Source organism: Aedes albopictus, chromosome 2, assembly GCF_035046485.1.
Source record: "Aedes albopictus strain Foshan chromosome 2, AalbF5, whole genome shotgun sequence".
In the NCBI taxonomy this organism is placed as follows: Eukaryota; Metazoa; Arthropoda; class Insecta; order Diptera; family Culicidae; genus Aedes; species Aedes albopictus.
Window position 1 is genome coordinate 261,376,725 of NC_085137.1, and position 60,948 is coordinate 261,437,672.

Here is a 60,948-nt window from a genome sequence, read left to right on the forward strand (position 1 = left end):
GTGACACGTCTGTTTGTCTGTGGCTAAACTACCACACTCCTAAACCGTGTATCGGACGTACGTCGGGCACAGTGCGCTGGATGGAGGGCCAGGTCCGCTGTCCAGCGCACTACGTCCGACGACGTATGAATTTTGAGAAAATTCGATTGTCGGATGTGGGGAAACTTCGGGTTTCAATCGCGACGACAATAAAATTTAATTGTTTTTAAAGCACATCAGAAAAAAAAACGTTTTTACCCTTCTTACACCCAAGAAGGGTATAGAAAGAAGGTACACTGAAATGAAAACTCCATTAGTTTTTATGTGCGCAAAGCAGATAAAAGCGAATCGGTGGCTCAAATCCTCATTTTATGTGCGACTTTTAGATTTTAAAGTGTTCGCATTAAATATAATTGAGTTGCACATATTTTTTGTATGCACAGCTATGAATTCTAAAAATGATACCTTTACAACCTATGTTAACTGAATATAAATTTCGAATGTATCGATTGATATTTAAAAACGTTTAAAACATTTCATCAACGGAAAAATGGTGGAGCAAGAGTTTTGTTGCTGGTCGCGTTCACCGAGTTTACGGTCGCTTTTTCATGTCTCCCGGTCGAATTCCTGCAGTCTAATTAAGGTAAAATACGTTATCATTCGTAATCATTTTCTGTTTCGTAATGATAATCAAAATATGCCAACAGATCCAGATCGAGGTTACAGCGCGGCAAAGCTTTCACCACAGACGAACTTCCGGAAGTTTTGGCAGAAATATGTTCGTTTGGACCGGACAAACCCTGCTGGAAAGCTCTATTACCGAAACGACGCTTTTGGAAAGATCAATGCAATCACCCTCGTAATCACCATAGTTATTGATTCTAGTTCGAAATACAGTTTTTTCATCATAAAATAATTAGTCTGAATTATTTATTTTCTAGAAAATCACATATAGTATGTATTTGTGATGACATTTAAAATTCAATAGGTTTACCTTCAAAATTAAAAAGTACGGACCAATATTATTTATGTGCATTGCATGTAGAAACTAAGATGAGCTAGAAATCTGGTTCTATGTGCCACGCCAGTGAAATTTATGTGCAAAGCTTGATTGCAAAAATCTATGTGCGCGGCATTTACAAACTAGATGCGAATTATTTTTAGTGTATAGAAATTAGTCTATGGTATAGATATCGCTCGAAATTCGGCTTTCGATCCGAGGTCCGCAGGCCGAGTCTCATACCAATCAACTTATCTCGACGAACTGAGCAAAAAGAAACAGCATACTATGGATTACTGCACGAATTTATACTGGCCTGCTTACCCTCACTCGAAATTTGACGTTTGAGCGCTGCCGGCACCTCACACACGTCAAATTTTCTGTGGGAGTAAGCATAGGCCAGCCTAAATTCGTGCAGTGGACCATATTGCGAAAAATTTTGTTCGGGAATACGACCGATTTTTATTTATTTATTTATGTTTATTAATATCCAACGGATCTTTAAGATCTAATTGAATTGTGTACTTAATTCTAAATATGTATTTCTGCAAGATGTACATTCACTGACGATTTAAACATTAGACAACATTACGTTCACAACAATACAATATGACAAATAACAATGTACAATGTATAGCATTAACGTGTTCGAGGTTGCCGAGTGAAATTCCTTTCTCTAAACTCTCTAAACCAAACTCCGCTTGGCCACGTTGAGGAGAGCATAGCACGATTGCGAAGCTTGACATCAATCCCAACCGCAACACTTTCACGCAACACTTTACTGCAGCTGATGCATATCCAAAAAATGAAGGGATTTTTTATGCAACTAACTTTTTCATCAGTTGATAATTTCACACACTTAGCGTGGAACGACCCTTTACAATAACCTTCACAGGCAATCACAGCTTCACCAGACACTATTGCCATACTGCAGCTATTGCAAACCATCTTGTTGTGTACGTTCGTAGATATTTGTAGCAAGTGGAGTGATATCGGATAACGATGAACTATGATCTTCAGTTTCTAAATATGCACCGAGATACTAGCAGGAACAGCATAAGCACAGTAATCAGACAACGTTGTAGCATGAACAGAGCTCGACAGAACAAAATTAACGTGAAGTTTACAACATAAAAACCGACGTTTATGTGGCACCACTTAGCAAAACACTCTTCGCCGTATAGGACACACACACACTTGGTAACCTATTTTAGCCGCCTATGTAACATTACTGTAAATTGGCGGCGAACCATTTGTAAAACTGGTAGGTATTTGAATAGGTATGAATGGAATGGTAAGTTTACTACTGTATACTAGCAGGTTATTGTTTTCAATAAAATTATAAATAACAAATTACAAATGAACAGGAATTCTATGAAACCTAACAATACAGTAAGGACCCGATTTTGTCAGCCCCATTTAGCGACGAATTATTTGCTCTCCTTAGTGTCAAACTTTGGTCCATTTATTCACGTTCATCATCAAACTACTACTGAAAGGCAAATCGTAGAGGGATTAAAAGTTTGAAAATCTGTTTAGATTTTTGAGGAGAACAAAAAATGTGTTCCGGAAAGGGGCTGACAAAATCGGGTCGCTTATGTATTGCCCATTGAGGAGATTTATAGATTCCGGCGCAACAAAATGATTAGGCTCATTTTCGGCGTGGGTGCATTATATACATTTGTTTACAACGCAATACATCCGCCAAAGGTGTATTCAACAAGGCAGAGTAAAATATTGACTGGGACGCGATCTGTTTTCCCGGATAAAAAATACAGTAGAAAAACCGAACGTTGTATTGTAACAGTACTATTTAGAACCATATTTTTACAATAAACAAAACTGTAAAAATAAAAAAATACAAAAACATCTAGATGTAATGTAAAACACCATACCGTGAATTGTAAATAAGATTTTTACAATATATTATACAGGTTGTTAAGTATCGTAACAATATAAAAACATATTTTTCTCCATATATATTTTTTTGCAAAACCATACATTTTATTGTTAATGAATTGTTCAAAATACTGATACATGGGTTTAAATATACCGTACATTGTATGGTACATGAATGGTTTCAAACAATAAAATGTACCGTAAATAAATAGTTTTTAATTGTAATTTTACTACTGGTTATACATTTAATTAAATGGTTTTGGAATGGTTTTCTTTTGGTATGTTGTATTGTTTTACATTACATAAACCATATATTGTTATTAGACCACTAATGTAGTTGCATGAAGTGGGTGACGAGGTACATAAGTATCATTATAGCGTGCTTAACTGTTATTGCAATATTGAGGCACCAGTTTGACTTAAGTTTGAAATACATAACAACTCATGAGATAACTGTCAAGTTCGATTCAAACATAAATTAGGTTGAAAAGCGAACCCGCAGACGAACCTATATTAAAAGTCATTTCAGTGTTCAGTCCAGTCCATATGTTAAAGCGAGTGTTAAAGATGGCTCTACGTCAAAGATAAAGTTTGTCAATCGCTCTTGATTCGATTGTGGTCGAAGGCAAGTTCACATGAGAGAAGAGGAGAAAGCTCCCCTAAATGCAGGGCTGTTACAAAAGGTTCGATTTGGAAACCGCAAAATCCGCGCCAAGCCATTTGAAATCCGCGCCGAGGTCATCAAATCCGCGCCAGTACAAAAACATATGGTTTTGACGACTGAAGCTCATAAAAAGCCAGACTTTTGATGTACTCCAGATAAAGAGCATTTCTAATGAAAAATATTTTTTAACTATTATTAATCTATGACTTTAGATGAAAACCTACACATTAAACAAGAATTGAAAAATGTTGCAAACAGGCTAGTTCTTTTTATTGAAATAAAGTTTTGAATCGATCGTTCTTTGATTGTTTATCAATCAGTGTATCTGCAATTTAACGAGAAGAGGTTTTCCTGATCTCTAGGATTCCGAAAAGGGAGCATTCTTGGCGAATGTTTTGAAACAATTAATAACCAACGTTATGCTAGAAATCCTGGGATGAAATCTAGTAAAAACCAAAAGATCGTTCGAGAGAATCGAAAGAAAATTATCAGAAACTTTTTAAGAATTTCATGGATTATTTTCTACAGAAACTTATTTTATAAAGATACAAATAGAGTAATACTAGTGGAATTAATTGATTATTTCACCAATAAACTTTACTTCTAAGAGGTATATTTATAAAAAATGAAGCACTTAAAAAAAACTGTCTGGAAATTCAGTGAAGATTTTGACAGGATTCCGAAAACTTCAACGATTTCTACAAGTATTCTGCAAAAAAAAATCCTCAAATTCTGCCAAGAAACCCAAGTAACCACGAGGCACTATAATTCACCTAGAGGCGAATATAATGCTATTAAGGAGCTGACATGCGCTACATTGGCCGCTTAATAACCCTGTGAGTCAAAAGTGGCGAAATATAGTGCTAATGGTTACTAGGGAACCCTTTAATAATCGTTCACGCAACTCTCCTCAAAACGAGTGTTCCGACTGGAAATCAAAGAGAAATTTTACATCAGAAGTTTACGTATTTTTAGGATAATTCTACCAGAATTTTAGCAAAAAAATCGATTCTACATAAATTCCACAAATAACTGATTCAGGAATTTCGTGAACTCCGTTAAACTCATCCATAAAATGAATGAAAAAAGTGCTGCATGTTAAAAAAAAAACACTAGAGTTTTTCCAAGCTTTAATACGTGGAATTTTCTAAGAATGCAATCTTAAAAGTCTTCAGGACGTCTCACCTGTATTTTTTTTTCAGGAATATCTGAATTTTAACGACATACTGTGTCAGAAAACCAATAAGATTGATTTCTCACGACACATACAGTCTATGCCAATGATTTTTTTTATGAGATTCTATTAAATGTGACTACAAAATTCAACCAAATGTTTATCCAAAATTTGGCGTCTTTTTACCATTTTCATAAAAAAACAGCTTTCAGTCTCACCAAGAAAGCCCAGCCCTATAACTCTAATTTTAAAATGTTCATTACTTTTCACTGATTGTGTTGAGCCTCATGTCCAAATATTTAATGTAAGTGCATTTGAAAACGATTTCCGCAAAATCCGCGCCGAAATTAGCAAAAACGCGCGAAATCCGCGCGAAACGCAAAAACCGCGAAAAACGCAAAATCCGCGCCACGTGTAACAGCCCTGTAAATGCAAATACAGCAAGAATAGTGTTGAATTCATCCATTGATTTACGGTAATCTGACCTGCATCTTTCCGGGTTGGCCTACATTCGTATTTCTCTCGTCGCACTCTACACACCTAGCCTGCTATATCTCTTGGACCCCTGCTTGGACCTGCAATTCTTAGGACATCTGGTTTACCACTGATTTAAACATGTTATTGACATTAAATTGATGTTTCAACATATTCACTTTTTTTCTCTTTGCTTTCCTTTGCATCAAAAAAGTCACAAACATCAACAAAACAAAGCACGGAAAAAAACTTAAACTGAATAAATCTGGTGTTTGATTTGAATAGGTCGAATCTGCATATAGGAATCACAGCAAACATACGACCTATTCAAATCGAACACCAGAAATAATTAAAAATTCACGGAAAATAATGTTTCGGAAAAGTGAATGGTTCAAACGTAAGAAAAACAGTATAATATATTGTTACATAAAAATCCAATGTAAATGTATAGTATAGCGAACCATATCATTACAATACACTTTATTGTAGCTGGTACACTGTATGGATCAGGAATGGTTTTCACTATACATTCTATGGTTAGTTTTTATCCGGGTTTATATCTGTGGGCCCACGCAAGAAAAATCCACGCTACTAATATTCGCGAAGGAGTCTAAACAGGTGGAATCTCTGCAATATGTTAACCCTCGAGCAGTCACGTCTTTGACTACCTGCAGCGACGCCGCGCTCACGCTGTGTACCACATGCGTGCATTTTTCATGGTGCGTGTATTGTGGATTTACCGGCTACTTGTATTCTACTGGTTACTTAAGTAACCGTTACAAAGTAGCCGTTTTCATATAAAAATCAATTTGATTGTCAAAAAATGAATGTCGCTGAGTAGCTAGTGGCAACGAGGAATAGCGCATATAATAAAAATGTTTAAAATCATTTTTAAGTTACTCTTTTTATAAAACGGCTACTTTGGAGGCCATACCATAGACTAATTCCAAGACCTCGATGTACCAAAGAAAACGATCAAATTTTCGGTGACCAGTCCGGTACCCAATAAATATTCATAACCGTGTATTTTTTTCCGTGTAAATTGCCTTTTGTGTACATTTTATTTAGCGTGTTACACTGATCTGACAGCTCTGACAGTAAGGGACTAAACATAAACTACGTAAAGTGAGTACCGAGGATTGTTCACAATCTGCGAACTTGACTGCGGAAAAAAATGCGACCATGACGCCGCTGGCCATACTGAAGCGACCGGTACACTGATAAAATTGCAACGTAAAGATTATTTAAGTAACACATTTACGATTTATAAGACTCCTTAACGATTAGTTTTAAACACACTATCATAAATATCATAACCTTTTTATTACCGTGTATGCGGTTAGCCATAACACGTATATACCACAGACAAACAGACGTGTCACTTGGAAGAAAATGCGATAAAAATCATCGTCACGCAAACGTAATCGCCCAATGCTAATTATGCTGTGGTACGCAAATCTACTGAGTAGATGGCGGTAGTGAGCAAACGTCAAACAGGAGCAAAAACGATGCGAGCGCCATGAGCGAACGATTTGCGAACTACGGAATATTTGAATAATCCGTTAAAAAGTGAAACGATGGGAAGTGAGTAGAGTGAGACGTCTGTTTGTCTGTGTATTATGTTTCCAGTTCAAAACCGAATTAGCGACATTTTTTCTTTGACTTCCGCTGCCTTTGCCCTGCGTTAAACCTAATGTCGGAAGTGGGGCGCTGTATTGTACGCCTGGTGCTCTATACAGCGCCCCACTTCCGACATTGTGTCCAACGCAAGGCAAAAGCAGCGGAAGTCAAAGAAAAAATGTCGCTAATTCGGTTTTGAACTGGAAACATAATATATACCGTCTTACCCCGCTGGTTCGACACGTTTTAATACGACACTTTTTAATTCGTACCCCGCTTATTCGACAAATGTCGAATTAAAAAGTGTTCAAATGTCACAGCGATGTACACTAGTATGGGACAAACATCAAATTCTCGCTCCAGTCGACTTTTCTGATTCCAATTAGGTCCCAAATGAACTGTGCAAAATTTCAGCGCAATCGGTGAAACTATAATTTAGCGCAAGCGGTTCAAAGTTTTCATAGGATTTACTATGGGAAAAGCTACACTTTCAGATAAAAAATCCCAGAGGTCGCCCTTTGTCTCTTTAATTCAAATCGATCAATGTTTCTTGTAGAAAAATTATTTATGAAACTTTCCTTCGAAGACCGCAAAACGATTGGATGCTTGTGAAAAAAGTTATTGATTTATTACCGATTAGTAATCAAACGAACGGCTTTTTGTTTTGTTTCATTAGCAGCACTGTAGCTGCTGCCTTGGCTGCGGCTGTTTCTGGGGGTGGTGATGCTTCCCGCCACCCCTTGCAACAACGGCAGCAGCAGTGCTGCTGATAAAACAAAACAAAAAGCCGTTCGTTGGATCACTAACACAAGTTTACAAAATAAAACGAAAGTCGTGAACTTCTGCCAACGACCAAAATTTTTGAAGCACAATTTAGTGCTGATTTCGAAACCGACCTTCAAAAAATTTTATGTAGAACAGTTTTTGAGTTTTAGCTCAATATCGGGTTTTATAACTTTTTAAAATATATAATTTACTAAAATGCAAATAACTTGCGTTTTGTTCAACCAATTTTAAATCTTTTTTTACCAATTGAAAGCTAAATACAATACCATTCGATCATCTGAATACAGGTTTTGCGTCAGATTGATGAAATTCAAGATATTGACGAGCTTTAGGGACGATCTTCTCAAATTTTAGCCAAATTCCCAAAATTTTTTGAAGAAATGTATTTTTTTCAATAAGAAAAAAACAACTTAAAAATTCTTTCTCGACGTTTAGTTGACATATCATATGTAGGCGAATTACAGTAAAAATTTCAGCTCAATCGAAGAATTGATTACGGAGAATTAGATGTTTGAAGTGAGCGACTTTGCTTAAAAATAGAACAAAAATCGATTTCAAATCATCAACCTTGTATGGAAAGTCGAAAAAATTTCCGCTCTACTGTAAATTTTTTCATTCGCGTTTTCGAACTCAGGGCATGATTCTACACCAAAAATGATCATCAGCTTACCGAGTTCAAAAATGCTGTAAACTAGTGTAATCGGTAATAAATCAATAACTTTTTCCACAAGCATCCAATCGTTTTGTGGTCTTCGAAGGAAAGTTTCATAAATAATTTTTCTACAAGAAGCGTTGAATGATTTGAATTAAGGAGACAAAGGGCGACCTCTATGATTTTTTGTTTGAAAGTGTAACTTTTCCCATAGTAAATCCTATGCAAACTTTGAACCGCTTGCGCTAAATTATAGTTTCACCGATTACGCTGAAATTTTATACAGTTCATATGGGACCTAAATGGGATCTAAAAAGTCGATTAGAGTGAGGATTTATTTTTTCCATACAAGCGTGTCCGTATGCAACTTGTTCTCACAAGAAATCTGCCTCGACCAAGTTAGCAGAACGCGCCCATACCCCTTTCTGAACCGAAGGGCAGGGCAAAAGTTCTGAAATAAAGTAATTCAACCCATATCGATAATCAATCTTTTTAGTGATGTACACTTCTTTTGTCTTACTAAACTTTTCTGGGACATGATACATTCTGGAGAATGGTTTTCTGGGGAAAGTTATAGAATCGTTAAAAAGTTGAACGATAAGAATGTGAATATGAGTAGAATGAGACGTCTGCTTATCTACTGTAGATATTGATTTAGTTATGTTGGAGTGCAATGGAATATGCGGAGTGCCCCTACCAAGCACGCCGCTGAGCTCGAGTTGGCAGCGTGAGCTACCACACTATGATGCCGTCGTTCCTGTATGTGCTTTTCATTCATGTTTGTCTTTTCATGTATATTGTTTACTTGTTGATAGTCAGTAGAATAAAGATGTCGTTTTTAATGTGTTTTATAGAAACGACGCGCGTTTTAATTATCTAAAATATCCGCGACTAATTATTGTGGTTTCGCGCCAAGTATTCGCGTTCGCGAGTTCGGCCACCTTGGGCCCGAAATCATAAAAGTGGCGACTTCGGAAGTGGAATTTTAGTGCGTTTTTTGCGCTGTAAAGTTCAGGCAAAACGTACCCCCCACGCAAGAGGAGGAGAATGTCGTCCGGAGACAATGGTCAGCCTAATCCGGTCGGTAATGGCCAACAATCGTTGGGAAACGGCGAAGCGATGCATCAGCAGCCGTTCATTCGTCCTCCGCAGCTTCAACAAGTGCCACCGAGACTGCCACCACCAAGTGATCCGTATATCCAGTGCACAGTGGCCGGAAGCCGGACAAAACCTCAAAAATCGACTTCAATATTTTATTTTTCTAATATTTTTCTTCCATTATAGATACTTCAACTAAGAAAACCCCAAATTTTCTAGTCATTTGGTCGAAAATTGAGTCTTGTAGATTATTTCAAAGTTGAAGTTTTATGTGCTACAATATTAGTATTTATTGCCTTTATTTCATGAGCTTCCTTCATGAGTTCGTTGTAAAAGTTAGGAAGACTTGAATAATGTGACAATATTTTTTGTGTTTTTGGGTATGCACAACCATTACATTTTGAGGTTTGTTTGGAATTCAATCACAAAATTATAATGTTTTTACAATATGCACACATATTCACTTTTATGAAATTTTGGAGGAAAACTTCGTATTAAAGAGATCCAGTACTTGTTTAGGAAACATCAGAAAACGACGCCGTATCCCGGATCTGTCGTGCAATTTTGTCTAGTTTTTGGCTATATAGGTCACTGCTTGCGCATTTTTGCGCTAAGCGCGAAAAAAATTTTTTTTCTCTTTCTGGTCACAATGGAGCCGCATGGTTGTGGAGGAAGTGATATTGTTTGAAGTTTAAATTTTATCTGAACATAGTTCAAATTGACTTCAGAATACTAACAATTTAGTGTAATTTTCATTCTTGTAAGAGACTTTCACCAAGTTAGATGGTCATAGGGGGAGGGGGGGGGTCTGATAATGTAATGGCTACAGCTTTAATTTTTTTTTTATTTTTTTTAAATATTATTTTACAAACAGAAGAAGGTGGGTCCAGAAAAACACAATTAGGTGGGTGCTCCAGTTAAAAACAGTCAACTGTAGAGGAAAGGAGTGATGACTAAGTATGAATAAGCCTTTATTTATTTAGACACTACCTACATGTTGCTTCACCAGATACAACTAACTATTTTAACCTTCAAAATGAAAGAAAGACAAAAACAATCGTGAAAACAAGGTAAAAATAACTACAAACCATAGCTCACTGATTTGCTTAAACTGATCGTTTCTTCGATTCATCTTAATCGATAGAATTACTCAACAACCTTGGAAGCAATCTCTTCACGAACTTCTATCGAAGTTTCAATATATAGTGACAAAAATTTGTCGACATCTACGCGTTTCTTTTCTACACACACATCGCTACAGTTCAAAGCAACAATCATCTATAAACTGTTAAAGGAATTCTCTAAACGGCGTAAAAAGTATGTATTTTTTTGCGTAAAAGTCGCGATCACCAAGGCAATCTTTGAATATTTTAATCGCAATTTTATGACACGAATATTTTACGCTCTTTAGTGAAACCCCTTATATTGTTTTTTTTTTCAAACTTGGAGTTTTATTGTATGTTATTCATGCGGTTTCGTTAAACACATTTCTACTGAACGACACACATAGTGATAAAGATTTTGAAAATATTTACTGGAACTCTACTGTTCATCAATATGATTACCGATCACTGGTGATCGTTTATCAAAAACACCCTTCAATATTGCGAATATGAATTGCCAGTTCTTTATAGATAGGGTTGTTTCGGTTGCTTCGACAAGTGATAGCAGAGATCGATGTACCTTACAACCTAAACTCGGAAGAGCACCCACCTTAAGTTGTTGAAACGAGGTTGATAAAAAGCAGTTCAAATTTTACGCAGTTCACTATATTAGACTATCTGACTCCATAAAACACCTCCGTGTACCCACCTTAAAATGTTACGTGGTCTATGGGCAGCCCCTGAGAATAGACCACGTCTTGTCAGTCAACATTGGTGTGTATCTGAATTGATCCATTGAAAGAAAACGTAAGTAAACGATTTTTTCTAATGATTTATGTAGTTTTGAAGATTTTGGACCGCCCTAACAGCACCAAAAACACTATTATAGTTTATTTCAATACCAGTACATGATTTAAGAACCCCTAAATTAAAAGGTTAATCAAAATCTACGTGTAGAAAGCACATCGTGATAGCTTATTATCGAAAATTTTTACATGCTTTCCATTATCAGCAAATTTCAAAATTTTGAACCACCCTAATATAGTAAAATCAAAATATATGAAAAGTTCCATATCAGAAATAGATTTAGGGAACTAAAATCATCATAACCTGTTAAATTTAGCAATTTCGGTTAACATTTGAGGTTTTGTCCGACTTTTGTATGGAGGCCCACCACTGTGCAGTGGTTTCAGCAGCAGCAACAGCAGTATGTGACGGAGCTGTTTCGACAGCAGCAGGAAGCCATTAGTCGGCAGCAGGAAGCTATGAACCAGCAGCAACAGATGTTCATGCACCAGCAGGAGCAGTTACTTCGCAGCATCATGACCTCGATCCATGTACAAGTGCCACCGAATCCGGAGACGATACTGGACTCGCTTGCCAATAATGTGAAGGAGTTCAGGTATGATCCGGAGAGCAGTGTTACGTTTTCGGCATGGTACAAGCGATACGAGGACTTGTTTGAAAAGGATGCCAGTCGTCTCGACGAGAGTGCGAAGGTTCGTCTGCTCATGAGGAAGCTGGGAATGTCCGAGCACGAGCGGTATGTAAGCTTCATACTGCCAAAAGCTCCAAAAGACTTTTCGTTTGCGGAAACCGTGAAGAAGCTCAACTCGCTGTTTGGTGCCTCGGAATCCGTCATCAGCCGCCGATATCGCTGTTTACAAATTGTGAAGCAGCCAACCGAAGATTACGTCACGTACGCTTGTCGCATTAACAAGTCGTGCGTTGAATTTGAGCTCACGAAGCTAACCGAAGAGCAATTCAAATGTTTAGTCTTCGTCTGCGGGCTGAAATCCGACCGTGATGCTGAGGTAAGGACACGCTTGCTGACTCGCATTGAAGAGCGAGATGATGTCACGCTGGAACAGATTTCCGAGGAGTGCCAGAGATGGTTAACCTGCGGCATGACACGGAAATGATTGAGAATCCGGCGTCTGTGAACGCCATGCGATCGTGGAAGCAGTTCAAGAAGAGTCCTGCGAAGTTCAAGTCGAGTTCCAGTAGCGAGAAAAGAAGCGGAAATAGTGCCAGAAAACCAGAAGTGTTGTGTTGGTTGTGCGGAGCACCGCACTATGCTAGAGACTGTTCATTCAGGAACCATAAGTGCAGTGATTGTTCGAGAACCGGCCACAAAGAAGGATACTGCCGGAGTGCCGAGAAAGTGAAAAGTGGACAGTTCAATCGGCGTAAAGGACACGTAGACTCGAAGGTAGTGACAGTGAATGCGTGCAGTGTACAGAAGCGTAGGAAGTTTGTGCCGGTAGTGATGAATGGAGAAACAGTGAGAATGCAGTTGGACACTGGCTCCGACGTCACCATTATTTCAAGCAGAACATGGAAGAAAATCGGAAGTCCGCAGATGGATCCGTCATCGATAGTAGCGAAGGCCGCTACGGGGAAGCCGCTCGAACTGCTAGGTCAGTTTTCGTGCGACGTGAGCATCGGTGAGAAGAACATGCGCAGCCTAATCCGAGTCTCCAAGGAAAACCTCCATCTCCTAGGGTCGGACACGATAGAAACGTTTGGATTGTGGTCGGTGCCCTTCGATACGATCTGTGGGAAAGTCAGCAGCGAGTCGACGTGCGCAGATGCGATGAAAGCGAAGTTTCCAGAGGTGTTTTCCGAGAAGTTGGGCCTCTGCTCGAAGGCGAAGGTGAAGCTGGACCTGAAGGCTGGTAAAACTCCAGTTTTTCGCCCAAAGCGACCGGTTGCATATGCAATGTGCCAGGCTGTAAACGACGAACTAGACCGTTTGGAGCAAGATGGAATCATCTCACCTGTGGATTACTCAGACTGGGCGGCTCCAATCGTCGTGGTTCGCAAAGCGAATGGATCGATTCGGATATGTGGCGATTATTCGACGGGTCTCAACGATGCCCTGCAGCCCAATCAGTACCCGCTGCCTCTGCCACAGGACATTTTTGCGAGTCTGGCAAACTGTACCGTGTTCAGCCAGATCGACTTGACCGACGCATTCCTGCAAGTAGAAGTCGACGAAGAATCACGGCAACTTCTAACGGTTAACACACATCGCGGCCTCTACCAATACAACCGGTTGCCGCCAGGTGTGAAAGCAGCGCCAGGAGCTTTTCAGCAAATAATTGATACGATGCTGGCTGGGCTGGAATGTGTGAGTGGGTACCTCGATGACGTGGTCGTCGGTGGAGTTGACGCAGAGGATCACAAGAAGAACCTGGAAGCAGTGCTGCAGCGGTTGAAGGAATTTGGATTCACGGTCAGAGCCGATAAGTGTACCTTCGGGAAGGAGCAAATCGGCTACTTGGGACTGCTGATGGATCGTCACGGATTAAGGCCAGATCCGGCGAAGATTGAAACAATCCTGAAGCTTCCGGTTTCCACGGATGTTAGTGGCGTTCGTTCGTTTTTGGGCGCCATTAACTATTATGGAAAGTTCGTGCCGAATATGCGCTCTCTGAGGTTCCCGCTCGACGAGTTGCTGAAGGATGGGGCCAAGTTCCAGTGGACAGCCGAGTGCCAGCAATCGTTCGATCGGTTTAAGGAGATTCTGAGCTCGGATCTCCTGTTAACTCACTACGACCCGAGGCGTGAGATAATAGTGTCTGCGGACGCATCGTCGATTGGAGTAGGTGCCACTATAAGCCACAAGTTCCCTAATGGCTCAGTGAAGGTTGTACAGCATGCGGCACGGGCGTTAACGGAAGCCGAACAACGATACAGTCAGCCGGACCGTGAAGGACTGGCAATCATTTTTGCGGTGACCAAATTTCATAAAATGATCTTCGGTCGCAAGTTCCTACTCCAGACGGATCACGCACCCTTGCTGAGGATTTTTGGATCAAAGAAAGGGATCCCTATCTATACCGCAAATCGTCTACAACGATGGGCGCTCACTCTGTTGTTGTATGACTTTGTCATCGAGTATGTTCCGACGGATAAATTTGGAAATGCCGACGTCCTTTCGAGGCTCATCGATAACCATGCGAAACCGGATGAAGACTATGTCATCGCCAGCGTAATCCTGGAAGAAGATATGAGGTCGGTAGTGAATGAAGCTTCTAATGTTATCCCGCTGAGTTTCAAGGTTATCGAAAAGGACACCCAATCGGACCCGAAGCTTCGGAAAGTGTATCGCTACCTGCAAGACGGTTGGCCGGAGAAATCCAAAATTGTGGACCCAGAGATAGCTCGTTTCCATGCTTGCCAAGAATCGCTGAACACGGTAGGTGGATGTATTATGTTCGGAGAAAGACTGCTGATTCCTGAGAAACATCGAAACCGATGCCTGCTGCAGCTTCATCAGGGACATCCAGGCATCCAGCGGATGAAGGCCATTGCTAGGAGTTTTGTATACTGGCCTTCCTTAGATGAAGAAATCGTTGCGTACGTCAAGTCCTGTAAACATTGTGCGTCTGTAGCAAAATCGCCGCCTGTTCCATGGCCAAAGCCAACTGGTCCGTGGAAGCGGGTTCATATAGACTATGCGGGACCGATAGATGGAGACTACTTTCTTCTGGCCGTTGATGCGTACTCTAAATGGCCGGAGATTGTTCAAACGCGACGGATTACATCAGCAGCAACGATCAGCATCCTGAGAAGTCTATTTGCTCGTCTCGGAATGCCGGAAGTAGTTGTCAGCGACAATGGTACACAGTTTACGAGCATAGAGTTCCAGAAGTTTTGTGTCGACAACGGAATACACCACGTTACCACGGCTCCGTTCCATCCTCAATCCAACGGACAAGCGGAGAGGTTCGTGGATACCTTCAAGCGTTCGGTGAAGAAGATTCAGGAGGGGAGGAATACAAGTACGCTGCAAGAAGCATTGGACGTTTTTCTGTTGGTGTATCGAACAACCCCAAACCGGCAAGTCGTCGATGGAAAATCCCCGTCCGAAGCGATGTTCGGACGCCGCATACGTACGAATTTGGATCTACTTCGTCCTCCACCTGTTTCATCTGCCGTTGCAGCCGAACCAGAGCAAGACTCACAGAAGCGTCGCTTTGCTGCACATGACCTTGTGTATGCGAAGCTGTTTACCAAAAATAAGTGGCGCTGGGCCCCAGGCGTGGTCTGCGAACGTGAGAAGAACATGCGCAGCCTAATCCGAGTCTCCAAGGAAAACCTCCATCTCCTAGGGTCGGACACGATAGAAACGTTTGGATTGTGGTCGGTGCCGAAGCGATGTTCGGACGCCGCATACGTACGAATTTGGATCTACTTCGTCCTCCACCTGTTTCATCTGCCGTTGCAGCCGAACCAGAGCAAGACTCACAGAAGCGTCGCTTTGCTGCACATGACCTTGTGTATGCGAAGCTGTTTACCAAAAATAAGTGGCGCTGGGCCCCAGGCGTGGTCTGCGAACGGATTGGCCTCGTTATGTACAGCGTATGGGCAGAGGATCGTCGGTTGATACGAGCACACGTCAATCAACTACGCAGTCGCTCGAGCACCTCTAATCCTGGTCCAGAACTTATTGAGAATCGAGGACGTGACCGAACTCAGCTACCGTTGGAGATTCTGCTTGACTCTTGTAACCTACAGAAGCCTTCGTTGATTCCGGTAGCATCGACACCAGAGCAGCTTACGATGCCACCGCAAAGTTCTTCTGTGCCTCGTGAAGTTGAACCGGCTCAACAACCTGAACATCAAGCAAGTTTCCATTCGTCAGTTCGTAGCTCAGGTTCGTCTTCACCAGTGTCGTCATCCAGGTCATCATCCGAAGCATCCCCAGATTTTGCTTCAGCCAGCAGTGGACCTGCAACTCCCACACAGGTACTGCCACGCCGTTCTTCAAGAACCCGAAGGCCGCCGCGTTGGTTCGATCCGTACCGCCTGTATTGAAGGAGGGGGATGTTGGAGTGCAATGGAATATGCGGAGTGCCCCTACCAAGCACGCCGCTGAGCTCGAGTTGGCAGCGTGAGCTACCACACTATGATGCCGTCGTTCCTGTATGTGCTTTTCATTCATGTTTGTCTTTTCATGTATATTGTTTACTTGTTGATAGTCAGTAGAATAAAGATGTCGTTTTTAATGTGTTTTATAGAAACGACGCGCGTTTTAATTATCTAAAATATCCGCGACTAATTATTGTGATTTCGCGCCAAGTATTCGCGTTCGCGAGTTCGGCCACCTTGGGCCCGAAATCATAAAAAGTTATTTGGACTGTGATATCTGAAAAATGTTATGTGAACCCTTTTATATATATTTGTTGCCTTTATTACAGTTGATTTGTATATAATCATTCTGAAAACTCGTTTAAATATTTTCATTCATGTAAACACTCCAAATATACGAGTTTAATAACTTAATGTGTACATGATAAGTGCCATATACAAAATGCAAATAGCGTTCCATTTCGTTTATGAAAAAAAAACTATTGTTTCATCTTATGCTTACGCAACTAATGTAAAACTATTGTAATGTACGCTCCTTGTTCTACACGTAAAATATGTAGAGCTGATGGTGCAGCAAAATTTTGTCCACTCTCATGCGCTACTCTACCGCTGCAAATTGTGCATATCGTCGCCATTTGTTGCACCGTGTATAAAACCTTGCATACTCCATTGACTGGTTAGGTAGGAAAGTTCTTGCGCATCGTTAATTAGCCGATTGTATATGTAAGATTGCAAATCTTCCGCAGCTGGTTCATATCTTGGAAAAATAATCATAGAAACTAGAGTATTTGCGATCAGTTAACATTTGGTCCTAACGATGATTAATAACGATGGCATGCCAAACCCCTCCAGATGTTTATGAGTGGCTATGGATAACCCGTGTTATGAACAATTTCCAGAATAGTATTTCATGAACTTACCTGTTAAGTGCAAGTGGATTGAGTGGTAAATTGCTAGCTTGTTCTAGTGGACTTATCGGCAACTGGTATGGAATGGTTGGCGTACTAGCAGTGGTAGATGAAACATCTGTATGTGTATTTGTGTTCATAAATTATTGAATAATAATTCAAGGTCTTAAAAGTAATGGAATAGATAAATAAAATAATAAAACCAAAAAATAATACATTGCATACAGCTGAAATCTCACTTACTATTTGACATCGCTGAAACCCCGCTATTGTACGCTGGTGGGTTTGGCGTCGATGGTGGAGACGGAGAATCTAGAGATATTACAGATTGCGATGCATCTTCTGCAATAAAAGGTACAGTAAATTTTACTGAAAGCTTGCTTAGGATTTATCCACAAACCATGTGGTCTTTCCCATTCAACAGTGTCATTAGTGATATTTGGTTTACTATTGATCCCTAAAAAGGCCACGTGATTTATGGATGTTTCTAATCAAAACATTTTATTTATTTTGATATAATTCTGAATCAAAAACTCTACCTCTGGATTGAAATGAGACACGGGTTTACTCAATGGATTTTGAATTGTGCAGACTATTTGTTTAGGTAGGTACGTTTAATTTATTTCAACAATTTAAGGACTGACTTGTTACCTACTCACGATTTCGAGAGCACAAATCTCTTCGTAAACAAAACCAGCGCATCTGATCTTCTTATTTTAATTCCTTCGGGACGATTTTTTTCACCAACCTCGCCGCTGTAGAACGCGTCAGCGAGGTGCAAATGACCCAACCGCCCTGAAAGGGTTAAGCTTATTACAAATGAACAAGAGCAGAATAATAAAATGCACTGTTGTTTGAATCTTGCTTCTTGAGATGTGTGCGTCTGAAGTTCTGATGTACGCTTGAAGCGGGATTTCAAGACGTTTGTCCTTAATGCCTAATAATTTGCCATGGTATGTGGGACCTAGAAGAGTAGCTTAAGCATTTTGTCCTCAAATCCAGTAAATTAAGCGAAATGAATGTGTACATTTAAGGTGAAGATATGATGAAGCCACAACTCGAATTTTCAATAGCACGAATCTGAAGAACCAAGCAATGATTTGCACCGAAAAGTTGATCGATTGATTAGGCGCTGTCCATAAACTACGTAGACTTTTTTTCGGCCATCTCAGACCCCCCCTCCCCCCTCGTAGACTTTTGTTCATACAAAATTTTCGAAATTTGTATGGAGCGTAGACTTTGGCTAGACCCCCCGTCCCCCCATAAGAGTCTACGTAGTTTATGGACAGGCCCTTACCAGCTGGTTAACCAGAAAGTGGGTACCATAAAGCGAGATACCAAAAACAATGATAGTGAAAACGAGTTGGTACCGAGCGGTGTCGCCAACACCTGATGCAACTTTACTTTTCCCCGATTTCAATATTATCCGCCTTGATCGATCCGACTAGTAAATACGGATGGATTTAGGCATCAAAAACGCAGCTCTCATTTTACAGAACCATCTGATGACACTTAGATGACATTTAGAGCGTGCTTGAATACGAGGGGAGTATCGTATCCGTAAAGATAATACATTTATGTTCTGAAAACACAAAGTCAATCGAAAGTTTGAACTTTTCCTAGTGTCAACAGTAACTAATCCAGTTGCCAGTTCTTAGGATTTTCTATTCGCCAGACTTTATATTAGACCGGGTCAAAAAAGTCGATTTTTTTGAACAAAGCTTTTTCGATTCCTTTTGACGTCCAAAAGAACTGTGCAAAATTTGCGAGCGATTGGTTGAGTCGCCGTATTCCGCATTGCGATTGAAATTTGTATGGAATTTAGTATGAGAAAACGTGCATTTTGCATTTTCCTCCTAAACTGATTTTTTTTTTGTCTAAAACTATCTAACTAATAACGTTGAAGGGTTTAAGTAAAGCCTAGGATATGCCGAAAAACTTTGCCGAAGAGCGCAAAGCGATCCGACACTTGTGAAAAAAGTTATAACGTAAGGTGGGGCGGGGCAAGATGGGTCATTGCCACTTTCGGGCGCATTACTCATGTTTTGGTTATGATAATAATTTTGTTAGGTGACCAGCATGAATATACAAAAGTTTAGAGTATTGATTGAAAATTTATTCACTCTCATTGGAAATAAAAAATTAAATTATTTTTAGCCGTTTTTCTTATGCATTTAAAAGTTATTTATTTTTTATTACAATACTATCTCATAACTCACTTCAATCAAGCGGAATGAACGCCTGAAATTATAATATAAAATTAAGATAATTTTTTAGTGAAAACTTCGATTTTCAAGTCATCTTAGGACCACTAAAATCATAAAGCTTTCTACTTTCTAAATAAATTTGTAAAATGTTTACTAGTAGCTCTTGATCACTCAGTATGGATATGGAGCATATATGAATACGGAACAATTCTTATATTTTGTCGTTTTTCTGTAATTCTGTAATTCTGTAATCTCAACGCATCCTCTGGCCCCTTTGCCTATCTGCGCTTTCCCCTCCGCTGAGCGATACGTCTACTAGATGAAACACGACGATGTTACAAACTCTGGACTTAATAAAAAGTGAGTTTCTAATACCGTTGGTCTAGCCGTCTAGACCTTCACCTACGGCACCAGTGTCCGATCCTTAAGGGACGGTGTGTGTTTCATTTTGGTAAGACAATAGATCCGTTGCGCACTGCTGTTTCTAGATCAATGACGTTCTGCAATGCAATTATGGTAACAAAGTCTAGTTATGATTACTTTTCAGAGAACCTAGTTATTTACAAGCCGAGCAGTAGTACCAGTACTAGTACCGAGCTTGTATTACTAGAACTAATAGGACTTAGCTCTTCTTACTAGTTTAGAAGCTTTTGTAAACTTAAGTTGAATTGTCTAGTAGTTATTATCTAATTCCGCTAAAACGCTCGTTAGCCAACTTGTAATTGTAAAAAGAATTAAATTAGCGAATTGTGACGTAGTTAATTAATGCCGGATTAGAAACAGCAGATGCGGTTCGCCAAGAGGTCATCCACTAATCAGTTATGTGAAACTATGGGACGGACAAGATATGTGAATTCTCGCAATTATTAATATTACTACCGATGGAAGGAGGAAGTGAGAGTTAGGGGAACTAGCTCGATTGTGGATGATCTCTTGCGGCTGTAAAAGAAGGCTGATTAATGTTAGTTAGTTTACCCTTTTCCTTCCCACGACTGGTATGATTATTGATTGAACAAAGATTGCTATTCTTGGTGTAAATTTGAGTCAATCTAATTGAAATTAGCTTTAAAGCAGATTAATTGATAGTAAACTTAGTTTCATTGTTCATGGAAGATTCTACCGTTACCGTTCTTAATTGTTGAGAATTCAATTGTTGTTGCTATTTAATTATTTATGTTCACATGCCATTGTGTAGTATTAAACTGGCTTGTCTTTAATGAATCAATGTAGCTCCGGAGCAACCGTGGGAAAGAGAGGGTCATTAAAATTTGTTAGGATACTCATGTGACATGGGCGACGATTCCAGCATGATGTCCTCAACGGTGGGTTGATGCGATCGTTGGTCATCACTATCAATCATCCATTTATCGGTTTGGCCTCCTCACTCGTTGTCGTCTTCAAGTGTAGTTCGTCTGGTGAAATGTAATAGAAATACAAGGTGGGCCGCTCATATCCTCCGGCCCAGCAGCATTAGTAAACAGTTGCGTGAAGTTCTGCTATTCTGCTATTCTGCTATTATCAACGCATCCCCTGGCTTTCGCCCATCTGCGTTGTCTTTTCACTAGGCAATACGTCTACCAATTGATGTTTATGGGCTTGCCGGACCAAGTCATGTAGCTAAGCCAAACACCCCACCTACAACTGTTGGGTAGGCACCATTGTCCCGCCCACTGGTCTTTTACAGCTAGTTGTAGGTGCATGTGTGCGTGTAAGTATTGGAGTGTGTGTGTCAGTGTTGGTGTATTGTAGGCGCCAACTCGTTCTAATCCACTCTGATAGCTAACACCCTATTGAACCATTACCCTTAAATTTGGCAATCTATGAAATAGAATGAGTTAAACGCCTGTAGAAAACAGTCAGTTAAATCAAACAAGGAATATTAGTATTAAAGCGAAGATACAACGAAGCAACGCCCCGAACCTCGAGAGCACAAACCCCAAGAACCAAATGACAGGCAGCGCCGATAAGTCGATCGACTGGCCACCATCAGTGAATAACCAATCGAGTAAACCCCCCAGCACAAACTGCCACCAGCTCTCCCGACCTGCGCCCAACAAATCCGAGGCACAGCCCAGCCTTAGCTTCACCTTAAAACCAAAATCTAGATTACAGAGCACAATACTTCCCAAGTAACCACACAGCTCGAGCCGCAAATCACGCACAACACGGCACAAATAAGACAAACACTACCACGCCCGTACAACCGAACCCGACCTAGAGTAGAGAAGGGTCTCTTTCCACTCCAACCCGGACTCAACTGCACCCACAGGGCAGCGCACCTCACCCACACCGCACTCATTCATGCATCACTGTCCGAGCCGCACGGTCACCTGGGTTGAGTCTATCTGCATGACCTCGCCCAACCCGTAACGCAGAGTTTAAGTCCCTCTCTTGCATTACAAAGTACTCCCTCTTCCCAAAAATCTGTGCGTGGTATAAATGAGATCTTAAGGCTGAAGAAATCGTCACCAATACAACCGCCAACACTGAGCACTCAATGATGTCGGCCTTATCAACGACGACCCCCTCAGTCCCAAACCCAATTATCCCACACTACCCAAGTAACCACCCTGCTGAAGCCGTAAGCACCACACGCACAAAGCACACACACACCGACACGCACCACCCCACACAAACCACCAAGGCCGAACAAAAGCGGAAAGCGGTGCCACCACTGCTGAATCACGAGTTTTTCAGTATAATTCAGCAATCGTAGATCCATTCTTCGACCCTACTCAGCCCTAACGGTCCATAGCAATGCCTGTCAATATATGCGCCTCACACATGCAACCCCTACACCCTAACAGTATGGTCACTTGGGTATCCCTGGGTTTTGACATGATGGTCAGGGATCACAGCCATCAAAACGTTCCACACTTTATCAGGGCTTACGACCTGTAGACATGATGATTTCTCAATAGTTTCAAGCTCTTTCGGACCTTCCGCTATTGGAGACCATCATGGCTAGCGGTGTTAATTCTTATATTTTGTCGTTTTTCGTTAAGAAAATGGGAATTACTTAAAAGGTTACCCATCTTGCTCCGCACTTTTTTCACGGCACTAAATCGGTTACTTTTTAAAGCTGCTGGTTTAACATCATATTTTGTATTTAATGAACTTTTCATCGCCTTTTAGCATAGCTAATTAGTGTATTGAAGAGTAGAGGACGAATACAAACCAATACGATTTGTATTTACAAAGTTATGATGATCCATCCTTAGGTGACCCATCTTGCCCCGCCCGACACTACAGGTGGTGCTTAACATATAACATGTACAGGAATAACATCAATAATAAAATCTCAAATTTTGACCTAATTTACCAAGCGGAAATTTTTTTTCACAAGTGTCGGATCACTTTGCGGTCTTCGGCAAAGTTTTTCGATATATCGTAGGCTATACTTTGACGCCATTAGTTGGACAAATCACATCATCGAGTGCATGTTCGTATACCATATTGAAACACACATTGCTGAGGCTAGAACACCTTCAAGTGTTTCTGGCCAACCACGGCCCCACGGGAAGCGTGTTCCGAAATCACAGCTTCAAAGTCACACGTTTTATGGATTCCAGGCTGACACATTGCTTACACTAGACAACGGACAACACACAGAGCACCCAATGGCCCAGTGATGAATTTTTCGTTTGACGAAAAGTTTCCACCGACTGGAGCGAGAATCGAACCCACACTCCGAGGTGAGCTCTTCAAAATTGTACAATATTATTTTTTTTCAGCTCACGTGAATATGCCTGAACAAAATAAACTGTGTAAATGTTTTCCAAAATTTCATTGATTTTGAGAGGCTTTGCCGTAACAAGTTGGCGCGTATGTATGAACGGAAGTAAGAATCGAATAGGCCTTTTCAGGTAGCAGGTCCGTGTATGCCACTGTTTACAACTGCCGAACAAAGGCGCAAACGCTGAATTGAATTTTTAAATTAAGAAAAATTCAATGATTTTTTATGTTTAAACAAAAGAGCACCTTTTTCTGATTTTTTCCAGATTTTTAGAATTTTATTTTGGTATCTAAAATCTATTTCAAAGAGATTTTTTTAAAATCACCTTTTGACAGCTGGGCAACTGCTTGACAGCTTCGCTAAGTACAAAATGCGACGAGGGGTGATTCGACAAATCGCTCCCATGCAAATTTGAAATTGATTTTTAAATAGGTTCCCGGGCTCAAAATTTGGATTTCGGCTCAGTTTGGCATGCAGATTCAGAATATAGAGCTTGCTGACGTTTATTCACCTCTCTCTTTCAAGCATGCAGGCGCGATAGGATTTGTTTTCATCGGGAAACCTTTTCTGATGACAACAAATCCTATTCCGCCTGCATGTTTGAAAGAGAAAGATGAATAAACGTCAGCAAGCTCTATGGAATTATCTCAACACCACTAAAGAAGCCAATTGTCAGTTTCTTAGGAGAACTGTCAAAAACCCCCAAAATTAGCTGATTTTAGACGTCAAATAAATAGCCCATAAAGGTGATTTGAATTAGGTGATTTGAATTAGGTGATATCACTGTACATAATTGAATTCAAATAAGAAAATTTGTTTTTGCGGAGAATTGCACTAACCCACTAGTGGAGCTGCACGAGAGTATTTTGGTCCTTATCAACGCTAAGAGTACACCCGATTCTTTTTTGCACGGATCTGGTTTCGCTATAACTCAGTCAATTTTTAATCGATTTTCATGAAATTTTGTACACATGTAGGTACGGTTAGTACACTACTATCAGTGTACAAAATTTCATGAGAATCGGTTAAAAAATGAGTGACTGGCAAAAACCAGACCCGTGCAAAAAAAAAAGAATCGGGTGTAGTGTGTGCTTATACCAAAGCGATCTGCAATCAATGAATAAGAGTAGTCGATGATGAATGCACTCTGGCTCTAGCTATTTAGTGGGAAATTGCAACTGCGGTTCATACAAAAAGCGTTACGAGGTTGTAAGAGGGTGTCAAAATAGCCTACCCAGTGTTATGTAATTTGAGAATAAAACCCTAATGTGGACATCATCATACCAAAACCAAAAATGTAACAAAACGAGAAGGTTGAACAAAGAAGAAATAAATGACCAATAAGAAACCATTTCAAATGAATACATCATACCACACGAGACCTTGATGGAGAAAATGCTTTTTAGTGGATGAATAACAATGCTGGCGTTTTATCGAACTTGTGTATGTTTGAGACCGTTTCTTAGTAAGTCGGATATCTCTAGACTAGTAAAACTACAGTTTGTTAGTTTTCTTATAAGTTGAATAATATATTCACTTTTGGACAAATTAACATAGTGATAGTTAGCATGTTATTTTTACTTGTTTGGTTAATGGTTTTGTTTTGGAATTTGAAATGATTTCTGTATACCAGTTCAATTATTTCCTCGCCTAATTATTCTCTACATCCTGTCCCTTTCACGTCCAAAACCAACTGATGACAATTTTTCATCAACTGATATGACGCTGCATACACCACAATTAAAAAAGGCGACATTCCGAGGTATAAATATGTTGAAAAAACTAAGAATTCCTATAAAATAACTAATAGTTGATCAAGTTTTTTTTCAGATGCAGATTTTAAGAAAATATAAGTCACAATTCGACACTGATTTTTCATTTGGGCCTAACTGACATTTTCGAGTTCTCTTCATCGATCCTCTCTTTGTGTTATCACAGAATGTGTATTGAGTTTTCCAAAGATTTTTTGGTTGAAATGTGAAGAAGACGACTGCATGTTGCTATAGAAACAAAAAGAATAATGATTTTGTTTGTTTTGATCAAGTTATTTGCGAAAAAGAGAGTCGACGAAGAGAAATCGATCAAATCAGTTAGGCCCTTATGAAAAATTATTGTCGAATTGTTCATGTTGTTTGTGGATTTACCGCATACTTCTTAATGTATGATAAAAGTGAAATTTGAATCAAAAAGTAAACAAAATTTATTTTAAATGAATATTTATACCTCGAAATATGTATAATTTGTTATTAGAACATCTGATTTTTAATTCCATGCCTATTTCACTTAGTTAGAATAAATAAGTCTTTCATGTTGAACTTAACCGTCGGAGTTATCATCATATTTACAGGATCGTTCTTTTTTAATTACATTTACAGCATCCTTTAAAGCCTGTGTCTACCATACCCCAACAAATCATACTCTCCTTTCTATAATAAGATGTTTGCATTCTATGCATGTTTTTAAAGCTACCAGTCATAGAGAATTTTGTAGACATTGAGTCTTATCTTCGAACCCATTCCACTATTTGCATAAGGATTGCTTGTTCTCAATTTGGGACTCTACTGCCGTGAATCACATATCTGTCCCATTTGCATAGGAAATCCAGCAAAGATGGGACTGATATGCGATTCACGGCAGTCTACAGAGTTGATGATAAGCGAGTTTTCGGATAAATTCGGTTCAGAACTAGTGTTCTCGAAAGTACCGTCAATGTGCCAAGCCAGTAGATGCTTACCGTCATAATTATGTTTTTTTGGCATAAATACGTCCAATCCTCTTCACCTGGGTATTATTCGGCTTGCATGTGCAATAAAGATTGTAGTTTTGCCAATAAACTTCATTTCAAAGCTCGTGAGCGACTACTGGTACACTGAGGGTAATTCCACTTAAACCTAATGTTCAACTGATTATCCGATCGCAGTCCGTAAATGTTATCGAGGGTATGATAAGAAAGAACAAGAAACAATTACGAGAGCAATACTGCCATCTTCCATTTATAGTTTCTGAACGATCCAAAGCAAATTAAAAAAAAAATAACTTCAATTCGCAAATCACCGTGAATGCATTATTTACCTATAAATTATGGACAATTATCGATTTATAACTTTGGCTGGTCATTGTTACAATTTAGACAAATTCCCGTCTAACGAGTGAACTCGATTGTGGAACGTATTTGTGTAAAAAAAACGAGTAGCAGGTACATTGGCAAACAGTGGATTGGTGTCGCTGTGATAACAATGGCACTGATCGGCGGTGGAACGAGATAAACAAATCAGTGAGGTAGACATTAGGAACATATCCATTTGTTGCAACTTGTCTGAAACTTAAAGGTGCGATTGCTTCTACAATGGACATTCTTGAAAATAAATTGTTGAATGATTTCTAAAACTTCGCCAACATATCGACTAGGTCCATCAAATTCGTCTACTTCAAACGTTTTCTTAACTCATTTTTTCGACTCTGTCGATCAGTGCTATCAATTTCTCTGTAATAAAATGATTCACGTCACATACTTGAATTCAGTAGTAAATTTGTTGTAACCGACTGTCTTACAATTTCTTGCCTTTTACATAAATTGACAATTGACTTCTCCCCAAACAATTTTCGTTCAACAGTTTAAAACTAATAGTGAAACAATTTGAAAACTATGAATGTATAATGCTATTAAAGTTTCCAATGTGTTTAGCATTGGTTCGACAGTATTTTGACAGAGTGCCATCATTCCAAGTCAGCGAATAAGATTCTCGTTTGCAGCAATTTTTAGCATTCATTGGGGTAATTTTGTGTTGCCAACTGAACACAGGCTGCGACATTCAATGCGCTAGGAAGGTTAAGGAAAACAAGAGAAAACATGCTAATGTCGCCGATTTGCGTATTAAGCTAATATTTTACTATTTGACCAATGCCAAATATTTGACCACTTCTGGCAGTTAAATTTTGATCAAGGTGTACTGGGCAAACAAAAATATTTGTCACTTTCGAAAAATGAATAGGGAAAAATAGGGCCAAACAACTTGTCAAAATTTATTTGTCAAAAGTGGTCAAATAGTTGACGTCTGAGCAAAGAGTGTACGAGCACCTTGAGTATTGTGATGAATGTGTATGTGAAAATAAAGATCAGGTGTCTACCCCGTTTGGCATAATGGTCACTAGGCATAATATCGTTTGGCATAAAACTAAGACCGTTCGCAATGCTGTTTATTTTGTATGGCGAGTTTTAAAATTTTTAAAACTCGCCATACAAAATAAAACAGCATTACGAACGGCCTAAGTGTAGTTGAATTTAATTTTCATAAATTATTATACTCATCAATATTCAACTGTCTTTGATAATATTTGTAAATCAGGCAATAGAATGATTATTTTTCGAAATGCATCTTTTTATGCCAACTGTTCTCTAATATTTCAAGTGATCTCATGGAAACGTCCCTATGACAAATGACCCTTTAAAATGTTTATCGCATGAATCATGTTTCATGTGAGAAAGAATAAAAAAAGATGTAAAAATGGTTTGTGTCATTTGGCATATGGTTATTTGGTATAACGAACTGTTGCGACATAAAAAATACGCATTTCGATAATGCCTAATATCCAGTATACTAAATAACCGGTATGCCAAACGACCTTATGCCAAATGACTATGCCGAATAGCAATAAACCAAATGGGAGCAAGGTGACGTTAGTGAATAGTAATAGCAAACGTGACTGATATGCGATCATAGAGCCGTTAGAATGAGTGCAAAGCATTTCAAAAATGCTTTTGGCAAAAACAATATTCCGATTGATTCAATTATGCTGCAGGGAAATCTACACATTCAATTTGTTTCACTATCCATCATTTCTTCGCTGACAATATCAGAGTTTTCAAGAACTACATCTTCAGATTTTAAACAACGTACGAGGGCAACCAAAGTACAGCATTTAAGATTAGCCCGTGTATTGCGTGAATAAAATAGAAAGAAAAACAGATATGTTTTTGATTATTTTTGATCGAATGCATCATTAGTTAACATGTTTGAGCTTATGAACAAATCAAAATATAAATAAATACTCATAATACACAACCAATCGTGCGAAATGGAGTTGGCATTTTTTTTAAACAAGTAGGGTGATGAATTTGTCTTGTGTCAAACAACAGTTAAAAAGACGATAATTAGGCGTCTGTTCATGCCAAATCAGACTTAATCATAAATACCAAATGTGACCAAATATGTTCGCAGTGAGACCAAGTATGGTCAATTTCATAATTTGTGTTACCCTAAGCGAATACCTAAAAAATAAATGGCATTTCAATTCGCCTGATTATCGCATCTTAAAACAAAATTTCTCACAAATTATCGCGACTTTCCATTTTGTGAGCTTTGTACTCGAACACTTTTTCGTCTAATTCCGTTGTCGGTAGTCGAGTCTGGTCTAGAGTCAGTCATTGTATGAGTTCTTTTCCCATTGGACCTACCATTCATTTTTGGTTTAGATACCGCCGAAGCAGTAGCTGTAGCAACAGTCATAGCAGAACTTGTTGCACTAGCGGCAGTGGTAGCACTCGAGGTGGTTACATTGGTGCCACCCTGCCCTGGACCTGCAGCAGTACGTGTTACTGTTTTGCGCTTCAACGGGAGATCATCGTCGGAATCGCTGAGCGTTAGATCCACCTGTACAAAAAATCCGATCAATAAACCTGTAATTTTATCTTTATTTTATCTTTAGTACCGTGTCACTGGATGGAGCTGTAGTCGAAGAAGGTTCACTACTGGAAATAACGCTGGCTTGATTGATACTGGATTTTGGAGGGTCCGTTGTGATTATCTCTGTAAAAGTATAAAATTGTTATGTACATAATATTATTGGGTATATAACATCTTCAAACAAAGAAACGATTTAACAGAGAAGAGAATGGAATATTATCTAGTACGACAACTATATGCAATCGCGCGCGATTCTGATAATAAATGCACGCCATTTGTGCGCGAGTATGAAAATTAATTTACGTTGAATTTGATTTACAGCAGGGACCAACCTTTTTCGCTTGGTTCATAACTACATGTTTGGTCCGTACGATCGCAAAGTTGGTCAGATATTGAAACTTTTGGCATCAAAATAAAGCCTGATACTAGGGCTAATGTATGCCTGGGTCGAAATATAAATTATTTATCTACCGTGGGGTGCCCTAATTTCGCGCGGGTCCAAATTTTGCTCATTGATACTATTTAGAGATCATTATAAAACTAATTGTGCAATTGTCTACAGTTCACTTTAGCCATACTATCTATAGTGTTATTTGGACAATTTAACAATTAGTTCTATGATTATGATCTCTTAATATTATCAGTGAGCAAAATTTGGACCCGCGCGAAATTAGGGCACCCCACGGTACTTATCAACCGTGACAGTTTAGTCGAAAAAATTTTCCGGCCCGCGGGCAGGACTGTTTTATGTGTTCAACGGCACAGGTAGCTAAAACTTGTCAACTAATTCAAACTTTTTCACTTGGACGACTCAGATATAACCTAAAGCTTTAATTTGATGTCAAAATACTCCATGTATGTTTATTTTTGCGAACGCACCGATTGCAAATGTGAGAAATATGTTAAAAAGGTTGGGCAGCCCTGCTCTATATGTTTCTTTCATTTTTTTTATAGAGAATTGCTGAGAGCCACTCCTAGCGAAATCTCTTCAAAATCGATAGAAAAATGTTAGAATAATAGACATCGGTCAGATTCCACAAATAAAATTGCACAAAGAGAGATAAATTGGATAAATTTCCAACTGAGCCTCTAGAACAAGAAACTTTTCGAAAATTCATAGGAATACATATATTTGAAATAAAAAACCAGAATGAATCTGAGTGAAGTTTTTTGAAGAAACTCTGATGTTTTTTTCAAGGAAGTCATAGATACAAATGCGTGGAAGAATGGAGTGAAAGTTTCTTGAAATCGAAATGCTGGGGACCACTCCACAGTTTGATTTCTGGAATATATACTGACGAAACTCAGTGAAGGAACTACTGCAGTAACCTCTGGGAAAATTCCAAGAGATCAGCGTTGGAATTCTTCAAGAATCTCCTCAAGATTTACCTAAGAAAATAAGCTTGAAATATTTCGGAATTTTCTTTTGAGTTTTTTTTTAGTTTGCACTAACAATTACGCATTTTATAAGGTTTGCCTCAACATAAATTTGCGGAGATTTATTGGAAATAAGAATTGGGTAACACTTTTCACTCTTCCGAATAGAAAAAAAGAAAGAGAAAAAACCGAACCACCGAAGCAAACGCGCGCGACACCGGCACCCGGACGGAATCCCACCACACATTGATGCACGCTGGGTTCGCCGCCGTCGAAATGATCACTTTCGAAAAGAAAAAATATCGTACCACCGAAGCAAACGCACACGACACCGGCACTCGGACGAAATCCCACCACACACGATGTAAACGTTTGCATGGATGATGATTTATATTACTAGCCAAAATTTTAGTTATTTTAAGGTTGCAGCCGAAATTCCATAACAATCGAATCGCTAGCAAAAGATATATTGATCACTAAACATGATTATTTTGTATGGAAATCGGCTCTGCCTTTATACTTATTTCTCGTAGTGTATACAAATCCATGCAATGGCAGGCAAAGAAAGAAGTTGAATAGAGGCAGGCCAAGTTGAATAGAGGCAGGCCAAGTTCCAGTGGGAACGTAGTCAGAAAGATGAATGCTTTATAAATTCTACGGGAGCTCGGGCAGATTTTTATACGAACTCTTCTGATGAATTCTATCGGGGATGCTAGAAATATTTGTAAGGGGATTGTAGAAAACAGTAGTTTCTTAAAGAAACGTTTGAAAAATGCAATAAAGATACACACCGAACGCTTTCAGCAATATTTTGCTTAATTTTGCCGAGCTGAAGGGTCCAGCAAAATACTTTGCTGAACTTTCAGCAAAGTTTGCTGAATTTCAGCAAAACGTTACTGGTGATCAGCAGAGTTTACTGAACAAATCAGCAAATTCTGTTATTCTGTTATAATCAACGCACCCCCGGGCCGTGACCAATCTGCGTTGTTTCGCTGGGCGATACGTCTACCAGTAGACTTGTATCTGCCCTATGCTAAACCGATTAGCATATCAAGTCCTTTCCACTGATGAGTAGGCTCGAATGTCCCGCCCCTCCCTATAACCCATAGGGGGAAATAAGGAGTTTCCAGTTTCAAGTATTGTATTGATTATGACACCAACTCTTTCTATTCCTTGGTAAAAAAAAAAAAAAAAAAAAAAAAAAAAAAAAAATCACTAGACTTGTTTTATCCGACTACTATTAATAATGAACATAATTAAGATACAAGTTTGCATACACAATTGTAAAAGCAGTGTTAGATACTTTAAAGTGAATTGAAAAATGTAAATAAGATAAATTGTAAACTATTCCGCGGCGACACGAATGCTTCAATAGTGTCATAAATAAACGCGCAAACAAACAAATAATTGATATTGAAGTATGCATATTGCATTATCTATTAGCAAAGTCGTAGAAAGAGTTGGGCGCCTGATTATAAAATTGTTGTACTTATCTTGTGTGTTTCGGACAAGTCCCGTTTGTGTTGGCCATTGGGACACTTCTTGCTTCAAAACTGTCGTTTCTGGAATGGAAAGAGAATAATTGGCCGCACAACTCCGCAAATGGGCGGCCCGCACATATTAGTATAATGTTGCAATGATTGAAAATAGTAGAGTATAATTGTTAATCTTTTTTTTTTTTTTTTTTTTTTGCTAGGTTTCTAGCTGCACTCTGAATAGAGTTGAAACCTCTACACTAGACCCGAAGATAGAAAAGAGTACGTAATCTTTCAGAAGCAGTTTGCCAGCCGTACGCGGAAAATGATATCCATTAAGACACTGTTGCCTACTGACTCAGAAAGTTACGGTAGAAGGTTGGAAAGTTTTCAATTGGTCAGTCAGTCAGCATTTGCTTATGTAGTGTTATGGTCACACGGTTTGTATTTGTCGTCTTGTTCGATTTTGTGGTATGGTTCAATATGTTTTACTTCTCGTTAAGTCAGTTGTCGTATGTTTGTTTTTTTTTTCATCGAATCAATCAAACCCTGTATGTTAGAATATAGTCGATCCTGTGCCAAATTGTTTTCTTGATTTCGCTAATCGTTTTCTACTTCTCTGTGTTCATTTCTTGTGTCCTTTAATTGTCATCAGTTCAAAACCCACAGAAACATGCAACTGAACTTCTGATATTTTTCTGTTGGTGTCAAAATGCCATCTAAGAGATAAACAAAAATACGTCAAGTTGGTCAGTTGACTGCAATAAAATTTTAAAATAATAAAGATTGCTTGTCAACTATTATGTATTCGTCCTCCTACAAATACTATGAAAAATGTTCAAATTCGTTCAATTGTCCTATCGGTCCTACCTAGATAAACCATGTCATTTTCTCAAGCGTAGCCTAGAAATACACGAGTAACGTTGTTCAGTTAATGAAAAGCAGTCAGTTTTTGTCCAAAATGTCACGTCGAACGCATTGACGTCAACAATGCGTTTAAGTGTTCGCACGTTAGCTTCGAATCTATCAGCACAATTAAGTGCTGCAAATCTCCTTCCCACTATTAATTCTTCGGTCGATTTTAATTGCTTTATTTAAAGAAAATATGACCAACTAACATTCTAAAAATTCGAAAAAGCGACTATGACATTAATGAATTACTAATCAAAATCAACCGAGAAACGTGGGAAATAGAGCCCAAACAACATTTTGAAGTCAGCTGGCTGTAAAAGGTTAAAAAAAACCTGTCACAAATCCTATAGTACTTTTATGAGGATTTGTAACGATCATCAAAACCTTCTCAAATCCAACCGACTTGGAACTATTGCTTGAGAATAGACTCTACTGAGCCCCGGCGGTTCCTCCTGTTTATCGAGCATGTCTGATGCATATGATCAGCCATACTCCATCTGCAGCAGCCGGTTCGTGATGAACCGTTGGAGGCGCATTAAAGTGTTTAAAAGGTGATATGTTTCACTAAAGAACACTACATTACAAGAATCAAAATGAAACTCCTTCACTTTAATACCGTCAACCCCTGCGAACTTGGCCAGGGGTTTACTGAACAAATCAGCAAATTTTGCTGAATTTCAGCAAAATTTGTGCTGAAACCTTCAGCTCGGCAAAATTCAGCAAATTTTTCCTAAAACTCTCGATCGATTTTTGGTGTGTACATCTATAAATATTCGTAACTATGAGCTCTAAGCAATCCTTCAATTGATTAATCACAATCATCAAATTCGATCAATTTTCTTCAGAAATGTCTCTAAAAATGGTACAAGACTGACTGTTAGGTTATAAGCCAAACACTTACCAATATCATCCGAAACAACCTCCACTTTTTGAACCGGTTTGCTGGGTGTATCCAAAGTGCACGAATCGTTGCTTTTAACGTGAGTACTCCACGATCCATCTTTATGTAGCTGAATTTCATTATCTTCGCTAGACAACTTGTTAGATGCGAGTACTTCTTGGAAATATCTATGGAAAAAAACAAGCGAAATTAGAACTTGTTGGTTTGAGGCATTATAAATGTCAGTACCCATCGATAACAAGATTGTCATAGATGGCCGCCTTATCGCAGACCGGGCAGTTCCAGGTTGGCTTGCGCTCGTTCATCTGCAGATACAGTGACGCATCAAAGCACTGCAAATGCGAGCATGTCGATGATCTGCAAGAGATGAAAAAATACATCAAAAGTAACGATCTGTTTATGGAATTAGATTGTAAATACCTGCAAGGAGTCGCCATGCGCATCTTTCCCAACGGACAAACCAGAGAGACTTTCAACATTGTTGTTGCAATCTCACAGTCCGCATCTTCATTCAGCTTTTCTTTGACTGTAAGAAGGACGAAAAAGTAAGACTGATACACTCAACGCATTCAAAAGCATACTTTACTTACTCAGAGCCCGTGTGTAATCTGCCGGTTTGACTCCCTTTGTCTTCATGCGTTGCAGAAGTTGAGAAGAAGTTAGTTTACGAACCAGATAACATGCCGCCGCATAGCCTCTATTGTACTCGGTGCACCAGGACACCGCAATGTGATTTGCAACGAGAGGCGAGAGCTTCACATTAGGTGTTATGTTTACAGGTCGTGGAGGACGCTTTGGTTCAACTCCAGGCTTGTTCGTTGGGATAGGATTCTAGGAAAAAGAAGATATAGGTTATGCACGTAGTGTAGTGTTTAAGTTGAGAACTTCAAAAACAATCAACTGGTTGTACATGCGCTTGAGCAATGTGTTTGAAAATTATGTCTAGAATTTTATGTGGTATACTTCTAGAGTTTGAGCTTCAGCTTTATTGACCACTTACTCTAGCATCGCTAGGACAGCTACGCTTACAGAAAGAAACAAATAGATTTTTTTTTGGATTAACCAGTATCTCAGTGTGGTCAAATATTTGACAATGAATTATCGGTATAAACTTTTGGTTGACATTAATAGAGAAACGCCCTTGGGTGAACGAAATGACAAAAACAACTTATTATCCCGTAAGCTTCAATGAAAAGAAAAAGTGGATTCAACGTTTGATTCACCCTAGGTGAACTACTTCCATTGGCCTGATTTATTGAGAATTAATTTATATTATGATCAAATATTTTACCCTGTGTATGTACTAGCATCTTAATTTTAAGTGTTAATGATGTTCTATATTTAGAAGGAAATAGCGCCTGCCACGTCACATTAGAAAGGAAGTGGCAATCGAGATGACAATGCAAACGCTTGCCCACAGCAGACTGTGGAGTTTACTGCGTTTGCGCAAGGTTATGTGGATGTCAGAGTGCTTAACGTTAACGTTAACGATTGTAGTAGCAGTGTTGGTAAACTCACACTCAAAGCTGGCTCATGAACCGTTCCTGCGTGAGCAAACTCGCGCGCGATTCTGAATCATTTTCTTACGCGCGAGATTTTTATGCAAAATCTCGCTCTCACGAGTCAAGCGCCGAAATCTCGTTCGCTTGTAAAACGAATCCAAATCAATTTAAACGACATTCTTTATAGTTGTACGCATAATTTTGCCTTATTCTATCATACAATCCTAAAAACTTCGTTGTAAATAATAAGAACACCTAGAAATAAAGCAATGAGTAAAATCACGAGTCACCTCATGCATGATTTTTTCGGCGGTGAGTTTGGCGAGTGAAGAATCGCGCTACTCAACCATGAGATTTGAGAATTTGAGTTTTTACCAACACTGTGTAGTAGTGCTGTAAACTCGTTTCTGGTTCCAGTGGAAATTATAGCGATGCATAAATACGTGTTGCTTTTTCTTTTCAAGCAACACCTATTTCATGATTATCCCTTCCCCGCCCATGGTGTCTGTAGAGCATCATCACTTTTAACCCTTGTAGGGTAGCGAACCACTTGGGCGCAGCCGGTATTTTGGGCACTCTTCGCTATAACTCAGATAATTCTAAACCAATTGACTTGAAATTTTGTACACAGCTTTGCGTTCCAAAAATTGTGCCAATTGGTTCAGAATTGGCTGAATTATAGCAGAAAAGTGCCCAAAATAGGACCCCTGCCGAGATGGTTCCACTTCCCTATCTCTGAAACTAATAAAGTTTTTTGAATGTTTTGAAATGCAAATTATAATTTTACATGTTTTCTCTATCTTATGGCATTACATAGTATGCGCATACAAATTCGATGTTTCCGTTAAAGAAAGTTGCCACGAAAATCTATGTTTACGACAAAAAAAATAAAGACGGCTTAATTATTGACATAGTTATCCTCATAGAATGGAATAAAAATAGTTTTCTAACAGATTTACTATATTCATTTGCGTGCGTTGAAAAGAACGGATATTTGGTTACAATATCAATGGTGCACGTATGCACCGCTGAGCTCATGGCGTGTAAAAAATGAGCTATTTCCCAACGTTATCACCCTAATAAACCAACACAATAAACGGACCGTAATGTAGACGGTTCAACAATACTACATACTGTTCGAACTGTATCCCGAATGGGTGGTTAAGCAAATCTTATGGTTATCGTTTATGCGGGCATTGCTTGCATCCCATTCAAGAATTCTCCTGGCGTTGAAATTCATAGTTTTCAGAAAATATCTTGTCTCGAATCGTAATGGATTTCTCGCGCTCAGTATCATACGGGCGTATCTACAATGATCGATTTCTCTTCATCGATTTTCTCTTCGGCTCAAAACTTGGCCTGCAAATCATTGTTGGTTGTTTTTGTTGTTTCAGATGCTAGTCCTAGTCGTCCTTCACCAAAATACACCGAGAGATCATCCGAATATTGGTCGTATTTTCCGGAATAATCCGAAGAGAAAATCGATGAAGAGAAATCGATCATTGTAGATACGCCTGTATGATACTAAACGCGAGATTTGTTTTAAAATGGTTTGGAAAGTGGTTTCTGTAGGTTATCAAATGAGCATAAGAAAATTGAAAAAATGTTCTTCAATTCTTCAGAGCACCACCCCAGATTTAAGTTCCAATAGCCTTGGACTATAATTTATGCCTAAAAAATAAGATTTTGTTCTACCATTTTGAGCACAAGTACCATCAGGGTACCAGATACCGCTCATCTAAGGTCAGTTTTGCAGAAAAACATCATCTGTTAAATGACTGGTAACCTAATTTATAATGTTTTTGCATTTTATGTTAGTTTAATCTAAATACAATCAAATACAAAACAAGACTTTGTAGAAATTTTCATAAAAGTATGATTTTATTACAATTTGTGTGAGACCAAAGTGGTCCTAATTCCGCTCACGAACAAATGTATGCCATCTTTTAAATAGACTTTTGCGGAAAAGTGACTTATTATTGCCACTCTATGTTTTTAGAATTATTTTTTCCTGTTCAGTGGAAATGTATAATAGTGATTAAATACACTGTGTACTAAAATCGACAGATTTTTCGATTTTCACGTATTTTTTTGTGTGAGCGGTTATTGGAACACATAAAATTGCCTACAGCTTTTTTTGGGTCCAATAGCCGCTCAAAAAATTCCACTGTTTTGTTTTTTAAATTTATGTTTTTCGGTAAACATTGCATAAAATGTCTTTGCTCTCATATAATTCATGTTGTCCAAGAATATCACCGACGAATAGAGTGTATTTATGCGTGAAAACTTGATTTTTGCAACAGTGAGCGGCTATTGGGTCATGAGCGGCTACTGGTACACTAACGGTAATAAAACAGATTTTTAAATACAAAATGAAGTAACGGGCGGGATAGGGGTCATATTAATTCACGCACCTTAAGACGAGTTATAGTTGACCTAATACACAAATGAGACGATCGTTAGGCGCCGTCCACAAATTACGTAACGCTCTAAGGGGAGGGGGGGAGTCTGGCCGAGCGTTACGGCCCATACAAAAATTTTAGGGTTTTCATACAAAAAAGCGTTACGGAGGGGGAGGGGGGGTCAGAAAATGTCGATTTTAGCGTTACGTAATAAATGAATGCTGCCTTATGAGACTGATTCAGTTATTCCAAAGCAAATCAATCGATAAAAAGTTAACGATTTTTTTTATGTGTTGATTGATTCTGTTACTCACCGGAAGCGGGCACAGTTTGTTGTTCACCTTCACAACAATATTAGGGGGGAAATAGTCTTCCTGCTCGCACGAAGTCTCCAGCAGGCAAAACCGCAACTGAACCTGAATGGTGTGTTCGATTTTGTTAACATTTCGGATATCCCTGTTCGTTGCGATATCAGTTGCTTGCTGAGGAGTCAAGTGGAAGAAGAATGAGCCCTCCTGGATACGCTGCGTGGTATTGCTCGGCACAAGTGTTGCCGGCTTTAGCAACGTTGCCAGAACATCGAAAAATGCCAGCTTCTTTAGCTTTACATCCGGATGTATTGGATAGCCCGGATTCGGGGTTGCTTCTGGATATGGAATGGGAACGATTCCGTTTGCGTGAACCTGCCCGCCACGGTTATCATTCTGCACTGCATTTGCATACTGTTGTTGATACATTCCCGACGGTACGCGCGAGATTACAGGCGGCTCAGGTGGAAGAACAGGCGGTGGAGGTTGTTGTATGGGCTGAGTAGTTATCACCGGGGTTTCTGCTGCTTGTTTCAGCAGTTCTGTCTCTTCTTGTCTATAAAAAATAAAACAACCGATATAAAAGCATACAGACGGTAATGCATGGATGTGACATACGCTTTTTTGTGAAGGTCTCGTACTTTGTACTTAAGAACTGAAATATTTTGTCGGACTAAGATCAACACACGTTCAATCAGTTCACTTTTACGCCCACTTCGGCTGATATTGTTTTCTCCAAGTAGTTGCTGCAGATCAGATACACGAAGCTGATGTACTAAGTCCTGTTGAAATATAGTGAAAAAATACGGGAATCATAGAATTAAAAAAAGAAACAACCTCAAATATGTGTTTGATATCCGCGGACAAGATTAACGAAAGATTGACTAGAAACCAGAGAAAGGAATTGTAGGCCAAAGAGGCACAAAACAAGCAACAAAGAAGGCGCCACGATTACTCTTTATCCCAACTGATAACAGATAGGTTGACATGATCTCGAAAATTTTGGTTAGTAACAAAATAGAAGCTAAATTTGTTGCGTACTTTTTAACTCGTGAAGTCGTGAATAATCGATTGTTACTAATCCAAAATCTAAACTATTTGACGATAGATCTTCAACAGCGTTGCAGTGTTTACCAACTTAAAGTTAGGGGTAGGCGGGGCAATATGGACACCCTAAGGTTTTTGCTAACTTTACCTGGCAAGATGTCAAAAAAGTTTAGTTTTTTGATACATGTATCCTTTTAAAGTCTATTTAGCATGTATTGCATAAGAATGCTCACGAAGAAAAAAGATGTATCCACTTCAAAAAATGTTATGAAAAATGTTAGTTCACGTTCATATGGGGCAGAATGGACATTGCCCCATGGGGGCCATGAGACTTTTACGAATTTCATACATTATTTACACATATAAAGTCATTTCATTACAAAATAACTATTATGGATGAATAATACGCCGAAGGGGGCTGTCCATAAACCACGTGGTCACGGGAGGGGGGGGGGGGGGTGGGGTTGAAAAGTCTCAAAAAATGACCACGTGGTTTATGGACAGCCCCAAGTAGATCATTTTTGTTCAGATAATTTAAATTCAGGCTGTTCTGGATAAAGCTTCGTTTTTGTCGGCATGTACAGCTGTACCTAGAACTACTATTTTCCATTGCTGTCGTTTTTTGACCAATTTGTTTCACCCTATGTCTACTATAGTGAACATTTAACCGAAAATATGCTGAAATCCAAGAATTTGGTTGATTTGTAATTTAGGTTATATTTTTCCCTTGCCGCTTCTTTCAAAAAAGCAGCAGAAGATATTTCCAAACTTGATTTTTGATATAATAAAGAAGAAAATATAAACATGTTAAGCATGTAGATACAGCAAAACTACTTGCATGTGTTCTAGAAATATCAGGTTTTAATCGACCTGCAATAAATTAATCACTAAATCTTATTTTAGATGGTGTGAAAATTATAATTTCCATGCACAAAAAACGGAGGACGCAACTTTTTCGTGTAAAATCAAGTATAATTTTAATTTCGAATGTTTCTTTCCTGAAACTACGTTTTAGACAAATGGACTATATTCTCCATTCATTAAAAGTTCCAAAAAGTTCGCATATTTCAAAATATTGAGGGTGCCCATTCGCCTACCCCTACTTCTCGAAAATCGTAGTGCAAGGCTTAAATATTTCAAAACTCGTGCTGAACGATCTTTATCCTATTATGTTCAAGTTGGGACAAACCTATGTCACATTGGGCAAATTGTCGCAACAAATTCAGGTTGCGATATTGCCATTATTGTTGCATGATGCTTGAAATTTGATTTTAGTTAAATCATGAAAAATCCTATCATTGCTTCCCTTAGGCCTGAAGTACACAGTTAATATTAGGCGTACAGTGTCTCCAGAGAAGTTGTTTGCATTTGTTTGCTGCATCTTTTCCAAAAAAAAAAATGATTAGAGTAGCTCTCAAAATGGAAACTTTTACGAGTTTTACTGTTTCATACCTGTTGGATATTTCTCCCGCTAGTTTTCCCTGAACATTTCCTATGCTGCCCTGCAGCGCAGTGTGGGAAATATTTTTTATGAACGTGATTTCAGGTACAGCCATATAAAAACTTGGTGAAATGAAAGTTGTTTCATTTTTGCTACGATTACGATACTTGACTAACATTTGATAGTTTTTGTATGATTGTCTCAAAATGAGCGGTGAATGGCGACCTCACCTTAGTTTTGAGTAAAATAAACCCAAAAAATAGGTAGTTTTAGTTCTCCATGTAGATTGTTCATAAATTATGTCACGCTTTGAGGGGGAGGGGGGTTTCAGCAGTGTGACAACCCATACAAAAATTTCAGAGGTCCCATACAAAAAGTGTGACATAGGATGGTGTTGAAAATGGTCGAATTATGCGTGACGTATTTTATGGACGTTCCTTTAGGTACAAGATTCAATTAGGGGACGTGTTTGAGAACCACTATTGTAGGCCGTCTCCTGATTTATTCCGAATCCAAACTTTGTATAAATATTGACTATTATGGATTCCAAAAACACAATTTCTATGATAAAAGCGTTTATTATTGCATATTTCGCAACTTTATTTTATTCTTTTTGCAGTAGCCATTCGTTCAACGCGTATAATAACATCATAATTTGACACCCTCATCTGCGTTGGACGACTGTATGACAAAAAAAAAAGAATCACCTTTTACGATCTCCATTTTCTGCTGGCGTTGCCGTTCACACAAAATATACGATAACGTCGGATATTTCACTTGCTCCCAAACACTATCATTAGCGGTTGCACATGTTTTCCTGATGTTATTCACAAGAATTCTATGAAAATGCAATAAGTTCAACGAAATAGAAACAAATATTCCTGCACAAAACAAAAAATGGGCAATCTCTCGATGTCGCTCATTTCTTTTCCACCACAAAGCAAAGACGCCAGTGATGCCAAAAACCAACCGGCTTCATTTGTCGAGTCAGTGATGCAGAATCCTGCTTTGTACTGACGGAAGGGCAGTGGCCCAGTGGTTCATCATCGTTATTTTTGTTCTATGTATTTATTCCACCGGTTACACTCAGAATTAAAAGTATATCCGGAATTGGGTTCTTTAGGGGTATCCAGATAGCCGAGGCGGTAAACGCACGGGTATTCAGCATGACCATGCTGAGGGTGACGGGTTCGATTCCCGGTCGGTCCAGGATCTTTTCGTAAAGAAAATTTCCTTGACTTCCTTGGGCATAGAGTATCTTCGTGCCTGCCACACGATATACACATGCAAAATGGTCATTGGCAGAGGAAGCTCTCAGTTAAAAACTGTGGAAGTGCTCATTGAACACTAAGCTGAGAAGCAGGCTTTGTCCCAGTGAGGACGTTACGCCAAGAAGAGAGAAGAGGAGAGGAGGGGTATCCAGATTATTGCATATTCGGAATCTCCGTCCAAAAATTAGTCGAAATCCAAAATTTCATCATTTTTGGTGCCCGGGAACTATTTTTAAAATGCATTTAAAGTTTGTATGGAGATTTTTTTTTGTTCGGGGTGAACTGTCACTTTATCGATTGAACTGTCATTCTATCCACGAAAATTAAAACTGTTTTGTTTATTTAATCATCAAAACAAAGGATTTGGAACGCAATAAAATCACCTAATACTCAGAAAAATGAGCTCTTTCGATTAGGCTAAAGAAAATGGCAATATTTAATTCACTAAAACCCAATTACTATTATTATTAAATTATTAAATTTTATGCATGTTCTATCCGCATCTCTCTCACTCTCTTTCTGTTTTCATGCTATCTGGTGCTTCGCCTGGGTTGACCAAACACTTCTCTTCAACCCAGGCTAAACCTAGGTGGTGCGAATAGAAACGGTTTTATTTTTCAAGCTAGCTAACACACACCTACACACTCCCGGCACACAGCTTGTAAACACGCACGAGCGTTCAATTTTCGTGCAACCACCTCTCTCAGCGCGGTTGTCAAACACCCCGAATAAAAAATACAGTAGAAAAACCGAACGTTGTATTGTAACAGTACTATTTAAAACCATATTTTTACAATAGACACCACTGTCAAAATAAAAATACAAAAACAATAAAATCGAGAATAAAATGTTATGTAGACACACAGTAAATTGTAAATAAGATTTTTATAATATACTATACGGGTTGTTAAGTATCGTAACAATATAAAAAAATATTTTTCTCCATATATATTTTTTTGCAAAACCATACATTTTATTGTTAATGAATTGTTCAAAATACTGATACGTGGGTTTAAACATACCGTACATTGTATGGTACATGTATGGTTTCAAACAATAAAATGTACCGTAAATAAATTGTTTTTAATTGTAATTTCACTACTGGTTATACACTGAAATAAATTTTGATGTAGTTTCTACCGAATCCATGGTAAAATTAAGAACTGTACCAACGATTTTCAACCGAATGCAAAATTCTGTTAATTGTACTGAAACATTGTCAATATTACCATGCCTGCAGTACCGTTAACTGAAAACATTCTTGATGCAACAATTTTGACGTTGTATTTTTGACCACGTTTATCTAAGACGCGTAACATTCAAGTCGACATGGTCGAAATCACAATGCCAAAATAGTAGCACCAAGAATGTTTTCAGTCAACGGTATTGCGCGCATGGTAATATTGACAATGTTTCAGTACAATTAACAGAATTTTGCATTCGGTTGAAAATCGTTGGTACAGTTCTTAATTTTACCATGGATTCGGTAGAAACTACAACAAAATTCATTTCAGTGTACATATAATTAAATGGTTTTGGAATGGTTCACTTTTTTTATTATTTTACATTACATAAACCATAGAATTTTATATTATCTTGTCATGTTCCTTCTGTTAATGGCATTTCTAGCCAAACTAACCTAAACTCGTCTAAGTCTGAGTAGTCTCTGATTGCATTTACATTTGAAGCGTAGGCTCCCATGTCCCACCAGCCAGATAACTGGCTTTTGCAAACTAAGCATTATTTGTGGCAACACTTTGAGCGGCATGATGAAACTATGCCGAGCGCGCTAAGTGTTATTAGACCTCTAATGTAGTTGCATGAAGTGGGTGACGAGGTACACAAGTATCATTACAGCGTGCTTAACTGTTATTGCAATATTGAGGCACCAGTTTGACTGAAGTTTGAAATACATAACAACTCATGAGAAAACTGTCCAGTTCGATTCAAATATAAGTTAGGTTAAAAAGCGAACCCGCAGACGAACTTATATCAGAAGTCGTTTCAATGTCCAGTCCATATGTTAAAGATGGCTCTACGTCAAAGATAAATCGCATTTGATTCGGTTGTGGTAAAGGCAAGATCTCATGAAAAAAGGGGAGAAAACTCCCCTAAATGCAAATACAGAAAGAATAGTGTTTAGCTCATCCACTGATTTACGGTAATCTGACCTGCGTTTTTCCGGGTTGACCTACATTCGTATTCCTCTCATCGCACTCTACATATGGTCGGCGTTCAATCAGACCGGACCATCTGTTTTTCAATGATTTTGGGAAAATATCTTGCAAGCACTTGGGATATCAAATTGAGTGCATTATTTTCTGAAAATCTGTAGTTCTTTCATGTAATGACCCATCTGCATCAAAGAAACGTCGAAAAGTTCAGAGGTATCGAATTCCTTCGCTTACTTTTAGCTGCTAAAAAAATCGCGTAGTCCACTCTGACTTAACGCCGACCATATGTACCTAGCCCGCCATATCTCTTGGATCCGCAATCCTTAGGACACCTGGCTTACCACTTTTTTAAACATTGTATTGACTTTAAATAAATTTTCAACTTATTCACTTTTTTCGCTTTCCTTTCCTTTGCATCAAAAAGTCACGAACATCAACAAAACAAAGCACGGAGAAATCTAAAACTGAATAAATAATTAAAGATGAAAAATTATATTTCGGAAAAGTGAATGGTTCAAACGTAAGAAAAACAGTATAATATATTGTTACATAAAGATCGGATGTAAATGTATAGTAGCTACAATGTGCGCAGCTTTTAACGAACCATTCCATTACAACACACTTTATTGTAGCCGGTACACTGTATGGTACAGGAATGGTTTTCACCAAATACCCTATGGTTTGTTTTTATCCGGGACGCCGTCGCGACGCTGTTCGGAAATGGTAAACATGATCAATCCACCATTATTACGATTTTGTTCTCGTGTTCAAAGTTAATTATTTTCCATTCGCGATGGAAATTTTGATGAATAGTTGTTACAAAATTAGTCAAAACAGGCTCAAAACTATATGTTTGTCCTTCTCCTCGCTTTTCAACGGCTTGACAGTGGCAAATGGAGATATCGTCACAACAGTTTTAAATATATCCGCAGCACCTAGATAACAATACTCTTCAATTAATCACACAGGTTCAACAAGGTTTGACATAACCTCCATCTTCATTGTTTGGCTCCCGATGAGAGAGCATATAGTCTATTTTACGAAACGACAACAGTGTTGATATTGATATTGTATGTTGCTTTCATAACAAAACGCGCTGCCAACTTCACTCGATATTTCTGAATCATCGCAACGAATCAAGCACCACCTCTGCTGCTGTTTGTGTTAGTGAGATCGGAGAAACGTCAGATTCCCGCCTGCTGATTGGCTGCGACGACTCTGGCGACGGTTTCATCTGCGACGGTTGCAAATCGTCGCGTTCGATAAGGGGGGAAACCGTCAATATTAACACTCACGGGCTTGGGTGCAACCTCCTGTCAAATTTTCATTCATGAAATGAGCGATCAGCTGATCCGAAACGTCTCGTAAAATGGCTCATTGAGTCAGTCCGCGACACTCAGGGCTAAACGGCAGATAGTATGAAACAGAAAGAGCGTGACCCTGGTAAAAAATATCATAAAAATATGATAAATTTTATTGTTACACCATTTTTTCGAAAATTATTCACCATTAAACGTATTGTAATTTGCACAACACACTCACCATCACCCCTATTGTTCTATACCATTACGCGGTAAATGGCACTTTTACAATAAAAAATGGTGGTCGTTATGTATCTTACCCTTAAAATTTTGAGAAAATTTTCATACATTTTACCGCGAAAAACAATAGAATGTATTGTGTTTTTATGAGACATTTTATATACAAATTGGAGAAGTGAGAAATTTGTTCAGTTAAGTCTCAAAATCAGTCGATGTATCAATACAGAACTTAATTATTGCTTATCCAGAGAAATCTTCCAACCTGGCGGAGTGAAGAAGACAAAGAAGACCTGTTCCGCAAACGTCAAACTGCTGCACACTTTAAAAAGTATGCACACAACCTTGAAACAAAAATAAATAGTTGAAAATCTAAATTGTGTTTAATGGCGTACAGCTGCATACTAAAGTGTTAAAACTACACCTAATATAGTTTAGAAATAAGTTACATGTTGTGGCAGCAATTGCGATTACATAAACCATAAAAGAAACAATTTTCATTATTTTTTTAATTTTATGGCAACCAAGTGAGTGAGAGCTTTTTAGCGTGAACCGAGCACTTTTGACGTTTGCGGAACGACTGCGGCGGTCGAAACCACCGCAACCCCGTTGGATTTTTTTCTATTTTACCGCAGTATTTTATCAGGTATTTTTTTTTGTTAGGGTTGGCTCGTTTAGGGCCAATTTCTTCACCTCGGCTTAACCGGTAAGCCAGGCTTACCCATACAGTTAAACCTGGCTTAACGCTTAAGCTAGGGTGAAGAAATCGCCCGTTAGAGCCTTCAACTTGCTAAAAATATTGCGCATTGCGCAGTTAAAAGTGCGGCAAGGAAGTGCGGAATCTCAAATAAAAATGCGATTTGGTGTCAGATCGTTCGATGTCTTCACCGCACTTATTCATTAGCTCATGATGAACTGATCGTTAAATGCATGTGCCAAGTCGTTTTTAAGAGTGTTACGTCTGTTTGTCTGTGCTATATGCATACAGTGTCTTTACTGCGCGCTAGCCATGCGTAATGTTTCAAACTGGATAAAACAAGAGTGAGATTTTGTTTATTAAAATTCTTTTCAGCAAGCTGAAGACTTCAAACGAGCCAATCGCAACGAAAAAAACGATAAATTCTAGTTTGAATAAGGGTGAAAGTAACATGAGCGAGTTTGAATAAGGGCGAAAGTGACATGAAAGAGTTCTCTTTATCGACTTTCTCTTCTTCAAATTTAAGTGACAAGATGCAAGTATGGTTGCACTTTTTGGTCATAAATCCCTAGGTTGCGATGCAATCTAGCGTCTAAGTGTAAAAGAGAACTCTCTCATGTAATTGTACGTGGATTTGCTAACTGAACACGACGAATCAGAACCATCGTTTTTGGAATCGCCGTTCGAATCGTCGTTGGAATCGTCGTTCGATTGCAGAGCGAGACAGCAACCAAACTGACACATCGCTTTGACATATTTAACGTAGGAGCAACACGTGCGTGAGATTCTCTCTCGGTTGGTGTGGTTTGTTTTGATCCAATCTGACATTTCTTTTATGCTGCTCATGCTGCCGATGCTGCCAGCTGATGGTGGCAAGGATGGAGGAGCATAGTCGGAGGGGTGCTCCAATGCGTTTTCGGAAGAGTTTGTTGAGATAAAAAGTTTTCGTTATAAAAATTATGGAAAATTCTAGTTTTAAAAGTTCAGCATTTATCTTTTCAATGCGTGTTTCATATATTATTTTACAGAGAATCAGTCTAGAGGTCATTTAACGTAATAAGAGCATTATTCTCAATTTAGTTGAAAATCGGAGTTTTCGACTAGCGATGTTGGATTTTTCTCCAAATCCATGCGTCGGACCTAACTTCGGAAGTGGTGCGCTGTATAGTAAAACTGCACGCAGAAAAATGGCGCTTGTTTATAACTATAAAACGCATGGTTGATTTTCAAACTAAGAATTTACTTAATCCAATGTTATATTTAATTGTTTTCATTTAGAGTTTATCGATAAAAACAACCGATTACCATCATTTCATATAATGTCAAAAATTTCATTTGTTTCAACAAAATAAAAACCATAAACATGGTCCGAAAGTCCTCGCTAAAAAAGTAAGAAAAATGCATTTGGTTACTCAAATTGATGGACCCCCCCGTTAGTTAGAGCCACAACAATTTTTGCAGACTCCTCGATTTTGGTCAAATGGTGGCTCACTTAAACCGTTATAACTCGAAAGTTTCTCCAAAAACCACCTCAAAACGAATTGTTGTTGAAAAGAGGAAAGTTAGAGCTACTATTTACAATAATAAAAAGTTGGGTCGGCCATATTGATTTTGGCCGCCATCTTGGATTTTTATACCAAAACATTTTTTTCACCATGAGGGCAACCACCGATTTTCAAAATTTTTGCATCAATAGGGTCCTAAAATTAAAGACGAAATCTCGTTTATATTGAATAATACGATCAAGCATGGTATTCTAATCGGAATTGTACTTTACTCGAACTTGGAAAACAAAGGAATAATGAGAAAATTCGAAATAAGTAAAATGGTAAATAGTTCTACTTTGACATTTGAGGTCAACCTTGTGTGACTGAGCTCGACATTTTTCGCACTGGGATTTCAAAAATGTTCCTATCTGACATACACGGTGAAAAAAAATCATTCAAAGTATGTGTTATAAGCTAGGGACGAGACAAAAGGGTAATAAAATAAAAATTATATATTTTCAACTATGGTTAGTAAAAACGTCAAAAAATGAGTAAATATGTACTCTTGAACCATATATTGTGGTTTAAAACAAGAATCCCGATAGGACTTTAGGAGCCTATTGAAAGCTGAGACCACAGACAAACAGACGTAACACTTCGGACATTTTTCGAATCAAATCATAGTCACGAAAACATGTTCGCCCGATGCTAAAATAACTGAGTTTGGCCGACCGTCAACTAGGTGGCGGTAGTGGGCAAACGTCAAACTCGAGCAAAAACAATGCGAGCGCCACGGGTGGTCAGTTGGCCAACTATCAATTTTTTAAATAGACCGCTAAATCGGTGTACGATGCAAAATATCAGAGTGTTACGTCTGTTTGTCTGTGCTGAGACATTTATACATACCATATCAAAAAATTAGAGATGTCTTTTTTTCCTATCAAAAGTTATCTGCAGTTTTGTTAAGCCACGTTTTCCCCATACATTTTTATGCGCACCGGCAACGACATGCAACAGCATCCGAGTTTACGCCTGCATGTATACACTAAGGCGCGTGCCGCAAAATTTGGCCAAATTAAATCTTCGTTTTCGTTTTTGACTGATTCTCTATGATGCGGGCATTGCTTTTATAACTTTTTTTGTGTTTTGAATAGCTTAAACCTTCAGTTTTCCATTAGTGGGTTCAGAATTTTAATCTGTGCTCGTAAACACTGCGAAATAACGGTGCATTTATGTAAACAGCCGGCACCGGGCCCAGTGCGCAAAAGTGGCATGATTTACAAAACGACAGATAACTTTTGAAAGAAGAAAAAGACATTTCTAATTTTTTGATGTTATGTATAAATGCTTTCAATTGATGCAAAAATTTTGCAAATCGGTGGTTGCCCTCATGGTGAAAAAAATATTTTGGTATAAAAATCCAAGATGGCGGCGAAAATCAATATGGCCGACCCAACTTTTTATTATTGTAAATAGTAGCTCTATCTTTCCTCTTTTCAACAACAATTCGTTTTGAGATGGTTTTTGGATAAGCTTTCGAGTTATAACGGTTTAAGTGAGCCAACGTTTGAGCAAAATCGAGGGGTCTGCAAAAATTGGGTTTTTAAATTAAGAAAAATTTAGTGATTTCTTGATTTTATACAAAAGAGCACCTTTTTCTGAACCACCATGATTTTTTTCAGATTTTTAGAACTTCATTTTGGTACCTAAAATCGCATTCGAAGAGGTTTTTCGAAATCACCTTTTGACAGCTGGCCAACTGCTTGACAGCTCCGCCCAGTACAAAATGCGACGAGGGGTGATTCGACAAATCGCTCCCATACAAACTTCAAAGTGATTTTTAAATGGGTTCCCGGGCACCAAAATTCATGAAAATTTGGATTTCGGCTCAGTTTTGCATGCAGATTCTGAATATGGAATTATCTCAACACCGCTAAAGAAGCCAATTGTTGTGGCTCTAACGGGGGGTCCATCAATTTGAGTAACCATATGCATTTTTCTTACTTTTTTAGCGAGGCTTTTCAGAAAATCGGCAACTTAAACATTTTTGAAGACAAGGTGTAAATAGTGGGCTGGTCTCAGCGAGAATTACCCACTTGCTGCTATAATTCAGTCAATTTTTAATCGATTGACTTGATTTTTGGAACACAATCAGATACGTACAGTATCTAGCTATGATCAAAAATTCAATTCGATCGGATTGAAATTGTCTGAGTTATAGGAGCAAATGCCCAAAATAGGTTCACTTGCCCAAATGGTCGTAGACCCTAGTACAATAGACGTTCGCTCGGTTCAAACGCTTTAACTACAATGCTTTTTAACTGCAAGTCCGCTAAAAGCAACAATTTTGCAGTTATCGTTCCGCTATCCGTCAAAACGTCAAATATCAACATCGACAGCTCTTTGACGTCTGTCAATTGGGTTCTTTAGGGGTATTCAGATTATTTCATAATCGGAATCTCCGCCCAAAAATTAGTCGAAATCCAAAATTTCATAATTTTCGGTTAATAATATCGGTTGAACTGTCATTCTATCCACGGAAATTAAAACTGTTTTGTTATTGCTAATTTAGAGAAAACTTTCCGTTTTACGGTAGAACGAAAAGCTACCGCAGCTGTCAGACTACTGATTTTCACTGAGGTATTGTCGGGCCGCCACCAAACCGGACTTCGCACAATCAAGTCGCGACGCGACCCAACTCGCGACGTTTTTGAATCATGTTAAAAGTAGTGCGCATCCTTCCCGTTGTTGTCAGCAACACAGCGCACTAGATGCGAAACAGATGCGACACTTGTGGTCCAAGGAAATGGCAATTTTTGATTGAATGTCTGTCCTGATTCCAACCGGATAGACAATATCATCGATATACCTTAGCGAGCCCTAGCGATGCCTTGGATACGACGCCGATGATCATTGTTTGTTGTTGGTTTTCAGTTCAATTCACCTTGCAAGCATGCTTTGATTTGGCCTTCAGTTTCAATGCTATATTGCAGACTACATCTCAAATTGGACTATCACACTTTTTATGGTACGCCTAAAAAGTGTGATAAAAGTGCACATTTGCCTCGGATCGTCTCGACGTCTTCGGGGCACTTATTCCTCCATTTACAAGGAATAAGTGCACCGAAGACCTCAATTCGATCCGACGTATCCCTGCGCTGTAATCACACTTTGAAGATGTGTGCACACTATTGTGTCAGTCCAATTTGGGGTGCAGTCAGCAATATATCATCCTATAGGATGATTTTCAAGCCTGCGGTAGGACTTTGACAGCTGCGGTAGAACTCGGCGGCTACCGCAGAGTGGAAATTTTTCTAAAAATCCGCAATAATTTAACCACCAAAACAAAGGTATTTGAACGCAATAAAATCACGTTATATCCAGAAAAATGGGCTCTTTCGATTAGGCTATAAGAACTAGTAATATTTTATTCACTAAACAACCCAATTGTTGCAGTTATCGAATTTCACTTGCTAAGTGAAACGTAAACATGTTGCACTTATTAAACGTCTACTGTAATATCAGTCCGACTTATTCTTAGAGATGTCGCAACTCATAAGTTTATCGATTAAATATTGAGAAATATTGATTACCAACTACTACACGCTAAGAAAATGTTACTCTAAAATGAGTAAGATTCACACAAAGCGGAGCTAAACTGGGACAGCTCAAAAAATGAGTAAATTGCATTTCCAGCGATAGCGCTGGCCCAAGTGCAAAAAATCCAAACAGTTTAAGCCGTATAATATTCTTCACATCAGCAAGAATATTATACGACTTAAACTGATGAGATTTTCGCACTTAGGCCAGCGCTATCGCTGGAAAAAAATTTACTCAATTTTGAGTTGTCCCACTTTAGCTCCAAAATGAGTGAATTTTCTGACCGTGTATGCTACTTAACGATCAATAGGTAAGAGAAATTAATTTATGGTGACCCAGACATCACAATTTTAAACTAATTGTTGTGGTGGAAATGCTTCCTTTGAAATAAATCGACACCTACTGATAGCAGCTTCCTCTAAGCAGCTTCAATGCTGTAATAGTATTTATTTTTAGTGATTATAACTATTTCATTTTATAAATAAACTTACATTTTAGTGTACGATTTCCTCTATCTACAAAAGAAGCTCCACTGTTCCAACTAATAAGAATACCTTCTGATCTCCTCATCTGATTTCACACAGCAGTGTTGCCAGTTTCACCGAGCTAATCAATTTCTATCACAACAATCTCCCCCCCCCCCCCGTGAAACTGGTAATCAAATAAATTTTCGCTCATTCCCTAATTCAATCTATACAACTTTGCTATGTTCAATAAATATGGTTTTCGAAATCAAACGCTGATTTACCATAATTGATTTACCATAAATGTTTTATAAGCAGCAATGTTCTGCATAAAATCTGTGATGGCAGCACTTCCTCCGGGATCATACACCACGTATAACTTTTCTATCTCAGTTGATAGACACACATCAAGTACGTCGGACGCGCTTTTCGAATTCGCTTGCTTTCGGTTACTACTCGAGTAGAATGTACGGTGTGCGAAATAATACATTAGTGATCGACTTCAGTGTTCTCCCGATTCGCCCAGAAATCGGGAAAGTGCACTCTTTTTTGGAGCAAGCAATAAAACTCCAATATGAGGAGGTCAGGAGCATCCAGTTGCACCATCTACGCAACTGTGTGCTCATTGAAATGGTTTCAAAAGAAATTGCCAGTCGCTACCAGTCAGAGCACAACTTGAAACGGACAATGCTTTGTGATAACAAAGAGTTCCGTATTCCTGTGTATCTCGACTGTGATGCAGTTATTGTTCGCGTGCTCAACCTGTCCCCGTCGGTAAGCAACGCAACTGTCACCGAATCAATGCTCAAGTTTGGAGAAGTGATCTCCATAAGGGATGAAACCTGGAGGCAGTACTTCCCCGGCATGCCGAACGGTGTACGGGTCCTTAGAATGAATTTGTTTAGGAATATTCCTTCTATCATCACCATACAAAACGAAGACACAATGGTCGTTTACCCCAATCAACCCAAGGTAATGTGGACGATGTAACCAACCAACTCATCCGGGTCAAAAATGCTCGCATACCAACTCTGCTGAACCCCCACCGGCACCATCATCAGTATCATCATCTGCCAATGGTTTGTTTAAACCGTCTGATTTTCCATCGATAAACAACCAGCAGAACAAATCATCTCATCCCGTTCCAAATACACCATCAACACCAGCGTCCGTACCTACTACTGAAGAAGGGAAACAATACGATGATGATTGGACAGATGTCGACGACAATGCATCGAATTCATCGACGGATTACAATGTGGTCACACACAAGCGAAGTCGACCGAAAAACACGAAGGAAATCGAAACAAAGAAATCTTGCAATGATTACCAGTGTTCCCCAAACACGAATCATGCGGCGGTACGTGTTTTGGACAACCCGTCCAATAAGAAAGTGTGTTCAAAAAATAAAAGAAACAATTTTTATAATTATGTAAGCTATGATTAACCATGAAATTCGGCTCTGTAAAGCTGCTCTCGGCGAATGAGCCTTTAAATAAACAAACTAGTAAAAAAAAAAACTTTTCTATCGATAACAATATTACATTAGCGCACTGTGTTCTATGTTCACGGGCTGCAAAACGGTGAGTCGATAAGGAGAGCATCCAATATAGCTCTGGTCCTCACAAGTTCCTACCTCATGCTTCCACGGGTCAAGTGATGACAAAGACCGCCAGCTAAGAGTTGTGTGCTTAGCTGGTAGTGCAGCCTGGGCACTGTTGTCCTTCTGACTTCAGCTAGATTGAGGAGGTACGATCCGAGTGTCTGTTCACCAAGGAGGTGCGGCTCAAACAGCGTCTGTTCTGGCATCCAGCGGCTGAGTAAGAAACGCTGCACCACGCCCAGCTAGATCCAAGGTGGTAGCCCCATCAGCGTGGTCGTCCCAGTGTTGGTTTGGACGTTAAACAGAACTGGCACGATGGCCCTCCGGCGAGACAGGAGTGTTGGCGTAGGCCCAATAAGCCACCCGTAAAAATCCCCATTGCGAATAACATAGGAGAAAATACGACTCGATACAATCGGCAAAGACCCACGCGACGAAATAAGGACTACGATTGGAAACTTGGAACATGGAATTGCAAGTCACTAGGTTTCGCAGGATGTGACAGGATAATCTACGACGAACTACATCCCCGCAACTTCGACATCGTGGCGTTGCAGGAACTTTGTTGGACTGGACAGAAAGTGTGGAAAAGCGGGCATCGAGCGGCTACCTTCTACCAAAGCTGTGGCACCACCAATGAACTGGGAACAGGATTTATAGTGTTGGGCAAGATGCGACAACGTGTGATCGGGTGGCAGCCGATCAACGCAAGGATGTGCATGTTGAGAGTTAAGGGCCGTTTCTTCAACTACAGCATCATCAACGTCCACTGCCCACACGAAGGGAGACCCGATGACCAGAAAGAAGCGTTCTACGCGCAGTTAGAGCAAACATACGATGGTTGCTCGCCGCGTGACGTGAAAATCGTTGTCGGCGACATGAACGCGCAGGTAGGAAGGGAGGAAATGTACAGACCGGTAATCGGGCGAAACAGCCTGCACGCCGTATCGAATGATAACGGCCAGCGATGCGTAAACTTCGCAGCCTCCCGTGGTATGGTAGTCCGAAGCACATTCTTCCCCCGCAAAGATATCCACAAAGCCACCTGGAGATCACCCGACCATCAAACAAAAAACCAAATCGACCACGTTCTAATCGACGGTAAATTCTTCTCAGATATAATCAACGTCCGCACATACCGCAGTGCGAATATAGATTCGGATCACTACTTAGTTGCTGTATGCATGCGCTCAAAACTTTCGACAGTTATCACCACGCGTCGAAGTCGAACGCCGCGGCTCAACATCGAGCAACTTCGTAACGTAGAAGTGGCTCAAGACTACGCGCAGCAGTTAGCAGTGGCCCTACCAACGGAAGAGCAGCTTGGCGCAGCTACACTTGAAGATGGCTGGAGGGACATCCGATCCGCCATAGGTAGTACCTCGGCTACAGCACTAGGTTTCGCGGCTCCGAATCACAGAAACGACTGGTACGACGGCGAATGTGAACAGTTGAAAAACGAGAAGAATGCAGCATGGGCGAGAATGCTGCAACACCGTACGAGAGCGAATGAGGCACGTTACAAACAGGCGCGGAACAGGCAGAACTCAGTCTTCCGGATGAAGAAGCGCCAGCAGGAAGAACGAGATCGCGAAGCGATGGAAGAGCTGTACCGCGCTAAGGACACACGAAAGTTCTACGAGAAGCTGAACCGCTCGCGCAGAGGCTTTGTGCCACAAGCCGACATGTGCCGAGATAATCACGGGAATATTCTCACGAGCGAGCGTGAGGTGGTCGAGAGGTGGCGGCAGCATTACGATGAGCACCTCAATGGCGACGTTGCAAGTAGCGAAGGTGGCGTGGTAACAGATCTAGGAGTATGTGCACAGGACGAAAGACTTCCGGCCCCTGACCTTCAAGAGATTGAGGAGGAGGTTGGCCGGTTGAAAAACAACAAAGCCGCTGGAGCAGATCAACTACCAAGCGAGCTTCTAAAATACGGTGGAGAAGCACTGGTGAGAGCACTACACTGGGTCATTACCAAGATTTGGGAGGAGGAAGTATTACCGGAGGAATGGATGGAAGGTATCGTGTGTCCCATCTACAAAAAAGGGCGACAAGTTGGATTGCGGGAACTACCGCGCGATCACACTACTGAGCGCTGCCTACAAGATACTCTCTCAAATTTTATGCCGCCGTCTATCACCGATTGCAAGAGAGTTCGTGGGGCAATATCAGGCTGGATTTATGGGTGAACGCGCTACAACGGACCAGATGTTCGCCATCCGCCAGGTGTTGCAGAAATGCCGCGAATACAACGTGCCCACACATCACTTGTTCATCGATTTCAAATCGGCGTATGATACAATCGATCGAGAACAGCTATGGCAGATTATGCATTAATACGGATTCCCGGATAAACTGATACGGTTGATCAAGGCGACGATGGATCGAGTGATGTGCGTAGTTCGAGTATCAGGGACACTCTCGAGTCCCTTCGAATCTCGCAGAGGGTTACGGCAAGGTGATGGTCTTTCGTGCTTGCTGTTCAACATTGCTTTGGAGGGTGTAATAAGGAGAGCGGGGATAAACACGAGTGGGACGATTTTCACGAAGTCCGTTCAGCTGCTTGGTTTCGCCGATGATATTGATATTATTGCTCGTAAATTTGAGACGATGGCGGAAACGTACATCCGACTAAAGAGTGAAGCCAGGCGAATCGGATTAGTCATTAATGTGTCGAAAACAAAGTACATGATGGCAAAGGGCTCCAGAGAGGAATCACCGCGCCCGCCACCCCGAATTCATATCGACGGTGATGAAATCGAGGCGGTTGAAGAATTCGTGTACTTGGGCTCACTGGTGACCGCCGACAACGACACCAGCAGAGAAATTCAGAGGCGCATTATGGCAGGAAATCGTTCTTACTTTGGACTCCGCAGAACTCTACGATCGAATAAAGTTCGCCGTAACACGAAGTTAACCATCTACAAAACGCTGATTAGACCGGTCGTCCTCTATGGGCACGAAACATGGACCCTACGTGCAGAGGACCAACGCGCCCTTGGAGTTTTCGAACGGAAGGTGTTGCGTACCATCTACGGCGGAGTGCAGATGGAAGACGGGACTTGGAGAAGGCGAATGAACCACGAGCTGCATCAGCTGCTGAGAGAACCAACCATCGTCCATACCGCGAAACTCGGGAGGCTACGGTGGGCGGGTCACGTCATCAGGATGTCGGATAGCAACCCGACTAAAATGGTTCTCGAGAGTCATCCGACCGGTACAAGAAGACGTGGAGCGCAGCGAGCTAGGTGGGTCGACCAAGTGGAGGACGATCTGCGGACCCTACGCAGAGTGCGGAACTGGAGGCAAACAGCCATGGACCGAGTGGAATGGAGGCGGCTACTATGTACAGCAGAGGCCACCCCGGCCTTAGCCTGACCGGTAAGGTAAGGTAAGTAAGTTCTATGTTCACGGGTTTCATATCCACTACCTAACAGCTTCTGTGTTGTTTGAAGATTCGTGCTTCGATCCGTGCTCTGCACACGTCCTATACCATATATCAAATTTTCGATACTATACATGCCATTAATTTTAACACTATTGTTTCGATCAGCACCGCTCTCACGACAAACGTACCCCGAATCAGATTCACACTGTGGAATGAGAATGTTCTTTTGTGGTGCTACACTTGGTGCTACGATCGATTGATTAGCATTTATTGCCAGGCATTGCGAGGTACTGCAAACAGCTAGTGATGTGCTATACTGTTTTTTTACTTCAGCCCTTTTGGCAGCAAACTCCAGCCGGATTGCTTCAGCGGCTTTTCGGTAACTCTCTTCGATGTCCGCTAAGCTCCGCTGGTATTCCTCCTCAATGCGTCTTTCTTCGTCTTCGTACTGCTTTCTCCACAGTATACCCTGCTCTTCCAATTGTTGGAGCCTACGTATGGTAGCCTCCATTTCAAGCTTTCAGCGGGTGACTAAAATCATTGAAGTATGTTGTGGTGGAAATGCTTCATTTGAAATAAATCGACACCTACTGATAGCAGCTTCCTCTAAGCAGCTTCAATGCTTTAATAGTATTATTTTTAGTGATTATAACTATTTCATTTTATAAATAAACTTACATTTTAGTGTACGATTTCCTCTATCTACAAAAGAAGCTCCACTGTTCCAACTAATAAGAATACCTTCTGATCTCCTCATCTGATTTCACACAGCAGTGTTGCCAGTTTCACCGAGCTAATCAATTTCTATCACAACACTAATCGACTACAATTATTTAATCGATTAATGAATTACCTACATCGGCTGTTTTCCTACTCTCCGCATCGACCAATGTGGCGCTAGCTTCTATGCGCGAAAAATCGCTAAAAGTAAATCGCAAAAATATTGTATGGCAAATACCATCTAAAGGCAAATTCTTCAAAGTGGAACACATTTTTCGAAAAAATATTTGGTAGTGGTTGTGCACAATGGTGACCACTATTAAGCCTACCAAATATTTTTTCGGGAAAAGCTTTGTATTTCAAGTAATTCAAGTTTAGATGCATTTCGCCATACAAAATTAAATTGATTTACTCCTGCTGATCAACTGTGGCTGCGCGCAAAGCGGGTAGTCCATTGAAATAATCCTTTATTTTGCGACATCTTCTTCTTCTTCTTCTTTATTCTGGCCAAATAGCACCGTTCGGCGACAGTTGTGTTTTACGTCGGCTGGGCCTAGGAGCTAAGCCTTAAATTCCGATGCCCCAGGGAGATGCCCCTGAGGACCCCACATATCGAACCCATCAACACATGGGCCGGGACCTACGACTTTACTTCCTATCCGAGAGAAGGCATGATCACGGATTTTATGTCTCAGAAAATCCCATCGGCGTCGACGGGAATTGAACCACGACGATCGACTGGGATGAGAGGCAACCACGGGTTCGTTCAAATATTACGTAACGCTAAGGGGGGAGGGAGGGGGTCCAGCGTTGCGTTACGCTTCATACAAAATTTCAAAATTTTCCATACAAAAGTTGTTACGTGGGGGAGGGAGGGGGTCTAAAATTGGCAAATTTTGCGTTACGTAATATATGAATTAACCCCACGCTTACCACTACACCACCGACGCCGACATTTTTTAAGACATCACACCTTCGGAAAAAGGTTTATGAACCATACTGCCCATAATCGCATAGTTGATGTAAGCGCCACTGTAGTTTTCAGCACACTTTTGAAATTTTATCAATATTTAATGACAAGTTTATGATTTTTTTCGCGTTGATATCTGGCTAGTGATTAGATCTTGTGCTCTATTGAATAAAACTGGTCACAATTATGCACATTTAATAGATACTAGCTTGTGAGTGCTGACATTGTCAATGGTGGTTACGTCAACTATGCGATTATGGGCAGCATAATAACAATCTGAGACATAACAATGAGCCATTTTACGAGACGTTTTGGATCAGCTGATCGCTCATTTCGTGGTTGCCGTGAGTGTGAATATCAATATCAACACTGCTGTCGTTTCGTAAAATAGACTATACTAGTTTGCACTTTTAGGGTCTGTGTCAATTGACGAATTAAAATTAATTTTCACTTAAACTTGACAGTTCGATAATTATTTCCTTAGAAGAACTGTCAAGTTTAAGTGTTGAACTGTCAAATTTAAGTAAAAATTAATTTTAATTCACCAATTGATACAGACCCTTAGGGTCTGTTACAATAGTTAGCGAATGAGCCATTTCACGAAGTGACAACAATGTTGATGATGATATTGATTTTCACGGGTTAGGACGCTACCTCCTGTCAAAATTTCATTCATAAAATCGGCTAGTAAATTTCTCAATAAAATTATGTTATGTATTGCTCTCAAACTTTGAAGATGCAAATCTCGAGGCCTGCTGCACGGAACGGGCTGAAAATTGGATCGTTTGCTTAGGTATTTAGTGATGAACAATCGACTAAGTTTTCAGTTAGATCCATCCACTGGGACTGTAGATTTGCATCGTCAAAGTTTCGAGGGTAATATTATGATGAAAGAACCGGAAGATAGCAAAATTAACACGATGTCACCTTAAATTTGACAGTTTGTCACCTTAAACTTGACAGTAATTGTAATTGTAATTTTTATTGAACATACGTAAACCTGTAGGTAGTACCCTTTTTTTCAGGTCAAGGAAAAACAACATTTTGAGTTAACATTAGGAGTGCAGTTCTTCTAAGGAAGTAGTGACAGTTATATATTTACACACAGTAATCGAATATTTTAAATAGTCACTTGAACATCCCTATTCCGGCAAGATGGCCAAAATGCAGTTTCACCCTAACAAATGTTATAAGAAATTCTACTTACCTTCAGTTCCGTAAATTCTGCGGCTTGCCGCGTTTTTCTCATTTTTTAGGAACAATGATCCTGCGACTGTCCGTCGTCTCCTTCAAGGAATTGTGTATCTATAGTTTGACTGAAATTTCGCTGCCAATTTTTCAAGCCACTACCACACAGGATAATGATGGAAATGGAGGAATCTCACCGGGAGAATGAAAAACCGGAAATATTCAATGATCACATAGAATTATTCGCACAAACACTAGATAATAGTCAAAACACAAAAAACCTTCACAATTTTTTAACGACTGGTTGAAGAAAACTGGCACATTGATTTGCAAAAATCCTTTCTAGATCACAAGAATGTTGAGGATCCGACGGGCGAACGAAGAACGACAAGCAAGCGCAAATTTCGGTTTGCTGCTGGCTGGCTTGCGGTGTCCTAAAAAACGAAGACCACGACCACGCAAGCGAAGAAGCAGCAAACATGACAGACGTTTGGATGCACGGAAAATAAAAAATCAAAAAATGTATCGTATTCGAGCAGTTCCGGATGGAACATTTGAGAAGGGGTGATACTGAAGCCGTGCAGATCTTATTGGCTCTGACGGCAGCAAAAATGCACTCACTCCAATGGGAAATCCCATTTGTATCTGTCATCGTGTGCGTGAAGAAGTATAAACAAACGTGTTTTGTCTCGTTTTTTCTCACGTTTGCCATACGACTCCCGCCAGGCGGCAGCACTGCGGCGCTGTCAAGGCCTATGAGCCGCCATTTTACGAAGTGACAACGAAATAGAAGGGGGATTCAATCAATGAGGTACAGACACCGACGAACCGACGTGACAGCTAGAACAAACAAATTCAAATTTGTTGTCCGCGACGCCATGATGAAAAATAGCCGAACACTATCGCCACCTCTATAACGGCTCGCGTTGGTATGCTAGCTTGATACCAAACCCCCGTGTGTTAACATAGGAAGAGGTTTGCGTCTACGCTGATTTGACAGAAGGGTTCGCTCGCTTTGCTGATCGACCGTTAAATTGAGGGGGGACAGTTTTGAAACACCACTGTCACGTCGGTTCGTCGGTGGTACAGATACAGGTGGCGCAGATAAACATTGCGAACCACTAGTTGTCAATTTTGTACTACCGCTGATCTTATGCAATTCAATAAGTGACGTCACTAATTGAGTTGCATAAGATCAGCGGTACCAGTTTTTGGCCCATAGTGCCTCGGTGTGTATCATTTCAGTAACAAATTTTGAAAACGACGTATAATCAATGCTACACCATAATCATCGTTTTCAAAATTTGTTGCAGATTTTTGGTGCTCCCGAAAAAAACCAGCTTTTTACGCTAGCACGAGGGGTGATTTGAATATGACGTTTCTTGCCGACGACCAAATTTCAGTTCAATGCTATCCTAGTAGACTGTTAGGATAGTTTGTTGATTGAAGTGTCAACATTTTTCACTTGATTGACTCACACCAACAGCGAACAGGGTATTTTGAAATGGTGTAACATATTTATTCTGTTGGAGATATTAATCTAGCTTATTTTTTAGGTCTATTCCAAAAGGATTTAACGCACATTGATTGGAAATGTGTAAGCATATCCTTCT

General features: G+C 39.6%; 2 protein-coding genes and 1 long non-coding RNA gene across 8 annotated transcripts; 1 reads left to right on the top strand and 2 right to left on the bottom strand.

The window, feature by feature from the left end:
• Nucleotides 1-9,295: 9,295 nt before the first annotated feature.
• Nucleotides 9,296-15,844, top strand: LOC134286496 (uncharacterized protein K02A2.6-like). The gene is made up of 3 exons (XM_062848112.1): nt 9,296-9,457; nt 11,643-12,252; nt 12,321-15,844. Exons 1-3 carry the CDS (start codon nt 9,296-9,298, stop codon nt 15,842-15,844), a joined length of 4,296 nt encoding a protein of 1,431 aa, XP_062704096.1.
• A 784-nt stretch (nt 15,845-16,628) lies between these two features.
• LOC109414469 (E3 SUMO-protein ligase PIAS3) lies at nt 16,629-59,763 on the bottom strand. Of its 6 annotated transcripts, none has more exons than XM_029872307.2 (12): nt 59,355-59,763; nt 38,360-38,523; nt 37,748-38,297; nt 34,120-34,360; nt 33,950-34,055; nt 33,758-33,886; nt 33,530-33,696; nt 28,890-28,987; nt 28,636-28,831; nt 17,481-17,579; nt 17,250-17,355; nt 16,629-17,086 (listed from the first exon to the last, which is right to left on the bottom strand). In XM_029872307.2, exons 1-12 carry the CDS (start codon nt 59,394-59,396, stop codon nt 16,933-16,935), a joined length of 2,052 nt encoding a protein of 683 aa, XP_029728167.1. In that variant the 5' UTR covers nt 59,397-59,763; the 3' UTR covers nt 16,629-16,932. The 6 variants fall into 6 exon arrangements, with proteins under 6 accessions (XP_029728167.1, XP_029728168.1, XP_019543853.1 ...); XM_029872308.2 differs by having other exon boundaries at nt 16,629-17,108; XM_019688308.4 differs by lacking the exon at nt 59,355-59,763 and adding an exon at nt 40,937-41,183.
• LOC134288035 (uncharacterized) lies at nt 24,681-27,355 on the bottom strand. Its single transcript, XR_009997716.1, has 2 exons — nt 25,823-27,355; nt 24,681-25,741 (listed from the first exon to the last, which is right to left on the bottom strand). It is a non-coding gene; the product is annotated as an uncharacterized LOC134288035 (long non-coding RNA).
• Nucleotides 59,764-60,948: the final 1,185 nt, after the last annotated feature.

Bases quoted from the DNA above. Each gene is read 5' to 3' on its own strand.
- LOC134286496 (XM_062848112.1), top strand. From the start codon at position 9,296: ATGTCGTCCGGAGACAATGGTCAGCCTAATCCGGTCGGTAATGGCCAA. The intron at 9,458-11,642 runs GTGGCCGGAAGC...CAGTGGTTTCAG, and splicing joins ATCCGTATATCCAGTGCACA to CAGCAGCAACAGCAGTATGT. The intron at 12,253-12,320 runs GTGATGCTGAGG...ACGCTGGAACAG, and splicing joins CTGCGGGCTGAAATCCGACC to ATTTCCGAGGAGTGCCAGAG.
- LOC109414469 (XM_029872307.2), bottom strand. From the start codon at position 59,396: ATGAGAAAAACGCGGCAAGCCGCAGAATTTACGGAACTGAAG. The intron at 34,056-34,119 runs GTAAGTAAAGTA...TCCTTCTTACAG, and splicing joins AGATTACACACGGGCTCTGA to TCAAAGAAAAGCTGAATGAA. The intron at 17,580-28,635 runs GTAGGTCCAATG...CTTTTATTGCAG, and splicing joins ATCTAAACCAAAAATGAATG to AAGATGCATCGCAATCTGTA.